Raw genomic sequence first — 66,246 nt, 5'->3', positions numbered from 1 at the left:
TATGCCTTTCTGATTTCCTTTTAGTTGTTGAACATCGATGATGTGATCAAGCACAAATCGGGAGTTAGAATAGCTATCCAATTTCTGTTTGATCGCATCATGTTCGCATTGGGCAATGGCTAATTGCTTTTTAGTTTCTTCCACAGTGTTAATATATTCATTTATACTCACTTGCTTGTGGTAAACTACTTTGTTAACCTCGGAAACATTTTTCTTTAAAGTTTCTATTACAGATTTAAATTCTTTTTCATTCCGGGTTAAAGCCATGTTTGCCTCTTTGCATTTCGATAGTTCAATAACCAAATTCTGGTTATGACTATGAAGCTTTTCTGATTCAAGCTTCATCTCAGCACATGAGCTACAAATACTAGGGGCAGGAGGTTCAGAATTTACCTGACTAGTAGAGGCTGAACCATTTGCCATAAAGGCAGTTTGAAAAGAAAAAGCTCCATCTTCAGAAAATAGCTTTTCCATTTCCGTTGATGTAGCAGCAGCCTTCCTAATCAGAATTGATTTCTGACATTTAAGCTCATCAGCTTCATTCAGAAGATCCTGAATATCTTCACCTTCTTCCTCCTCATCAGGCTCTGAGTGATTATCCCCAGAAACAGAGCCTTCTTCATCAGAACTTCCAGAATAACCAGAACTGTCATCGCTCCCAGAAGATTCTTCTTTTTGAACATGCTCGATGACTTTAGCATACAAAGCAGTTCCACTTCCTTGATCACCTTCACCAAACTGGACTGACCAGTCGCATCCCTCATCAGCTTGAACAGCCAAAGCCCGATTGTGATTGGTAGTTCCAGGCTGTCCCTGATTGTTATTCACTGCCACCATCCTCCGTTCACGGTTTTCTTGTTGGGCATTCACATTCGTCTGGTTTCTGAAAGGGTTGTGATTGCCGTGTTTTGTTGGTCGAGTGCACTCACGTTTAAAGTGCCCTTTCTCGCCACAGTTAAAGCACGTGACGGCATTTATATCAAACCCATACTTCGTGTTTTTCTTTCCTTCCAACGAAGTTCTTCCAGTTCGTGCCATGAAATCTTTTGCCCTTCTGACCGCACTAGCAAAAGCCCATTTAATATCCATCAACTCCATTTCTTCCTTGTCGATCTGATCATAATCTTCATTGGTCATGTTGATGTTTCCAAGCTGACCTGCTACCAAACCACAGTATGCACTGACCATGGTGTTGATAATCTCCATATGTTCCTTAGCAACTTCAATGCTAAGGTGTGAAAGATTTGAGTTGTCGACTCGGATTGTGTGATGACTTTGAGGCTGAGGTTGAGGATTGCTTGTATAGTGAGCTTGCTGTTGTTGTTGTTGAGGTTGTGGTTGTGGCTGTGTTGGAACAGGAATGTAAGACCTCGGATCGAATTGAGGTTGTGGTGGAGCAGCTGTTGACTGAGGAAACGGAAAGGAACTTGAACTTGTATTGGACACAAATGCAGTCTGCAGCTTAGGTTGCTGTTGTTGAGCTGCAGCGGATCTTGCCAAAACATCGAATCCTGGAAGATACATTTCGGTATTCTGAGGAGCTGGAGCACGCCTCGCTTTCCTAATTTCTTCATCATTTTTATGTTCCAGCTTTTGAATGAACTCATAGATGTTGACTTGATCTAGAGTTCCAGTATGCTTCAACAGTTCAATGAAAGAACTCCACTTTGGAGGTAAGGCATCAGCAAATCTACTCACCATTTCTTGTTGAGTAGCGACAACTCCATAAGCACACATCTCACTAATCAAATGATAGAAACGTGTGATCATATCATTCAGAGTCTCGTTTTCCAAAAACTGAAAGGATTCAAACTCTTTCTTCAACAAATCGTGCCGAGATTTTCGAGCAGCTGCATTGCCTTCTCCTCTAGCAACTAAGGCATCCCACAATGCTTTCGTGGTCTTGCAATATGAGAACTGATGGTAGATGTCTTTGTTGAGTGCTTGAGTAAGTGTGGCAAAGGCCTTTTTCTCCAATTCATAAGCCTTCTTGTCATTTTCAAGCATATTTGCATAACCTTCTGAAGTTGACGCAGCAGTTTCAAGATTAGTATTGAACGCATTGATGAAACACGTCCAAAGATCAGTGCTTTGCCCTTGAACATATGTGTGAAAACGGTTTTTCCATGATGGAAAATCGTTCATATGGTTCAACTTAGGTGGACGATTGTTGCTGCCAGTTTCACTCTCACTAATCAGAAGGTTCTGAAGACTTTGACTGGATACCAAAGCCCATTGACTTGGACTGATTGATGGCTGTGGAATCATACTCTTTGCCCAATCTGCAGCAGTCACTAACTCTTGATTGGTTCGTGAATCCAAACTCCAATCCCAAGGACTTGTACAACTCATATTGATCAAATAATAATTTAGAACCTTCACAAACACAAACTGTTAAAAACACAAGCAACTAAGAATCGAAAGATACTGACTTGACTTGTTCGAATGATCAATGCTTGTTCGAATGATCAACAAGGTTCGAAAGATCCTTGTTGAGTTTCGAACAAAGACTTCGAAGGATTGACTTCGAAAGATTGACTATACGAAGGATCCTTATCTTTCGAAAGATGATTTCGAAAGATTCTCCTTATGTTTCGAACACAGGTCTCGAAAGATGACACTTGTTCGAAGAATCAACAGTGTTCGAAGGATCACTGTTGATGGCTCGAACAATAACCTCGAAAGATAACCTTGAAAGATTCACCCAACACGAAGGATCCTTATCTTTCGTAATGAACAGTAACTCGAAGGATGTATCTATCGAAAAGATTCCTTGACTCGAAGGATAACACACTGACTTCGAAAGATGTTCGAAGGATGGTTATCTTTCGAATCTTCTTGATCGAAGGATGATCCTTCGAGCTCGAAAGTTATCTTTCGACGGCTGACACACTGACAAAAGTACTGATGGGTTGGTGAGAAAAGTGACAGGTTGGTGTACCAACTTTCGGCAGAAAGGATGGTTCTGCCAACAACTTTTTCACCAGCTTTTTGACTTTCAAAAAGTTTACCCAAAATGGCAACCTTATCCTAAACCAGTTCACCGGAATAATGACCGGAATTATGGTCGGAATTTTCCAAGGCACTTAAAAACAAGTTTTCAAGTTACCCAACCCAACCTTGAACACTCCCGAAGGTTTAGAACGCGTTTTTATGCAGAAAACTACCAAAAACGGGTGCTAAACCAAGTGTCCAAACACACCAAAGAACTTGAACAACCCGGTTTTAAACAAGGTAAAGAGCCAAGCTCTGATACCACTTGTAGGTCCCTTTTCTCGGAGGATCGAGAACAAACCTAAACCTTGTTATACTAACCCACTAGCAAGTGCGGAATCCAAGCTAGTAGGCAAACCGAGATGAAGCAAGTAGAGAAACAAACACACAAGATTTCACCGATTAACACCACTGTATTAATACGTATGAAGGTTCCGGTTACAAGCACAATGTTTACAATCGGTTTGCAAACTCTCAAAGTGTGTGTGTGAGTTTCGGACAGAATACTCTCTGCTCTTGTCTGTGTGCATCTATCTTTCACACTATACTGCATGGGTATATATATACCCAGCACAGGTTGTCTATCCCGAAGGATCCGATAGATGGTCCGAAGGATCATCTATCGAGGACAAGCCATTCGAAGGATGAGCAGGGACCTCGAAGGATGATCCTTCGAGGTCTAACAGTCGAACCATATCTATCGACCATCTCGAAGGATCAACAGTATCCTTCGAGTCTATCCTTCGAGCCTATCCTTCGAGACAGACTAACATATTACGGCTTATTGGCCAAGTCAAACTAGGAGGATAGTTGACTTGGTCAACTTACAGACTAACTTTGGACATCGTTTATATACAGACCGAATACAGACAAAGTACAGACACAAGTGCACCAACAGTTCTCCATATCAGCCAGCACGCCAATAGAATTACCGTTTGTATTAATTGCCTTTTTACTATGGAGACATCACCTACGTGGATGGAAAATAGATCTTGTAGCGAGAAAGCGTAGCTAGGAGGAATGTTGCATGAAGATGAAATTTCCTGCCATATCACTATTGTCACATAGCATGAGATCAAAATATGATCGAGAGATTCCTTCGTTTCCCCACAGAGTGGACACACAGCAGAGTTAACCTGGATACCTCTTCTAATTAATTCCAACTTTGTTGGGAGTCGATTTTTAACCATACGCCATCCAAATATATTAACCTTTTTCGGGAGCCATTTATTCCATGCTAACCAAGGTTTCTCAGCTGCCAGAATCTGCTCGGATAGTAAATTCCTGAAAGATTTAACTGAGAATTTACCATCTTTGCTTATAGACCACGTCCATCTATCCACGCCATCGTCGACTCGCTGAACCGTGTAGATGCTGTTAATGAAAGTCTACAGTTCAATAATCTCCTCTGCGCTCGATGGATTTGATAAATAGAGAAATAAAATTAAAAATCCCATGTTGCGTAAATGGCTAAACAACCCATATGTATAAATGTCACGAAACAATAGTCTGAACATCCTAACTTTTTTAATAAATTCACTTGTAAGAAAAATGATTATTCACGATTCACATGCCAAATAACAAACATACCTTGTTTTTTCTATATCTCAACATTCAATTATTGATTAAGACATATTGATTATGACATTATTTTAACTTCCTTAAAATTTATTGTATGTTGACATAATTGACTCCATTTTTATCGTTGATTATGACCTTATTTTAACTTCCATAAAATTTATTGTATGTTGACATAATTCATAATTGACGACTCCATTTTTATCGTAATTTTTCCAACAATAAAGGTGAAACTGAAAGCGTAATTGACCAAGACATTTTACTAGAAAATCACCCAACTACCCATTTTTTATATTGATAACCACAAGCCACAAATACATACAAATATTGACGATTGAAAATTTACACCAAAGTTGATTTAAGTTCTTATATTGGGCCCCATCTCATGGGCCCGGTCCAACCTAACTCGACACATTAGGTTAACCCGGCCTTTTGAAACTCCTTCTAACGAGTTCTTATTATGTTTGTAATTCAATTTTAAGCTCGGAATGACAATGGAAAACCCGACACAACCGTCAAAGCTACTTTGAGCCACAAGACTCCACAAGTTTGTTGTAAAACTTTGGTACCCGCCAGACGAATCTTTATAGTGGTATAATGTGTTAATCAAAAGTTTTGATGTTTTTATATTTTGAGATCGTTTTAATGAATATAATTGCAAATTCTAATGGGTAAAGGTGATGGATTCGTGAAAATGGAAAATGAAATAACGTAAATCGAATTCCATACAACTACAAATAAAAGTTGGATGGCTAGTGTTGTCCTGCTGCATAACAGCTGGCTATTGGTCAATTTTTTTAAAATTTTTATTCTCTTTTACTTAAGTTTTTGTTAGTTTTTTTTTTTTTTTGGACGGCTAGATCACCCGATTAGGCCTTTGGCCTTTGATCACCCAGGTCACGAGTAGGAATCTCGCGGTTGGCATATGATTGTCAGTTTGAACCAGTGCCACAGTTCACTCCCCGTAAGATTCGACCGTGACAACTTCCGGACAGAAACCCCATATAAGTGGGTAAACCTTCCCACCTCCCCCCAAACCAATTGGTCTGCGGATCATTGGCAAGTTTTTGTTTGTTTTAGCCTTTACCATTCAACTTCTCTTTTACTAAGTTTATGTTTGTTTTAGCCTTTACCATTCAACATTTAATATTGGCATTTGCAACCCTTTAACTTTCTAAAAACTTTATAATCATTTTTTATATGCTTATATTTATGTATGTGTCAGTATAAATTCAAGTTGATTACGTTTCTTTGAAAATGGGTAGGCTTAGATATAACGTGTTTTTTTTTTGTTTTTTTTTTATATGTTTTCAGTTGATCTACGTTTTGACATAAATTTTATTTTACAACTAATTGGGTCAAATATAATATATTTTCATTAAACTTTATAAATTCGACTTACTTTACGTTTCGGCGCTACCGCAACGCATGGTACCATTTTTACCTTTAAAAAACATAATTTTTTTTCTTATTTTTATGTACGTGTCGGTTAAGTTTAGGTTGGTATTCGACGTAAATTTCTTTCGCAAATAAGTCGGGGTCATATATATTACGTTTGCGTGCTTATTTTTATGTACATCCAGTGGCGGATCTAGGATTCGCGCCAAGCGGTAACGTTTTATAAATAAGCGGTAACGAAATTGAAAAAACGTCAAATTTTTCCAAAATTTATACTAATTTTACACTACCGCCGGAACGCCAAGCCGTAGCGGACGCCCCCCCTTAATATATAGTACATCCGCCCCTGTGTACATCTTCAGTTTATCTATGATTTGACGTAACTTTTGTTCACAAACAATTCAAGTCTTTACAGTACAAATTTGAGTTACCATACATTTGGACCCGTCGCATCCCACGGAGAAATTTACTAGTTAAACACACAAAATTAGCTACACGTTTACGTTGTTCTTACTGGACTACACCACGGGCTAAATATGGGCCATAACATTGTCTGTGAGTGTGAATAGTTAGATACACGTTTAATGTAATGTGTGACTCAGTTATGGCCGTTACATTAATGTGAAAATTAATTTTTTTTTTAAATTAATGTGAAAATTAATGTGAATAATTAGAAGCCGCGGTATCACGGAGAAATTTACTTAACACAAAAATTAGTTACACGTTTACGTTGTTCTTATTGGACTACACCACGGGCTAAATATGGGCCATAACATTGACTGTGAGTGTGAATGGTTAGATTGGGTTTTTTTTTGGAAAATTAATGTGAATAATTAGATACACGTTTAATGTAATCTGTGACTCAGTTATGGAGTTAATTAAGGAAGACGCGTTCCTTTGGATTTGTAATACGGCAAAGATAACTTCGCCTACTTGGGAGAAGTGGGTCAATTTTGATGCAGAGTTTGATGTTCTTTTGTCGGTTTCCTTTTGTATCTTACAGTTTCTAGCTGGCCCTATATATTTAAATATATAGAGTTGTTGCCGTTCAAAAAAAGAAAAAATTGTGACTCGGCAACGGTGCGACCTCGTAACTAACTACCTAAGTACCTAATTACCTAAGTGAGAGCCAATTCCTACCTTTGAATCTTTTTTGTGTTATTATTAATACTGTTACTACCTTTGAATCTTTTTTGTGTTATTATTAATACTGTTATATGATTTCTGATTTTTAAAATTATTATTTTAACTTTAATATAACAAATTTGACGTTAAAATTAACCTGTATGAATATTTATGCAAATATTTATAGCAAGTTTTATGCCATTCGTAGTAACTTTTTACACCAACTTTTCTTGACAAATTTTATATTATGTTAAGACTTGTTTATATTTGATCTTTACACACGTAACCTGTACTATTGAAAATTGATTGACCTACTCGTTTATAACTACCAATTTCAACTAAATTGGGTTCAAATTACCCTACCAATTCAATTAAAATGATAAGCGCAATTACCCTTTACCTAATGACCATTTACCAATCGAATGTCATTTGATTTACTCGTTCACCAAGATGGACACCTACGTTTTTTATTTATAATGTTGTTATTTTTTTAACATCAACGACTGTATATTAATATAACCCTCAGCAAGAAGCTGAAAGTACAAACGAAAACAAACGAGACCAACAACAATTACAAAATCAAATGATCATACAAATATCAAAATCAACCCATTTGTTCCGCTCCAAGACTTTGCTGGACGCCCTGTTGTTCAACCAGAGGAAATTTTCTTTTTTAATTGCATCAATAATCTTCGGTACCGGTACCATATAGCCATTGAACTCCTTATCATTACACGTAAGCCAAATCCTCCAAAGGCAATATGTGAACAATTTTTTTTCTCCAAGTTTTGGATCCTACATGGGCTGCGACATTATCTAAAAGATGGCTAACCGAATTAATGTTGTTACTGAATATTGCCATTGAACTCCTTATAACATTGTTATTTAGATGTTAGAATTTGTATACTTAATTGTTGGTGTTAGAGCCATTTCAGCTTTGGTTGTGTGGTAAAGGTTTTTTGTCTTTTAAAGAAAAGATTAGGAGTCAAATTCTAACATGGGGTATAATTAGTTTATTGTTGTATTTAGGAGTCGGAATAGGAACAGTGTACCTTTTGCCGTTCAAGAATTTTGATGCCTTATTACTGTGAGGATATGAATTCTAATTTAAATATAAACTTAGACATTTGATTTGAATTTTTAGAGATAACGAAACTTACTTGATTTGGATGTAATTTAGGGGACGTTTGGTTGGCTGGAATTTAGGGGGCGTTTGGTTTGCAGGAATCCAATAGAATTTAAGGTAATGGGAATTTGAATTCCATGTCTTAACATGTTTGGTTCACAAAATTTGATGGAATTGGAATCTCAATTCCAATCTTTATGTGTTTGGTTGACAATGGAATTGGAATTAGACATTAAGTCCTATATGTGAAGAAATTAAAGTAACTTAACTGGAATCTTCGACCGTTTCGCGCACCGTTTCGACCCATAATGGTTTCGATCCGAACTGTTTCGACCCGTACCGTTTCGACACGAACAGTTTCGACTCGTACCATTTCGACGCGAACGGTTTCGACCCGTAACGTTTCGACTTTCGACGCGAACGGTTTCGACCCGTACCGTTTTGAATCGAACCGTTTCCATGTGAACCGTTTCGACGCGTGCCGTTCGAATCGAACCGTTTCGACCAGTATCGTTTCGAATCAAAGCGTTTCGAATCGAACCGTTTCGTCGCAAATCGTTTCGACGCGTACCGTTTCGATGCGAACCGTTTCGTCCCACCGTTTCGACACGTACCGTTTCGAACCGAACCGTTTCGACGCGAACCGTTTCGACCTGTACCATTTCGACCCGTACCGTTTCGACGCAAACCGTTTCAACCCGAACTGGTGGTTGTGGGTGCCGAGGTGATGGATTCCAATTCATTTGACAACCAAACACAACAAAAATGGAATTGAGATTCCAATTCCAACAATTTCCAATTCCAATTGGAATGTTTAAATTCCAAATCCAATTCCTATACAAATTCCAATTCCAAATTATTCCGCGAACCAAACGCCCCCTTAATGTAATTTAGTGGAATTGGAATTTGAATTCCTTCTCTAATTCCAATTTTCAAGCATTTGGTTGACAAAGAAATTGGAATTGGATTTGGGCATAAATTCCTTCTAATTTCTTTAAGTAAATGAATTCAAAATCCTTCCTACATGTGAAGTAAATCAAGCAAACTCATTGGAATCTTCGACCGGTTGATGTTGTCGCATCAAGCACCTCATCACCATCCATCATGTCCGACCTCCTGGTCACCATTTTGACTCGTACTGTTTCGACGCGCACCGTTTCACACCACTTGCGTGAAAGACATACATCATACCACTAGTTAAGCAATACGAAAAGAGTCAAACTAAAATGATCTTCAAAATCATATGAACCAAGTAAAAAAAAACACCTTCGAAAACTTATACGAAGTTATTATGAACCAAATCAAAAACCCTTAATCTACACTCAAAATGACCAAACTATTCAGGTTATCCAACCCACTATGAGGAACAACAAGTATTTGGTGAACCAACCTGATAAAAGTCTCTCTCAATGGACATACAAAAACCAAGCATGGAAAGAGAATGATGAGAGGAGTAAGAGAGAGTGCGTGTTAGTAATAACTAAAAGTTTCTATTAAATGCTGTAGTTGACAAAAGCACGAGGACGCGTATATTCTAGTCGCAACTTTGTATCACGTTCATAATACAACATACAAGTGTAACAAGAAAGCGAGACATGTAAGTAATAAACGACTCTTTTAGTGAAACACAGTTTTCGCACACACTAAAAGTTTCTAGCATTAAGCCTTTTTGAGATCATAGCTCACCTTTGTTGTCGTCTCCTCCAACCGCTCCTTTTCCATTAACTGCAATAAGCTCCGTGTCGAATATAAGTGTGGCCCCACCTGTGTAGTTATCATAATATTATTTGTTTAGAGAACCATCAAATATAATAACGCTACTAAAAACAAATCATGAATGTTAAGAGGTGTCATAATGACACCTCAAAACGGGTCAGTTTAGCCCAACCCGACCTGAAGGGACTTTTTTTTTCTTTTTTTTTTATTACTTTCTACAAGTTTTACAATAAATGAAGTGTTAATTATGATTGTAGAAACTATGTTATTACAATAATATTTTAAGCCTTTTTTTTATTTAACCAAGTGATTAATTGTTTGGTTTTATGTGTTTAAATGCATTTTGGATGACTTTAGATCAGTGGCGGACCCATAAATTATTTACTGTGGGTGCGAACGTGGGTCTTAACCAATATTTCAAGGGGTGCGGTCGGAATTTTTGCCTATAAAATACACTAGAATTTTTTTCCAACGGGTGCGCCCACCCACCCAGCCTATAACCTAGGTCGGCCATTGCTTTAGATCCGTGTGACCCCCTTGACCCGTTAAATAAATTGTTCTTTTTGGTTTTTAGAAACCTAAAAGAATGCTTTACCGGGGATTTTAGGTGGTGAACCCCGCTCTCCATAGCCCATTTTGGCAGGAATCTTCAGCTTACGCTTCTCTCCGACACACATACCCAACAGCCCTTGATCCCACCCTGCAAAATATATTTGTTAAACTACAATTCACTTAAACTATAAGAAATACAAAACGGGTTATTAATATATAATAAACTTATATTTATAGGTTACATCTTTCATACTGATGCAGAACAGAACCAAACACAGTTTATACACAGCCTTTGAAATGAAATAACGGTATAACAAATAGTTAGTTAGTTAGTTAGTTAGTTAGGGTTGGGTAGATTAGTCGTAGGATCATACAGTGTATGTCTCTCTATGTATCATCTTTGGTTTAATTTTTGACGATTTTTAAACAAAAGTTAGGACATGTCAACTGAGAGAGAAGCAATGGAAGTCAGCGGGTCTCCTACCTTTAATCACTTGACCACTGCCAAGCTCAAACTCAAACGGGGTTCCCCTTTCAAAACTGGAATCGAAAACAGTGTCATCGGTCAGCTTTCCCTGCAAAACAAGTGAAAGTTAGTATCATCACATTGATGAAACCGAATACTACTGAGTTATCCAGCAAGTTTGTGAACGGCAGAGACCGGTTAACATCACGAAGATCAACTCAAGAGACAAAAAAGGGAAATAAAGGAAACTAAGAAAGAATGTAAATTGAGATTATATATCCTTACCCGATAATGAACCTTGATTTTATCGCCTTTGTGTGCTTGTACCTCGCAAGATGCTGGCTTATGCTGTGACAAAAATAGATTCATGGTTCAGAAAGATTAAAAAAAAAACGAAAGGTGTATGCTACTCATGCCTCGTTATGAAATTTACCAAAATCCTGATGCAGTTTCGCATGCAATCAAATGGCTCAAGAACGATTGATTAATCAAAGACAATAAAACGAACCATAGGGTTCCAAAAAACCTTAAAGGTGTTCTTTTTATTATAACCAAATCAAAAACTGAAAAACAAAAAACACTACTAGATGTTTTACTTATACTAAACAATTAAAATATAAACATGGTAATTATAATTCAAATAATAAATAAATTATTTCGTTTCGATCTCTTCCAAATAAGTAGCCACATTCCATTAGCTTCCATGCGGGTCAAACACATGTGCGAGTTTAGTTCGGTTCACTTGTTGGGTTGGATGTTCCCTGCATCATATATAAGTAAGACCCAACGAGTGAACCGAACTAAACTCACGCATGTGTTCGACCCGCATGGAAGCTAATGGAATGTGGCTACTTATTTGGAAGAGATCAAGACAAAATATTTTATTTATTATTTGAATTATAATTACCATGTTAATCTTTTAATTGTTTAATATAAGCACGACATCTAAGGTTTATTGTTTTTCAGTTTTTCATTTGGTTATAATAAAAAGAAACACCTTTAAGGTTTTTTGGAACCATATGGTTCGTTTTATCGTCTTTGATTAATCAATCGTTCTTGAGCCATTTGATTGCACCCGAAACTGCATCAAATCCAGTACAACCATAATATCAGTAAGGGGCCGTTTGGAAACATCTGAATGGTTAAGTGTTGGACCAGTAAGAGGTCTGAGGTCTGAACCATTAAGTGCTGAACCAGTAAGAGGTGGTCTGAACCATTAAGTGCTAAACCAGTAAGAGGTGGTCTGAACCATTAAGAGCCTGTATAATGCTTAACTGTTCAGAGGCAAATGCCTGACCAGTTCAGATTAGAGGTCTTAACCATTCAGACTCTGTATAAATCTTAACCATTCAGAGGCAAATGTCTGAACCATTCAGACATCTGCTGGTGAAACAAACAGTCTGAACCATTAAGTGCTGAACCAGTAAGAGGTCTGAACCATTAAGAGCCTCATTAAGAGGTAAACAAATGGCCCCTAAGTCAAAGATCACACGAGTCACAAGATCATGCTTATTGAGATAAATGCAGTATAACCAATTAGTAAAAATGAAATATCTTATTTCACAAATCATATTAACCATTTAAAGGCAAATTGGATTTTAATAAGGCTCTCACTATTCCCATGTCCCTATATCTTATTCCCAGTTTCCCACACCCTTTTAATAATCCAAACCATAACCTATTTGATAAGGAATAATGGATTTTAATAATCCATTCTATTAGCCGTTGGCCGGCAACGGTCCCAACTTCAAAAATAACCAATGGTGGTCCCACCATTTCACATATTGTAAATCAATGGACCTTTACTAACATAACCTTAATTTCTTTTTGTTCCTTTTTCCTTTTCTGTTAGCAAAGGTCCACTAGTTTACAATATGTGAAAAGGTGGGACCGCCACTGGTTATTTTTGAAGTTGGGACCGTTGCCGGCTAATGACTAATAGTTGAGATTATTAAAATCCATTATTCCATTTGATAATAATCCCTACTGAATAACTGACTAAGGGGCTGTTTGTTTACCTCTTAATTGAGGCTCTTAATGGTTCAGACCTTTTACTGGTTCAACACTTAATGGTTCAGACTGTTTGTCTCGCGAGCACATGTCTAAATGGTTCAGACATTTGCCTCTGAATGGTTAAGAATTATAATAAGTCTGAATGGTTAAGACCTCTAATCTGAATTGGTCAGACAATTGCCTCTAAACGGTTAAGCATTATACTGCCTCTCTTAATGGTTCATACCTCTTAATGGTTCAACACTTAATGGTTCAGACCTCTTACTTGTTCAGTACTTAGGGTGTTAGGAGTGGTTAAACACTTGAGAGTGGCAAACTAAAAAAATCAACCAATGAGAGTGTGCCATGTCAAAGTGGTAAACTATGCTAAAAAATGTTGGCAATAGTTTAGACACTTGGTGAAGTGGTAAACTTTTTTAAAAAAAAAAAGAAAAAGGTGTGATTGGTTGAGAGATGGCATGGAGTCCCCACCCACACACCCCCTCTCTCTCTCTCCTTCCTCCCCTCACCGCATCGTCATCCCTTCACCGCACCTTAATGAAACCGAGTGGCAAAGAGGGTTGGCAGCGATGTTACCGCGTGGCAAACCCCCTTGCCGAACCACTTTACCGCTCCACTCCTAACACCCTTAACCATTCAGAGTTGCCAAACAACCACTCATTTTTATACCAATAATCAGAATGTTGTAAGTTGAAACGACATAAATGTAAGTAAAGGACAAAGGATCTACAGGTGTATTGAATCTCGTATAATATCAATCCATAGATAGATCTATGAAGTTCTCCTATTCAATCAATAACAAAATCAGAACAAAAACAAGAGACTAATCACACCAAATCATGATTAATTAACAAAACTATTCCAGTTACTCAACAAAATCAATCAACGTATCCTCAATGATAACCTAACGAAGAACGATAAATCGATAATAATGTTACCTTGACGCCGATCTGCAACTCCGTAACATCTTTAGACTTGGCTGAAACTGTTTAATTTCTCAGAACACGTCAATGATGATTAAATTGTTGTTTAATTTACACAAACTATAAAACATTTCAAACCTAATAATAAACGATGAAATTAATGAGTGATAATGTGATACAGTCTTGAATATACGCACCTATTGCTATTGTAGCTGCAATTAATAGTAGGATGAATATCGAGCTTGCTTTCATGGCAGAATTATGACGCAAAATCGCCATTTTGTTCATGAGAAGAGTGAAGTGAAAACTGAATAAGTTTGTTTTGACTCGGTGTTAGATCATTCAAACTTGATGACGAGTTCATCCAATCATGTATGGCCACGTCAGATACGGTAGCATATATTGTGGAGCAACCTAAAGACATATTTTTAAGTTCAACTTGTTTTGTTTAATGTCTTCATTGCTAGTTATAACCTCGCGTTTCGTGGCTTACAACGATTTTCCGCATGATTTGGGGATGATTCCATCGGTATTGTTTCGGTTCTTTACGCGTAAAACATTCGATCATTATCATTTTAGGTTCGTTACGATATCCTCATAATATCGACACTCGACAGCCACCCATCGGTTAAAAAAAGAAGGGTTATTGGATTTTATCACTCCCTACTATTAGGTATTGTTTGTTGTCACTCTCAACTATCACTTTGACACCCTTCACTCCCAACTTAACACTTTGTGTGTTGTGTTACTCCGGTCAAGTGATTTTTGGCTCCCCTTTTGTCTTTTAGGAGCAGATTCATCTGCAATCATTAGTAATTCACAAAGTGTTAGCCTAATATCACCAATAATATAAGTCAGACACTAAGAAACGTTCACATGCAGAGTGACACAACACACAAAGTATTAAGTTGAGAGTGATGGGAGTCAAAGTGATACTTGTGAGTGACAACAACGAATACCCAATAATTAGGGATGATGGAATCCAATGACCTAAAAAATATGGTCAAACAAGAAGTTGAAAATAAAGGGAAAAAGTAAATATTGTTACCTATGTTTAAGAAATGACTAACAATTACTGATCATTGAGGCATATGACTTAAATAAGCTATTTTAATCGTTTGAAGTTTCATGTATCCTATATTGATTGTCCTACTTCTACAATAGTTCTACATAATAGAAAATGTAAATAAAACTAGTTGATCCCTCGCCTGCGTTGCGGGACGATGACCGAATAATGAGCGAGTGTTAGGCAGTTCATTAACACGAAAAACAATTAGATCGAGTCAACCAATTAAAACAAAACACTTTTATAGTTTTGATAAAAAAACTAAAACAATGGCAACATTGTAATTTTTAACTGAGTGAAAGTTGTATTTTTTGATTGGGGTAAAATCGTAATTTGCCAAAAGCTAAAGTGATAGCAGTACTGTAAATTTGAACTTAGGGTAACAACGTTATATAAATTTGAACTAAGGGCACATTCGTAATTTTAAGCTCGAGGCAAAACCACAATTTTTTTTGAACCGAGGGCAAAATCGTAATTTTGAGTTGGGGGAAAAAGCATCATTTTATTTTTCACTAGGGAAAAAACGGAATTTTGAACTGAGGGCGAAATCATAATTTTTTAAACGGGGAAAAATAACATTTTTTAACAGAGGGCAAAATCGTAATTTTTTGCTGGGGGCAAAAACAAAATTTTATTTTGAACTGGGGGCGAAAAGGTAATTCTGAGCTGAGGGCAAAACCACAATTTTATTTTGAATCTAGGGAAAAATCGAAATTTTGAGCTGGGGACAAAAGCGTATTTTTATTTTGAGCTGGGGGCACAACCGTAATTTTAAGGAGGGGCAAAAACGTAATTTTAAAATGGATATAAAATAATAAACTGGTTGGTCTAATGGGGGAGTGCCAGGCAAAACCGTAATTTTGAATTGAGGGCAAAATCGTAATTTTAAGGTGGGGACAAAAGCGTAATTTTATTTTGAACTGATGGCAAAACGGTAATTTTAAGAAGAAGCAAAAACGTAATTTAGAAATGAATATAAAATATTAATCTTGTTAGTCCAATGGAGGACCAAATGGGGGAGTGTCAGGCAGCTGCCTGGTACTATTCCCCCATTTGGGAAATGTATGTATGGGAAATTAGATTAAGCTTTTTTGGTTCCTCGATTTGTGTTAGAATCAAGCAGACACACAAACCAAAACACAACACGCGAAAGCAATAACAAACACAACGATTTATATGGTTCGGTCTAAACTAACCTACGTCTACGGGTGGCAACTATAATATTTTTATTGAGGTGTTAAACATTGCAAGTAAAAGAGATTATTTTATAGACTAAACGATTAGGGTTAAAACCCATAATTAAAGAATAAGCCTATGGGCTGCGACTCGGGCTGACTGCCCTTACTGTCGCGTCACACCTACTGGTGTTGAGAAGTCTACAATCCAACAGTTTGTGAGTTAGTTTGATAAGCATTTTATATTTGGTGATAGCGTTTACGTTATATTACTATGTAATAAAGTTATTTTTTTGGTTTTTATTTAAAATATATGTTACTATCTAAACTAGTTGAACTATAAAATAGTTAACGATGTTACACGGTGTAATAGAAATGTGTTCTACTACTCTCTAACTAACGTGAAGGAAAAGTTATACTTTGTTAAATGTTTAAGATGATGTTGTGGCATGTCATAAAGTATCTGACGAAACACCGATTAACACCAAAGGTTAACCGATGGGGTAATTTATTCTGTGGGTTCAACTCTTTCCTTACTCGTAACAATGGCTAGTATCCTGCAAAACAGTAACCACCGTCAGTCTCGTTAAGAGGGGGAGATGGGGGTTTTCCCTCTTAACCAGGCTCCGGCGTGAGAATAAGTACTGTTCTGAGAGAAATAAACAGTGTGTGTATAGAATGAGTATAGAGTGTAAAGATCCTAAACCTGAATGATGAAGGGTCCTATTTATAGCCGGAGGGTAAAGGAGGGAGGAGCAGTTGTGCCAGCTGTGGGTGCGCGCCAGCTGTCCGACCAAGGGGAATATCCTCTTGGTCTGCTCTGTTGTGGTTGGTGTAGTGGTACATGTGGCGCGCTTACATTTGCCCATGCTGGAAACCTTGTACTGATGTCGTCAGTTCTGCCCTCTGATTTGTCGCAGGTCTACGTGGCGTCCTGCGAGTGGTGACACGTGTTGTCCTTTATGTCTAGTAGAGCATCTTTGGTGCCACCTGCGGATCTTCCAGAAGTTTCTAGAAGCTTCTGGATTGTTTTGCTGATGTGGTCGCCAAGTATGCTCAAAAGGTGGTGTGGTCCCTGCCATGTAGGCAGGGAATTGGGACCATACCTCTTCAAGTCCCCCCAGTCCAGTGTGCCTTCTAGTTGAGTTGATCGTCTAGGAGGGATTCTGGACTTATGAGAATAGTGATTTTTGCAGCACGTGGAGTTTGGTATTTTATAAAAAGTGAGCCAAATGGACGCATGGTGCATGGGTCTTGGCTCCTTGTTAAAAATGAGCCAAATGGACGCATGGCGCATGGGTTTTGGTTCTTTGTGAAAAGTGAGCCAAATGGACGCATGGCGCATGGGTCTTGGCTCTTTGTTAAAAGTGAGCCAAATGGACGCATGGCGCATGGGTTTTGGTTCTTTGTAAAAAAGTGAGCCAAATGGACGCATGGCGCATGGGTTCTGGCCCTTTGTAAAAAAGTGAGCCAAATGGACGCATGGCGCACGGATTCTGGCCCTTTGTAAAAAGTGAGCCAAATGGACGCATGGCGCATGGGTTCTGGCCCTTTGTAAAAAAGTGAGCCAAATGGACGCATGGCGCATGGGTTCTGGCTCTTTGTAAAAAAGTGAGCCAAATGGACGCATGGCGCATGGGTCTTGGCTCCTTTGTATTTTCCTTCTGATGGAAGTTTGGTGATCTTGGGGAAGTGTTTGGTGTGACTACCTGACATCCCTGTCTTATCGGAGGCGAACAGGTGCTTTTTCAGTTACTTTCTGTCATGTCAGCAGGCCCTGTTACCCATGCTTCCCGAAAAAAGAGCTGACGTCTTCTCTCTCTTCTGACGTGTCGCTCCCTCATTGTTTGCTTTTCTTGGGCTCTGACGGTTCCTTACCCATCGCATTAAATGCGATGGGTATAAATAGGAGACGGTTTCTCCCTCTTCGTCACTTTTCGAATTTCTCAAGTTAGATTTTCTCCATCTTTTTCGTTCCTTTGTTTCTTTACTTCGATTGTTTCTTTAACCCTTCGTTGTCTTCATCATGTCTGGTACGAATCCTACCCAGAAAAAGAGGAAGTATAAGGGGAGGGCTCCTACTGGTCCTGACCAGGCGGTCATTGGGTGGAAGGAGAAGGAGTTCAACAATCTTGTTCAGGGCATGGCTTTTCGCCCTGAGTGGGGAGCCCAGTATCCTCCTCCTGGTTCCACTGCCCTTGATGCTCCTCCGGGTTATATCACTCTATATGCTGCATTTTTTCGAGAGGGTAGTTTTAGGCTGCCGATTACGAAGTTTACTGCCGCCGTCTTGAGGGGTTATGGCTTGCATATTTCACAGATCAATGCGATTGGGCTTCCACGTATTACTCATTTCGAGTATGTTTGCAGGGCTTACCGCATTGAGCCTACGTTTGAGATGTTCAACATGTTTTACAGCGTTACTTATGCCAGTGGTTTTTATTCATTTCAAGCGCGGACCGGTGTTGCTCCGGTGTGTTCTGTTCCATTGAAAAGCCTGCACGACTGGAAGCAAAAATTCTTCTACATTCGTCGTGGTGTGATTCCGATAGATATGCCTTATCGGCCGGTGAGCCAAGGGGTTCCGAAAGTTGATGTTATGGGAGATTATGTTGCCCAAGATTGGTACAGAAAGATAACTCACAAAGCGACTGCCATTTCTCAGTTGGAGGAGATGGCTTTGGTTGGTGCCGGCATGAGTTTGTTGTGGGTGCCAAAGCATCCTCTGGGTCAACCTGTTTATAGCTATCAAGGCAAATGTGTGTTACTTTCATAAGTTACTTCTGAATTGTTCTTCCTTATGTTTGTTATGTTTTTATGTGTTCTCTTATCTTCTTGTCCTTTTGCAGTTGGCTATAGCTTGATAAATGTTTTGGACCCGAAGGTGGCGGGTGCCATGGTTGAAGCTATTCAAGAGGATGTGAAACCGACATGGTTAGACCAAATCCGGGGTCGTTTCTTGCACCCAACTGATGAAAGCTTGAGTAGATATGCCAACGATGTTCTAGGTGAAGATGTTGGGAATGACCCTGTCGACCCGGGTCGAGAGGAAGTCATTGTTCTTTCAAGTGGGAGTTCTGACCAAACCCTTGAAGGTCTAACCTCTCGTTGCGCGCGTGCAGGTACCGCGCGGGATGATGCTGCAGAGCCTGTGCACGAGGTTGTTGATGATGATGTTGATGCAGAGGTGCCTGTTGATCCTTCTGCTCAGTTGGAGACAAGGAAAAAGGCGAGAACTGATAAGTCTGGGAGGAAAGAGGGAATGGCGGAGGGCAAGGCTGCTGGTACTTCTCGTAAGCGACCCTCTACTCTTCCTTGTCTAGATTATGTGGTTATCTCTGACACGTTGTCTGGTCTAGGGGTTGGTGAGAGAATTCGAGAGTCGGATCCGGATGACAGTACTACCTTAACTGAGCACATGAGGAAGAAAGCCCTTGAGGATCATAAGCGCAAGCTTGATGGCAGTCCGCTGCTCTTCTTGCTTCCAAAAAAGCGAAACTTCGTAAGGAGGCTCCTCCCGCGCCTTCCGAATCTGAGATTGATCTGGGTGTCTTTAGTGGGGGTCGTGGGAATCTTCTGGAGGAGATATTTGCTGCGTCTGCCCCTCCTGCTGGTAATTGGCTTTTAGTTGTATACTTCGTTCGTGTTTCTTCGAGTTGTTTTTAATTGTTGTTTTGTGATAGCGGTCAAAATTGGCAAGAAGCCTCGGGTGGTGGATATTTCCCAGATTACGCCCCCTGCTTCCCCTCCGTCAATGACGGTTGGCTTGACCCCTCCCCGTGATGACCTTGAAGCGAAAAAGAAGGGAGGAGAAGGGGTTGCTGAAAACGTGGGTGAAGGTGGCTGTGATGCTGGAAGTGCTGGTGGTGAGGGTGTTGATGATAAGGGTAAGGGCATCGAGATGGAGGTGGAGTCTAGTGAAGCTACTCCACGCCAGACCATTTATACCAAGCGTCCTTCTGGTGGTGACGGGGCTACTTCTGGTGTGGTTCGTAGCCCGCCATTTGAAAATATCCCTGCTGATTCTTGGGGGACCCGGAATCCTGCTTGTGATGACTTACCAAACGTCCCTCGCTGGAACCTTACTCAGGGTTCTAGGATGAATGATGTGAACAACTGTCATGAATTCTTTGCTATGTCTCTTCCTCCTGCTGAGAGGATGTTCCAAAAGAACCGTAATCGGTTTGCTTTGTTGGACGACCATGTGCGTGCCGGAGTTAATTATTTTGCCACTTCTCAAGAAATTCTTCGTGAATGGCGGCTGATGGGAGAAGAGACTGCCGAGTTTGAGGATGCAAAGAAGTTGTTTACTGAAGAGAGGGAGAAGTTTAATGCAGAGAAGAAAGGCTTGCAGTGGAGGGTGTCCGACGCTGAACAGAAACTTGAGGAGAAAAAACAAGTGAATGTTTAGAAACAAAAAGATTGGGAAGCCGCGTGTGAGCGTACCAATGCTGAGATGCAGTCTCAGCGTGATGCAATTGTTCGGTTATCCGGTGAAAAATCAAAACTTGCTGAGGAAGCTCATCAGGCGCGCCTTGCGGCCGAGAAGAAAGAGAAAGAATACATTGACCGGATTGATAAGTTGGAGGTTCTTGTGCAGCAGAAGGCGTCTGAGTGTGAGGCTGCACAGCGCCTTCTTGACGAGAAGACTGCCGAGTGTCGAGCAACTGAACTCCTTGCTGAGGAAGCGTCTGTTGATAGCAAATGGTTGCTTTCTCGTGGTGTGCCCTTGGTATTTTCCTTTGTATTTTGCCTCTTTCTTTTGTCTTCTTTTATTTTTGTGATGTTTCTTTTATTTAATTGCCTTGCATTACGCAGCTTGCTGACCGTATTTTGAACTCGCCTGAACTTGCTACGTATATGTTCGAGTTGGGTCGAGCGGGTTACAATAGTGGTCGTAAATTTGGTTATGCTGAGGGCAAGGCTGCGGTTATCAACAAAGAGAAAGATTACCATTTCGAGTTACATAAAGAGGATTGTGACGGCACGTATGCTGCCAAGCGCAAGGAGTTTTCGACCCTTGACTTTGCTGTCGTTCGGGCTGCGCAGAAGTTGTCTCGGAAATCGGATGGAGTTGCCCTGCTGAAAAAAGCTCTTGGAGATGACGCGGACGTGGCAGGAGGTGCTGGTACCAGCCATACTTGACTGGTGAGGTCCGACCTGTGAGCCGCGTATGGCCTTGACTGGCCCTGTAATGTTGATGGTTTATTTTGGACAATTTTATTTTGTTTTACCTGTTATGGATGTGTGTACTTGATCACGTTTGTTGATGGATATTTTAACGTTGTCTTTTTGCCTATGCGAATTTTGTTATCGTCATAATATGTGCATGTTGAATTACTTTGATTAGGTGTCGCGAATGAATGATGGCACTGACAGGTGATGTTGTGTTAACTACAACGTTTTATTCTGTCGTTCTGATACGCGCGTTGATTTATGACTACGAAGTGATCGAGTTGCAGGTTATTGTGTGAGCTCAGCTGTGTTCAGCCTTGGGAGCATTACAATGTTTAATTACCTTGCTATCGATATTTTCGTGTTTATGTGGGCACGAAGTTTTGTTTTGGCGTTTTGTAGGCTTTGGCTGTGTTTCTGACCCGGCTGTGCACTTGGTTGTGACGAGCCTTGGAGGTCTACAACGTTTCCTATGGTCGAGCCATTGATGTTTTCGTGTACGCCCAAAGTAATAAATGCAGTTGTGACAAGAAATTTGCATGAAATAAAAGTAGCCAAACACTTCTTATATTATAGTAAATGTGTTGGTGGTTCGGCCTTTGCGATTACATAGTTGTTTTACATGTAGCACTTTCTAAGTTGCTGGGCTTTCCATGTTCGTGGAACCTCTTTGTCATTGATGGTGCGCAGTTTGTAAGCTCCCTTGCCGAGTACTGCATCGATGACGTATGGGCCTTCCCATTTGGGGGCCAGTTTTCCGGGCTTTTCTGCGTTGGAAGCTTCATTGTCTCTTAGGACGTAATCTCCCGGATTGAAAGTGCAGACTCGGACTCTGGAGTTGTAATATTTTTCCAGCTTCGTTTTGTACTTGGCTTCATTGATTGCTGCCATTTCTCTCCGTTCTTCTAGGAGGTCGAGATCCATCCTCCTTTCTTCTTCATTGTTGATTAAGTTCATGGAGAGCATTCTTGAAGATGGCAGCCCAATTTCTGCTGGAATGACTGCTTTGGACCCGTAGACTAAGCTGAACGGTGTTTCACCGTTGCTTGTCTTTGGCATTGTCCTATGGGCTCACAATATGCTGGGTAGTTCATCTACCCACCCTCTTCTTTTCTCGCCTAGCCTTGCCTTGATACCGTCAACGATGCTTTTGTTGACTGCCTCTACTTGACCATTCCCTTGCGGGTGCGCAACGGAAGAGAAGGTGTGTTCGATGCGTAATTCTTTGAACCATCGTTCGAGGTCGTCTGCTGCGAAGTTTGTTCCGTTATCGGTGATGATTCTGAGAGGTAGGCCAAAACGACATATGATTTGTTCCCATATGAATCGCTTGACGACTGTTGATGTGGTTGATGCAAGTGCTTTCGCCTCTACCCACTTGGTGAAATAGTCGACTGCGACTATTATGAATTTGACCGCCCCTGGTGCTTACGGGAAAGGACCGACCATGTCTATGCCCCATTGTTGAAAGGGCCATGTGGTTGTGACTGGTACTAATTCGTTATTGGGGCGCATGGTCTTGGGCGCGTGTCTCTGGCATCCACTGCACTTCCTCAACTCTTTTACAGCGTCTAAATGCATCCCGGGCCAGTAGTACCCGGCGTTCATCACTTTTGCCACCACCATTCGAGGCCCGGCATGAATACCACAAATTCCTTCATGAACTTCCCGGATTAAGTAATTTGCATCTTCGGTGTCTACGCATCTTAGCAACGGGCCTAGGTATGACTTTCTGTATAAAATTCCGTCGGCCATCTGATAGTGCTCGGCCTTGTATTGGATTTTTCTTGCCTCTGCTTTGTTTTCCGGGAGAATTCCTGATTGAAGGTACATGATTATTGGGGTCATCCAAGAAGTTGTCCCTGTTTGGATGACGCTTACTTCTCTGAGTGGAACAGATGGGTTGCTCAAAACTTCTATGCGCACATCCTTTGCTAGGTGTTGAAAACTTGTTGATGCGAGTTTGCTCAGCGCGTCTGCTGGCTTGTTCTCGCTTCTGTTTATGTGGTGCACCTTGTAGGAATAGAAGGTTTGTAGCAACGGTTTTGTTTGGCTGAGATAGAGTGCCATTACATCTCCCTTGGCTTCGTATTGGCCGTTGATTTGCCCCGCTACTAGCATGGAGTCCACATGCGCTTCGATGTGTCGGACCCCCATTTTGATCGCCAACCGTAAACCAGCCAGGAAAGCTTCATACTCGGCTTCGTTGTTTGTGCTTTTAAAATCCAGGCGTATGGCGTACGTGAATTCATGTTTGCCGGGGCATACCAGCCTTAGCCCTGCGCCTGCTCCGTCTTCGTTAGACGCGCCATCGGTGTATAACAACCATGGCTCTTCTGTTTGCTTTTTCTCAGCTTTTTCCATTGCTTTGCATTCTCTATCTTTGTCATCTGGAACTTCTGTCATAAAATCTGCCAAGACTTGGCCTTTGATTGATGGTCGTGTTCTGAAAACCACATTGTGACCTCCCAGTTCTATCGCCCATTTGGCTAGTCTTCCTGATATTTCTGGCCTTGCAAGGATGTTGCCAATGTTGTAGTTTGTTAGCACATGGATGACGTGATTGGCAAAGTATCTGCGCAGCCGTCTTGAAGCATGAATCAGTGCAAGGACTAGCTTTTCCATGATGGCATACCGGGTTTCTGGGTCGGTCAAGGTTCGTGACACATAGTAGACTGGTGTCTGGACACCTTGACGATCGACAAGTAACACTGCTCCGACTGCCCTATCGGAAGCTGATAGGTAAAGTACCAAAGGTTCTCCCTTGTTTGGTGTGGTTAGTGTTGGCAGTTTGATGAGGCAATCTTTCATCTCGTGGAACGCACTCTCTGCTTCCGGAGTCCACTGAAACTGGCTTTTCTTCATACAATTGCGCAAGGTTTTGATGAACGGAAAGGATTTTGCGGCATGATTAGCTAGGAAACGATTGAGCGCGGCTAATCGTCCTGCTAATTTTTGCATATCTTTGATGTTTGACGGGGAAGGCATCCTTTCAATGGCTTGGACTTTTTCCGGATTCACCTTAAAACCATCTTTTGTGACGATGAAGCCTAAGAACTTTCCTTCTTCCATACCGAATGAGCATTTTGCTGGGTTCAGCTTAATACTCACGCTGCGTAGCGTGTTGAAAGTTTTTTGGATGTTCGCCAGCATCGTGCTCTCTTCCTTGCTCATAATCACCAAATCATCCATGTACACTTCTATGTACTTGCCGATAGCGTCACTGAACGTTTCGTTCATCAATCTTTGGTAGGTCGCGCCCGCATTCTTTAGGCCGAAAGGCATCTTAGTGTAACAGTACAGCCCTGTCGGCGTGCGGAATGCGGTTTTATCCTCGTCTTGGACGGCCATTTGAACTTGGTGTTACCCCTTGTAGCAGTCAATAAAGATTTCCACCTGAATGTTGCCAGAGAATCGATTTTTTCGTCTATGTCTGGTAAGGCGTAGCAGTCGCGCGGACATGCCTTGTTTAGATCTTTGTAATCAACACACATTCTCCAGCTGCCATTTGGTTTCTTTACCATCACTGGGCTTGCCACCCATGTTTGGTATCTGACTTCTCTGATGATTCCCGCATTTAGCAACTCCAGTACCTGTTCTTTCATGGCATCGTGCTTTATGTCGCCCAAGTGGCGCTTGGCGTGTACCACTGGCTTTGTTTCTTCTGAGACATTTAAACGATGTTCTGCTATGTGCCGTGGAACACCAACCATATCAGCAGGTGTCCAGGCGAACACGTCTATGTTTTCGTGCAACAACTTCTTGAGCGCCGCGCGCGTTAAATCGGACATCGCAGGTCCTAGGGTAATTGTTTGTTCTGGGTATGTGCTGTTTAATACCCATTTTTCTGCTTCTGTGTGCGGTGCTGGCTTGCTTGTTTTTGCGGGCCTGATCTCATCTGTTGCTAAGACTTCTTTGCTCGCGTATATCAGTGCAATGCCTGTTTCTGTGGGAAATCCAACAGCTGAATGTGATGCAGAGCATATCATACTGAAGTCTCATTGGGATTCTCTTCCTAGGAGGATGTCATGTCTTGAGTGTGCTGGTAACACCATGATGTGACTTCTTCTGTTCTTGAATTTCTTCCATCTGAAAGTAACACCGGGAATGATATCTGTCCCAGGGGAAAGACGGCTTCGTTGCAGAACCCGGTTAGTGGGTAATCAACCGGTTCCAAGCGCGCCTTGTCCTCCTGATCAAATTGATTGAAGCATTGTTCGTATATGATATCCGCGGTGCTCCCCGGGTCGATGAAGATGTAGTCTGTCTGGTAGTGGCCAATCACACCTGGAATGACTATTGGTCGTTTTTCCCTCGGGCCTCCTCTAACAACTGGGAAAATAACTTGCTTCTTGCGCCATGAATCATCCTGCGTGCGCTTGTTGTAATTTTTCTTTAGTCTTCGTGGACCTCCCTGCACCATCTGGGTTTCCAACTTCCTGAGTTTTTTGTTATCTGGCCCTTCATCTCTTCTTTGGATTTGGCGGTAGTCACGCTTTCCGCCTTTTACCAAGTGAGTGAGCTTTCCATCTCTTAGGGCCCTTTCGATTTCTTGCTTTAAACTGAAACAATCATCAGTTAGGTGGCCCGTATCCTTGTGAAATTCACAGAAAAGATTTGGATCTTGACCCCTCTTGTTGCGCATCTGTAGGGGTGGTTTGAACTGGTGATTTTCGGTAGCTAACACTTCAGAGGGGGTTTTTGTCAGTGGTGTCCACTGTTTTTCCCTATTTTCTCGTTTCACTTCATTTCGGTGAGCATTTGGTTGATTGTGTGGCGCGCATCTTCCCTTGTTGGGCTTCTTTCTCTATGGCCGGAAGCCTTCCATGGCTGACTTCTGCCCCTTCGGTTATGTCGGTCATTGTGGTTATGTGCGCGTTGACGGTGATCGTCACCGGTCAACTGTCTATCGGTCTGCGCAATGGTTTTTGCCGCCTCTATGAAGGTTTCCCAATCTTTGGGTCCTCCGTCTCGCCCTTTGATTCGTTTGACTAAATCATCACACTTGACCGCCCTCATGAAATGTGCGCGCATCATCTTTTCGCCTACGTCTCCGATTTCTAAACATTCTTTGTTATACCTTGTAATGAAGTCTTCCACACTTTCGTGATCTTTTCTCCATATGTTTAAACAACCGCCGGGATCTCTGGCTTGCCTTCGCTGCTGAGAGAAGTGTGCTAGGAACTTCTCTCGGAAGTCAATCCACGACTTGATTTTCCCTGCTGGTAGGCTGTCAAACCATATGCGTGCTGCACCGACGAATGTTTGAGCGAACAGGTGGCACCAAGTTGGCAAGTTCCATCCACCTGTTGCTCTTGCGCCATTAAAAACTTGGAGGTGATCATCTGGGTCTGTCAACCTGTTGTATTTACCCACGTTGTGCGGTAATTTCGTTTTGTCGATGGCGGCGCAGGCGATTTCTCTGATGAATTTTGAATTTTCAGCCACGTCATCAGGACGATAGCTCAAGGTGTAATCGTGCTCTGCTTTTGGTTTATACCCCGCGCGCTTGGACGACTTGTATGCTTCGTGCTCTGGATGGAGTCTGCTAAACACTGTGGTTTCCCCTTTGTATGTTGGGTCGTCTTCTTCTTCATCCCATTCTGTATTCATATTGCGCGCGCCCAAACAAGCTTGGATCGGCCTTCTTTGCAAGTTGGAGTGTTGTACAAAGTTGCTTTCTGTTTCGCCGTAAGTGTCGCGCGTGTCATGCGCGCTTGGTCTTCTGACATTTTGCACTGGTCCTTTCTCCGGATGTAGGTTCCACGCGTTAGTCTGTTGAGTTGTGTGTGTACTCAAAGACCTTGGTTGTGGGGTTACAAATGCTGATTGGTTAGCTTGTGCTTGGAGCAGAGCTTGCTGTGCGCTGAGCTGCGTATAAACGAGGTTTATGGACGCCATTTGTTCGGCATACCAGGAAGCCAGAGTTTTTCCTTCGGGTAGCCCTAAAAGTGCAGAAAAATTGAGTTGTGCTTGTTCCGATGGAGCTGAAGGGCTAGCTCCATGGCTTGGTGTCTGCACTAGTGGAGGTGTTTGGTGCAACACCCCCGTTGGAGTTTGGAATGCGGCTCCATTCGTGGTTTGAGTGATGATCCTCGTTGGGGCTTGGAAAGCGGGTCCAGTTGTGGTTTGGCTAACAACCCTGGATGCACTTCCAAAGATAGGAGGAAAATCGTTGTTCAGCTGTCCCTCTTGGATGATCTCGTTCCTTTGACCCCTTTGGACGTGTGCTGTGTCCGAAACGAGTTCGAAGGAAGAAACTTCTCCGTCGACTGGGTGTGAGGGATTTTATTCAGCCATTTCTGACGAGTGTTTTTCAAGAAAGAAAAGAGATGAGGTTGGTTTTGCAAAAAGCGGATGGCGCCAATGATGAAACACCGATTAACACCAAAGGTTAACCGATGGGTTTATTTCTTCTGTGGGTTCAACTCTTTCCTTACTCGTAACAATGGCTAGAATCCTGCAAAACAGTAACCACCGTCAGTCTCGTTAAGAGGGGGAGATGGGATTTTCCCTCTTAACCAGGCTCCAGCGTGAGAATAAGTGCTGTTCCGAGAGAAATAAACAGTGTGTGTATAGAATGAGTATAGAGTGTAAAGATCCTAAACCTGAATGATGAAGGGTTCTATTTATAGCCGGAGGGTAAAGGAGGGAGGAGCAGCTGTGCCAGCTGTGGGTGCGCGCCAGCTGTCCGACCAAGGGGAATATCCTCTTGGTCTGCTCTGTTGTGGCTGGTGTAGTGGTACACGTGGCGCACTTACATTTGCCCATGCTGGAAACCTTGTACTGATGTCGTCAGTTCTGCCCCCTGATTTGTCGCAGGCCTACGTGGCGTCCTGCGAGTGGTGACACGTGTTGTCCTTTATGTCTAGTAGAGCATCTTTGGTGCCACCTGCGGATCTTCCAGAAGTTTCTAGAAGCTTCTGGATTGTTTTGCTGATGTGGTCGCCAAGTATGCTCAAAAGGTGGTGTGGTCCCTGCCATGTAGGCAGGGAATTGGGACCATACCTCTTCAGTATCATAGACCACTATATTGTGTATGGAATTTACATGATTTTACAAAACATGTCGGTAAGTAAGATTCCATTATGAATTAATCAGTGTTTCTCATCACAATTTCGAATTAAGCATGTTAGACGCATTGGGTAATTATTATGATCCAAGGAATGTTGTACACAATAACAAAATCAAAGACTCAATACACTTTTCAAACATATAATAAAACAACACATAATCCTACAATCGGTTGATTTTATATGATTTTTACAAAGTAAGATTTTATCATTGGTTCTCCTCACATACTCGAATTAAGCATGTTAGACACATTTATACAATATAACAAAAGATGAAGGGTCTTAGGAATAGTTTCGGTTTCTAGGGAAACCTTACCTACATCCGCCGGTTCCACAGCTTCTCTATCTTCTTTCTCTCCTCTTTGCCGGTTTCCCCCTCTGATTATTTGCCTGCTAGAGAAACAAAGAAAGAAAGCAACATACTAGGGTAAGAAAGAGAGAGACTAGGGTGAGAAAGAGAGAGACGGGGATTGTTTTCTCCGATAAGGGTGGTCGTGGCGAGACGATGGTGGTTGATAGCGGCAACGGCCGCCTCCAGAGGCGGATGCAAGACGCCATGGTAACATGGAGACACAAATCTGGTAGATAAAGGAGAGAATCTGGAGGTGGGCACGGTAGACCACCGGCGGAGCGTAGCGGCTGATAACGCAGAAGGCGGTTGTTGATGCCATGCATCCGGCAGCAGCGGCGAGCGGAGCTCGCAATGTTTTGGAGTAGAATAAGCGGTGTTGAAGGTTCACAAGCACTGTCGGAGACCTGGTTGCATGATCATTGTATCAAGGGACGGTGGATTGACTTTTCGAAAAAGTCAGCTAGGGTTCCGGCGAGATTCCGGTAACCCGGTTCAGGTTCGCATGTCTCAGCCCATATTATCTAAGTGTAAATATCATAATTAAAAGCTAAAAATCATGTTTATGAAGATTTTTTTGAGACCAATGTTATATGAATTTTTGGATTCAGTTCATGTGTCTTGCACCCTATTATCTAAAGAAAATATAGCGTTTGAATATATGTTTAATTAGATGACTTTTTACTATGGCTCAATTGTATAGTTTGAATGTGAAAAGTCAAAATCCGGTTATAGGTAACTAATTTGAGCTATCTCTTCCCCATTCAATATGTTAATGAAATCTAAAATTTATGCAGCAAATTGTCAAGTATAAATAGGACTGGTGGTTTTACCATTAGATTTTGAAAGTTTGGAGACATTAAACCAATTATACTTATTTTTGTGGGTGCTATCTATAGTAGTTTGCAGTGAATTAAACCGAAGTAAAAGCGTAGTGGAATGTTTTGGGTCGGGGAACAGGACCATGTTTTCGGTGGACAATTATTGTACCATTTAGCCACTAACAGAAGATCATAAGTAATGGAACTGGAATGTTACAATGTGATAATAATGTCATATGAGACTGGGGCTAGGTTAGAGTGTCAGGTAATACAAAGGAAAAAATGGAAATGGCAAGTTTGAACATGGTTCTAGCACCACAAGAAGAATGAAGAGATATCCGTGAAGTTGGTAAGGCAACAGTTATGGAACTGGTTAGATCTGAACCTACCAGCAAGTGAGTTCAAATTGAATAAAATTGCAACTCCAAAAGCGAATATGTTTGCATAGAGAACACTAGACAGCGAAGATTCCTATTGCGAAAGCTTTGGCAAATAGAGGCATACCAATTCAGAATTCACTATGTACGTTCTGTGGAGCGGTTGACGAGTAGTGCTGGTCAGATGCACGTTCGCAGACATGGTCTGGCAGCAGCTATTCTGCTGGATGAAAGTCCCGACAGGCAACCGGTTTGACTCGGTGGGTAGGTGAAAATTATACATGTGGTGTATCTATTAGAGCTTTGGAGGGTACGGTGTTGGAGAAATCAGAAGAAATTTGACATCGATTTACAAGGTTGTTGAAGAAATAAAGCAAACGACTTTCGATTGTTTAAGGCATAGATCAAGATTCACAAGCATAACATGGGAAGAATGGAGAAGATTTAATGCAATTCTATAGATTAGAGTGTGGAATGTAATGTTATGATGTTGCTGTACAATTTGGCGAATATAGCAACTTGCTGTTTGGTTATATTTGAATAAAATCTCCATTGACCTTTAAAAATACATAGGCTTACATTTTGCATTTAATTATATCTAACAAATGTCCGCTGCGAAGCGCAGGGGCTTCCACTAGTTAGGGTATAATTAGTATCTAAGGAATGCTATAAATATTTTCATTAATAAAAACTTGGTCCTATATACACCAATAACTCTTTGTTAATAAAAACGATATTTTTCATTGTAGATGACACAAAAGTTTTACTTTAATGTAGTTTAGTATTAGTGTTTAGATAGACAAAATAGATGCTATTAAATAAAAGTAAACATTTCATTCTAGTTGGAGATTCTAAAAAATTCTAAAAAATGAAAAATTTTGTTTTCAAAATTTACTAGAAAATCATAAGAAAAGACGGTTTGGGCGTGGTTTGTTAGCGTTTATGTCTTTTCATTTTCATGATGCACACACCACCCCGAGAATGACGTTGTAGGCGGTGACGTGTGTGAGGCAGACCGTTTTCCACCGACATTGAGGCAGTGGTTGGGTCGACGTGTCGTTTGTCTATTGGCATGGCAAATTGTCGTTGGACACCAACGACACAAATTAAAAAAGGATTTTCATTTAATATAGGGGTAACTTTGTTAAATAGTAACAAAGTTTCAAAATTTTTCTAATCAGGTCACTCATAAAATTTAGTGTTCCAATTAGGTCACTAAAGTTTACTTTAATGTTTCAATCCTAGATATTTTTACCTAAATAAAAGGTCATCTATTCTATCAGCGATATGGCATTTATTTAGGTTTTTCTTTTTTAATTTTAAATGTGTTAACATGGCCTATAAATGTCAACTTGATTTTTTAAATTTCAAAAAAAAAAAGAAGAAGAAAAACTAATTATATAAAACAAAAGATATGTGACACTCTAGGTTTTTCCGAGCAACCTTCTTGTATTAGCCTTTGGTGTACTTATAATATTATATGAAAGTTCGTGAATTACCTTGACGAGTTATGTGATTCTTGTATTAAGTATGTGAAATATATATATATATATATATATATATATATATATATATATATATATATATATATGTATGTGTATAATAGTGAACCGAGACCACGAACCCGACTCGAGACCACTCTCGGTCTCGAGTAAACAGTAAACGGTTGGGCCGGTTGGGCCGTAACCTCCCCTAGCCCACTCGGAAACCCACTTAGGGTACACCACCTTATATATATAAACCGGAAAACCCTCACACTCTCCTCTACACTCTTTCTCACTTCATCCCCACTCCCTCTCTCTCTAGAAAACCTTAAACCCTAACAATCAAGCATCACCTCCCTCTCCCTCTCTCGGATTCAATCGGCAACAACAAGGAACTCGGTCAAGCTCATCATCATCACTCGGATACTTCATTTTCTCACCTTTTTCCTTGACTCGGTGCCTTTTCATCAACCGGTTAGTGTTAATGTGTGTTAAGAGATATGTGTGTTTAATGAACAAGAAAGATGACTAGTTTAGAGGTCTTTTGCATGATTTTTGTATGATTTGTGAGTTTGATAATGTGTGTGAACTATTACATAATGATGTTTTGCTAATATGTTCAAAATGGCAAGAATGATAGTTTAAGAATGTTTATGACCATCCGGATTATGTTAAGTGCAAGGTGATCTTGATATCTAGGTTATTTTGCTCAAAAAATGCATGGTTATGTAGGATGAACATGTTGGATAATATAGAAACCCTAAAATGATGAACATATGAGGAATGTGTGTTGAATGTGGTTGAATGTTGTTACAAAAATTTGAAATCTGGTTGTTTGATCCATTTGATTAGGGTTTTAGACAACAAAACATGTTTGTGAACCCTCATTGGTTAGTACACAAAAATCATGGAAACAAATTCTGTTGCATAGTACAATTCGGGCAGATGCATCAGAATCAGCAGGTAAACGACTCGAGACCAACGGTTGCGACTCGAGACCATGGAGCTACAACTCGAGACCGCAACGGTTGTGACTCGAGACCTAGACCCAGCAACTTCAAAACGGACTTCAGGGACTCGAGACCATCAAGGTCTCGACTCGAGACCACATCGTGACAACTCGAGACGGGACTCGAGATCTCCGGGGTTGCGAGTCATGCCTGCACCACTCGAGACCAACCATTACAAGCCGAGACCTCCTGGTTGCGACTCGAGACCGCATGTTCTCGAGTCGAGACCACCTTGTCTCGACTGGGCTGCTCACTTTAGTTATTGGGCCACAATGTGATCTGTTTGGGCCGCCTGTTTAACTGCACTATGTGTTAATTGTCACTGTTGACTGATCCAGTAGTAGAACAGGCCCAATAACTCAACATGTAACTGTATGCATGCTATGTGTTAGATTATGTGTAAATATACGTGACATTCTCTGTACCCAAACCTGACCTATACTGGTAACCATGTTAGGACGTGGTGACCAGCATGTTTGACAAGTAACCCAATCTGCCGAGCAACCCAAGGTGAGTTCACACACTAAAAGCATGCGTCCCAAGGAGGGACACGGACAAACTGCCAACTTTTGGAAAAATACTTTTGAACTATTATTTCCGGGGGAAATCCGAATGGGTATTTACTATCTCCGGGGGAGATACGTTTGGATATTATTTATAAATCACAACTAGCCAAGCTAAACGAAACTCTATCACCTTAAGTCCCTGCTTACAGTACCGATTAATCGCCGGGGGCGAACGGGTTATTAGTTGATAGCGCTATTAGGTTTGACAACCTCACACCGTGACCGGGGGAGATCGGGCGTGAACTAGTAGACCTTGCATCTTGGTCAATGACGATAGACATTGACTCGGGGCACAACAACTTTCCGTCAACAGTTTCGGTATCTACAGTTTAGTGAGCTTACAGATGGGGTAGCTCCCCACCACGTGATTTTAAATGCTTTATCTAAACAACTTACGTTTTCGAAAACTAAAACTTGACACCTCGTGGACTCGCCAACATTATGTTGATACCCTACTGCATGCTTTGCAGGTACCCAGTGATTCAGGAGCTTGCAGCTTGCGGATGTGTAGTGGTCGTCTAACCCGTGTGTTGGGTTTTTAACAAACTTGAACTGAGAATCTTGTTTTAAACTATTTTGTCTATGCTTCCGCTACTTACCTGAACTATTACTTAAACTTGAATACTTTTGAACTTTGATTATGATGATTGCCAACCTTGTGGTTGGTGAGTATTACTTATGTTATTAATTAAATTGCTCAGTATAATTGGTGGCTGGATCCTGGTCAGTCACGCCTCCAAGCGGTGGTGTTCCGCATGTGGATTTTGGGGGTGTGACAAGATATATATAAACTATAATTTAATTGTTACCCCCTTTCATATCCAGATCCTAAATATTGTTGTGGGCAACGAAAGCTTAAATTTATATTAGGCTGACAAAGTTTAAAAATGGTGAAAGAGAACGAACGAGTTGCGGATATAATTGATGTTAAAAAAAACAAGAATGTTAAAAGAAAAAAAGAAAGACAAATTTTGATGATTTCCATTTCAGGTATCCATAAACGATTGAAAAAGAAATGAACTCAAAAGTGAAAAACTAAATTGACGTTTGAAATCGATTTATAATAAAAGTTGAATACATATAAACTAATGAGCCGATCAATTTTTTATGGATATATTTTAGTGTTTTAGGATAGTTTACTTGCTAATGAAGGGTTCAAATAAGAAGAAATTTTTTGTAAGAATAAAAAATAACAAACTTCAACCAATAAGAATGCTTCATTTTACTTCATTTAATTTTTGTATTTAATATGAGTGTAAGGGTATATTGGTAAAATTAGACAGATTATTAATTGTTAGTCTTCCTTTTTAATAGCTAACTAAATTAAATTTGTAACTTATTTTCAAAAAAAATATCTTTTCAAAGAAGAAAAAATATAATTTAAGGTGTAGGATATATTATGAGGTGTGTATGATAAATTTCAGTATGTGTAGGATAAATTTAAAAAACGTGTAAGATAAATTTTGATGTGTCTAGGAAAAATTTTAGTGTGGAGGATGATAGTATTTATGACTAATTAATTAGTCAAACATAATAATAAATGAGATGAGAGAAAAACTATTTAATATTTTACAATTGTACTCTTTGTTCTTTTTCTTCTCAAATAAACCTCCCCTTACCTTCTATTCAGGTAAATTATATATGATTGAAACATAAACTAAATTTTAATGACTTAATTAGAACAAAAAAAATTGTGAGTTTTCTGATTGGAACACTCTTAAAACTTGGTTACCATTCTATGAAATATTCCCTTTAATATAAATACCCCCCCCACCCCCGGCAACATATAAAAAACTCAACATTTTCAACCATTTTTCACCTTATTTTCTTCTAACCAACTTTATAGTTCATAAAATATCTCTAATTTAATAAAAAAAATTATGCATCCACACAACTCCAACTTCGATCTGAACAACCCTTATGGTGTGGGCGAAATACCGAACATCACTTCGCCTCAAACGTCTTAGCTTTCGGGGTTTTTTTAAAAAAAAATATGTAATCTTTTTTTTATTAATAATAGAGGTTTAAACCAATTTAAGTTAACATCCACACCTATAAATCAAATTATAACTATAGCTAAATCATATATAAGGAATCTTCATGGATTATAACTACAACATATACTTAAGTAGGCTATCTCTAATCTATATCCGAGAGCAGATTGAAGAAAATGTTGGTTGATGTGCTAAAAGTAGCTTAATAAAAAACAAACTAAATTAACTTAATCTAGACACAAAGTAATACTCTAAACTCTCTAAACTGGAATAAAGGATTAACCGACAAGTGAACCCATCAACTCTAGTAAAGTTAAGTAAGTCCACGTATCGAACCCACATGACTCTATTTAATTACGTTTATTAGACTCTATCTAGACCTAGACTGACACGGACACGACACTAACCATTTTTATATTGGGGGGGGGGGTTTCTAAATTTCCTAAAATTACGATTTAAATTAAATTAATTAACTAAATTAACGAAGCACGAATTAACTTGGATTTTACTCAGTTGATGGAAACGACTTCCTAGACTGAAATACTGGATTGTGACAGTAATGATTTATTATGATTGTTAATTATTATGGAACCGGGATCTTTATATTCTAAACCTATCGAGACACCGAACAAGACCCACGACCCTTCTCGAGAAGACACTTATGGAACTCTAAAGGTTGTTACGGTCACCGGTTATTTAGACTCCCTCATGGGTTATCTAAGGGTTTACAAAAGTATCCTAATACGATTTACTCCCTGACATCCTATAAACATTGGATAGACTTGGAATATCAATTTAACTTGTTAGACAACAATCACTAAGGCAACCAGTTCAGACTCCTCACGAAGCTCCTACCTAGCAATTTAATGACGAAGACCTAACAATAATTTTGCACCTCACAACTATTGAAATTACTATAACACTTAAAATTATTAAATTACCGATTATTACTCCTAAGGTGTATTGGCCACTTAACCTTAAAGATTATAAAATAATTCTATAACCTAGCATGAACCTCTTCCGTGAAAGACATTCACCAAAATTCATACGCAGTAACAAAAGACAATTAAACACGTTTAAGCATGCAAACACATCAAACCTATAAACCAAGTCGACTACTTTTGCAAAAAGCCATAATAATTAATAAAACTTAATAAAGTTCAAACTTTACAATTCCATCATCACAATCTAGGCATAAAATAAACTTAGCCGATCATTGTCATTGAAAACATCAATAAAAGAGTATTTTTATAAAGTAGAAACATGATCAAAAAGACTTGAAACAAAAATATATAGAAACCCGGATGGCAAAACACAACCCGAATGCTTGTCTTAGCTTCAAACCTTCAACCGGTTGCTTCAAGCTCTCAAAAACACTCCAAAAGGCTTAAACTTCAGCTGAGAATTCGTCCAAGCTTATGCATGCTGATTCTCAATTAGGGTTAACTTGGTTTTAATGATGTATATACATCAAGTTCTAACAAGAATCCAACTGTAACCATAATTCTGTCGCGAACTTCAACTCCTTCGCGCTACGCGAAGGAGAATTGCCAACGTGCTCGCGCGACGCGACGCTATAAAACTCATATTTATTATTTTTAAATCCTGGCGCTACGCGAAGGCTCTTCCAGGGTTTGGTCGAGTGACGCCATGGGGCCCTTCTCCAGATTTTCTCGTTTTCCGTTCCCGTTCAGCTGCGTCACGACCCGCTTCTCGCTGCTAACCTCTTTTCGGCATATTTTAAACGTTTTTTCTCAACTTTTCATCAACAGAGACCTGAAAACAAACAAACTATCAAAAGTAACTATCTCTAACTAAAAAGTAACGAAAACGAAACGAAAATTATACAAACTTTACATGATAAATGTATGTATTTTGCAATACATCATTGGTGCAATTGCGTCAAAGTAGGATATTAGATCTGGTTGTTTATTTATAGTAGTTCTACACAGTGGCGGAACTAGCCTAAAAAGTTAGGGGTATCATATTTTTTTTTTTAGAATCAGGGGTATCCTTTATATAACGGAAACGGAGTTGAGGGGTATTTTTACACTACGGAAATGGAGTTAAGAGGTATTTTTACACTACAGAGACGGGGTTGAGAGGTAGCCCGTGCTACCCCTACTCGCACTATAAGTCCGCCACTGGTTCTACATAAAATTAGATTAAGCTTCTTTTGGTTTCTCAATTTGTGTTAGGATCGAGCACACACACAAACCAAAACACAACACGTGAAAGCACTAACAAACACAATGATTTACATGGTTTGGTCTAATATGACCTACGTCCACGGGTGGCAACTAGGATATTTTTATTGAGATGTTAAACATTGCAGGTACAAGTGATTATTTTATAGACTACACAATTAGGGTTAAACCCCATAATTAAAGAATAAGCCCGTGGACTGCGACTCAGGTTGACTGCCCTTACTGTCACGTCACACCTACTGGTGTTGAGAAGTCTACAACCCAACAGTTTGTGAGTTAGTTTGATAAGCATTTTAAATTTGGTGATAGTATACGTTATATTACTATGTAATAAAGTTATAATATTTTTTTGGTTTCTATTTAAAATATATGTTACCATCTAAGCTAGTTGAACTATAAAATAGTTAACGATGTTACAGGGTGTAATAGAAATGTGTTCTACTACTCTTTAACTAACGTGAAGGAAAAGTTATACTTTGTTAAATGTTTAAGATGATGTTGTGGCATGTCATGAAGTATCATAGACCACTATATTGTGTATGGAATTTACATGATTTTACAAAACATGTCGGTAAGTAAGATTTCATTATGAATTCATCAGTGTTTCTCATCACAATTTCGAATTAAGCATGTTAGACGTATTGGGTAATTATTATGATCCAAGGAATGTTATACACAATAACAAAATCAAAAACTCAATACACTTTTCAAACATATAAACAACACATAATCCTATAATCGGTTGATTTTATATGATTTTTACAAAGTTAGATTTTATTATGAATTCCTCATTGTTTCTCCTCACAGACTCGAATTGTTAGACACATTAGGGTATAATTAGTATCCAAGGAATGCTTTAAATATTTTTCATTAATAAAAACTTGGTCCTATATACACCAATAACTCTTTGTTAATAAAAACGATATTTTTCGTTGTAGATGACACAAAAGTTTTACTTTATTGTAGTTTAGTATTAGTATTAGTGTTTAGATAGACAAAATAGATGCTATTAAATAAAAGTCAACATTTCATTCTAGTTTGGGATGGAGATTCTAAAAAATGAAAAATTTTGTTTTCAAAATTTACTAGAAAATCATAAGAAAAGACGGTTTGGGGGTGGTTTGTTAGCGTTTATGTCTTTTCATGATGCACACACCACCCTGAGAATGACGTTGTAGGCGGTGACGTGTGTGCGTTTTCCACCGACATTGAGGCAGTGGTTGGGTCGACGTGGCGTTTGTCTATTGGCATGACTAATTTTCGTTGGACACCAACGACACAAATTAAAAAAGGATTTTCATTTAATATAGGGGTAACTTTGTTAAATAGTAACCAAGTTTCAGAATTGTTCTAATCAGGTCACTCATAAAATCTAGTGTTCCAATTAGGTCACTAAAGTTTACTTTAATGTTTCAATCCTAGATATTTTTACCTAAATAGAATGTCATCTATGCTATCAGCGATATGGCATTTATTTAGGTTTTTCTTTTTTAAATGTGTTAACATGGCCTATAACTGTCAACTTGATTTTTTTAATTGCAAAAAAAGAAGAAAAACTAATTATATAAAACAAAAGATATATATAAACTATAATATAATTGTTACCCCCTATCATATCCAGATCCTAAATATTATTGTGGGCAACGAAAGCTAAAATTTATATTAGGCTGACAAAGTATAAAAATGGTGAAAGAGAACGGATATAATTGATGTTAAAAAAACAAGAATGTTAAAAGAAAAAAAGAAAGGCAAATTTTGATGATTTCCATTGCAGGTATCCATAAACGATTGAAAAAGAAATGAACTCAAAAGTGAAAAACTAAACTGACGTTTGAAATCGATTTATAATAAAAGTTGAATACATATAAACTAATGAGCCGATCAATTTTTTATGGATATTTTTAAGTGTTTTAGGATAGTTTACCTGCTAGTGGAGGGTTTAAAATGAGAAGAAATTTTTTATAAGAATAAAAAAATAACAAACTTCAACCAATAAGAATGATTCATTTTACTTCATTTAATTTTTGTATTTAATATGAGTGTAAGAGTATATTGGTAAAATTAGATAGATCATTAATTGTTAGTCTTCCTTTTTAATATCTAACTAAATTAAATTTGTAACTTATTTTCAGAAAAATATATGTTTTCAAAGAAGAAAAAATATAATTTAAAGTGTAGGATAAATTATGAGGTGTGTAGAACGAATTACGGGTTGTGTAGGATAAATTTCGGTATGTGTAAGATAAATTTAAAAAACGTGTAGGATAAATTTTAATGTGTCTAGGCAAAAATTTTAGTGTAGAGGATGATGTCTTTATGACTAATTAATTAGTGAAACATAATAATAAATGAGATGAGAGAAAAACTATTTAATATTTTACAATTGTACTCTTTGTTCTTTTTCTTCTCAAATAAACCTCCCCTTACCTTCTATTCAGGTAAATTATATATGATTGAAACATAAACTAAATTTTAATGACTTAATTAGAACAAAAAAAATTGTGAGTTTTCTGATTGGAACACTCTTAAAACTTGGTTACCATTCTATGAAATATTCCCATTAATATAAATACCCCCCCCCCCCCACACCCCCGGCAACATATAAAAAACTCAACATTTTCAACCATTTTCACCTTATTTTCTTCTAACCAACTTTATAGTTCATAAAATATCTCTACTTTAATAAAAAAAATCATGCATCCACACAACTCCAACTTCGATCTGAACAACCCTTATGGTGTGGGCGAAATACCGAACATCACTTTGCCTCAAACGTCTTAGATTTCAGGGTTTTTTTTTAAATATGTAATCTTTTTTATTAATAATATAGGTTTAAACCAATTTAAGTTAACATCCACACCTATAAATCAAATTATAACTATAGCTAAATCATATATAAGGAATGTTCATGGATTATAACTACAACATATACTTAAGTAGGAGATCTCTAATCTATATCCGAGAGCAGATTGAAGAAAATGTTGGTTGATGTGCTAAAAATAGTTTAATAAAAAATAAACTAAATTAACCTAATCTAGACACAAAGTAATACTCTAGACTCTCTAAACTCGACTAAACGATTAACCGACAAGTGAACCGATTGACTCTAGTAAAGTTAAGTAAGTCCACGTATCGAACTCACATGACTCTATTTAATTACGTTTACTAAACTCTATCTAGACCTAGACTGACACGGACACGACACTAACTATTTTTATATTGGGGGGGGGGGGGAGGTTTCTAAATTTCCTAAAATTACGATTTAAATTAAATTAATTAACTAAATTAACGAAGCACGAATTAACTTGGATTTTACTCAGTTGATGGAAACGACTTCCTATACTGAAATACTGGATTGTGACAGTAATGATTTATTATGATTATTAATTATTATGGAAACGGGATATTTATATTCTAAACTTATCAAGACACCGAACAAGACCCTCGACCCTTCTCGAGAAGACACTTATGGAACTCTAAAGGTTGTTACGGTCACCGGTTATTTAGACTCCCTCATGGGTTATCTAAGGGTTTACAAAAGTATCCTAATACGATTTACTCCCTCACATGCTATAAACCTAGGATAGACTTGGAATATCAATTTAACTTGTTAGACAACAATCACTAAGGCAACCAGTTCAGACTCCTCACGAAGCTCCTACCTAGCAATTTAATGACGAAGACCTAACAATAATTTTGCACCTCACAACTATTGAAATTACTATAACACTTAAAATTATTAAATTACCGATTAGTACTCCTAAGGTGTATTGGCCAATTAACCTTAAAGATGATAAAATAATTCTATAACCTAGCATGAACCTCTTCCATGAAAGACATTCACCAAAATTCATACGTAGGAACAAAAGACAATTAAACACGTTTAAGCATGCAAACATATCAAACCAATAAACCAAGTCGACTACTTTTGCAAAAAGCCATAATATAAATAAAACATAATAAGTTCAAACTTTACAATTCCATCATCACAATCTAGGCATAAAATAAACTTAGCCGATCATTGTCATTGAAAACATCAATAAAAGAGTATTTTTATAAAGTAGAAACATGATCAAAAAGACTTGAAACAAAGATATATAGAAACCCGGATGGCAAAACACAACCCGAATGCTTGTCTTGGCTTCAAACCTTCAACTGGTTGCTTCAAGCTCTCAAAAACACTCCAAAAGGCTTAAACTTCAGCTGAGAATTCGTCCAAGGTTATGCTGATTCGCAATTAGGGTTAACTTGGTTTTAATGATGTATATACATTAAGTTCTAACAAGAATCCAACTAAAACCATAATTCTGTCGCGAACTTCAACTCCTTCGCGCTACCCGAAGGAGAATTGCCAACGTGCTCGCGCGACGCGACGCTATAAAACTCAAGTTTATTATTTTTAAATCCTGGCGCTATGCGAAGGCTCTTCCAGGGTTTGGTCGAGTGACGCCATGGGGCCCTTTTCCAGATTTTCTCGTTTTCCGTTCCCGTTCAGCTGCGTCACGACCCGCTTCTCGTTGCTAACCTCTTTTCGGCATATTTTAAACGTTTTTTCTCAACTTTTCAGCAACAGAGACCTGAAAACAAACAAACTATCAAAAGTAACTATCTCTAACTAAAAAGTAACGAAAACGAAACGAAAATTATACAAACTTTACATGATAAATGTATGTATTTTGCAATACATCAATTGCGTCATAGTAGGATATTAGATCTGTTGGTTTATTTATGATAAATGTTAGGGTGAGATGGGTGGTCACCTCTTTAGGGTAATTTCCCACTAAGGTTGAACGTAGTGGGGCGCGAAGTGGGGCTATAGCGCCCACATACCGCCGCCCACACCACCCCCCTGGGCGCTATGCTCAAAAAAAAAAAACAAATGGCGTGATATTTTTCGCGGCGTGAGAAGGTGTTTATTTGTTCTGCATTTTCCACTTTGGTCCCTGCATTTTACACTTTGGTCCCTGCATTAAAACACTTTGGTCCCTGCATTTTACACTTTGGTCCCTGCATTTTACACTTTGGTTATGATGAGGTAGGGGCTTTATGACTACGGGCTCTAGCGACATAACGCCCCATAAAGCCCCTGTGTGACGTGGCACGACACGTGTCGCATAACGCCCACAAAAGGGCTTTATGACTACACATGGCCTAATGATTTCTTGTCATGTCAACTTTACTCTCCAACTCACCTCTTGCCATTGATTCCAAAGGGTGGTTTCGCCCAAACCACCCTTTTTAAAGGAAAAATATATGATTGGTTGGAAGATAGTGGGGCCCACCATACACCCCTCTCTCTCTCCTTTTCCCTGCTGCGGTGAACACTCCCCGATTTCAAGCTTGACGTGCGGTGAGGGAATGGCCGGCGGCAGTGTTGCCGTGTGGTCAAGGCCGGCTTTGGGCCTGTGCAAGAGATGCTATCGCACAAGGCCCAAAACATTTAGGGGCCCAAATCGTTTAAAAGTTAATATATATTTTATATATAAATATGATGTAGGGATAACTGTACATATTAATCCTTTGGTTCAATGGATGCAACAATTACTTTTAAAGCTAGACATTCCGGGTTTGATTCCCATTGTCGTTTTTTTTCATTTCTAATTGATGTTGCCGTTTTTTTTTTTCATTTTTTCTTTTTCATTTCTAATTGATATTTTGTTTTTGTTTGGGCCTCAAGTGGCTGTTTATTTCTTTTTGTTTTTTTTTTTAATTTCTAATTGATGTTTTGCTTTTGTTTAGGCCTTAAGGGGCTGATTTGAGCTTGTTTTAACAATGGGGGAAAAGTTCTATGTGGTCACACCAATTGCAACTTTGCAAGCTTATTTTTTAGTTTTAATTTTGATTTTTCACATTTAAATTTGGGCCTCCACAAATTTGTAAGTTCATTCATTTTTTCTTCATATTTAATCATTTACGTAACAAACTTTACATGTTTTCTTGTAGGTTTTTTATTTCTCATTTAACCATTTACAATATAAACTTAAAAGAACTCAGTATCTAGTTATATTTTTTTATTTATATGAAAAGGTTCGTCTTGCCAAACTAATATGGGTATGTTTACATATATTCAGTTCTTTTTGCTACGCTACTTATATTTTGTTTATTTTATAACAAATATAGTCGTATTACGGTTTTTTGATATATGATTGATGAGTTTATATTATAGGGAGGGGCCCAATTTTTTTGTTTCGCACGGAGCCCAAAAGTATTTTATCATTCTCGAGGACGGCCCTGCGCGCGGTGAAAGCCCACCCTACACGCACCCTGTTCACCGTTAGATCCAAGTATGCGAACCAACCTGTGAAGACTATCGGTGCTCTAGATTGTTCAACGGAGTTAAAATTTCAATTTCTTTGATCACTAGATGATTAATTATGCGTTTATTTATTTTTTATGAAATGATTTATTTTCCGTGTTTTTCTCAAATGCAACCCTTCCACATATACATGATAGTGTTTCTATGTTCTCGAATAATTTGATTGTGTATATATTCTTTTTAAAATATCGTGTGATTAGGTAGAGCGATTGTAACTAAATAATTAGGCATGCATATAGTTTTACTATACATAGCATAATTCTCTCCCGTTTTTAACATTATACTATCTTTCCTTGTATGTACAAAGTGTCAATGTGTCTATAGATAAAGTGCGATCAATAGCCCATGACCACTTCGTATGCTTGACACGAGTTTTCTATTTTGTACTACTTAAAATGAAAATAAATTCAAAATGCCATCCTTAGTTTTGTCTAGTAAAGAAGATACTTCATACTTAAAAAGAGACGTTTGATACATCATGTCGGCCCTAATATCTCAATACTTATTTATGTTTTCAACTACCACATTTATTAAAGTGAAAACTATGGTCTAGTTTGTTTTTTAAGAGGTAAAATGTCTGCAGTTGTGTGGATCATATCTATAGAAGAAGAGGTAGACTGCAAGAAGAAGAATGTTTGTTTTTTTAACGTATGTAGACTTTTAAAATAAACTGGTGATAGTGTACGAACAGTGGTGGATGGTGGTGGTGGGTGGTGGACGTGGACGGTGGGTGGTGGTGGTGATGATGGTCGTGGTGGACGGTGGTGGTAGGTGGTGGTGTTTGCAAAGATCTTAAAAGTGGCTGGGTTAAGTCTGTATCAAGAAAAACTCACGCAAACGTTTTTTTAATGAAACACCACCTATATATTTTTCTAATAAAATTACTTACTTTAAAAATAAACTTAGTATGGTAAATAAATTAATCAAAAGTGATATGGTATATAAATAATGTTCAAACTACTGGCTTTTGTGGAAAATCTTGGCTAGTGCTTTGCATTTTAGTAGTTTACCCCACCATGTTTTGTTCAACGGGTATGTCTGCCTCTCATGTGTAGCATACCTTCAATTAAATAATAATCATTATTATATTTTATAAATACAAGTTACAAACATTTTATAGTAAAACTTATTCGTTTACAGTTTCTAGAGGTTTCTCTCAATTTTTAATCCATCCATGTCTCACCATCCCTAGAAGAGACGAACTTCACATAATAATATAATTATTTAAAAACTTCACATATAATATAATTAATGACTAAAGTTTAAAAAGACAATAATGTAATGTTCGGTAGTTTTCATATCGACATCGTGTAATCGTCGTATTTCTCCAGCTCATCATAGTTTATTGTTGGAATTTTGATAATCCGACTTGAAAACACACTATATTAGATAACGAGCCAGCAAGAAACTAAAACACCCATCAAAACATATAAATTCTTTTTTGAACGATGAATATATTAGATAACGAGCTAGCAAGAAACTAAAACACCCATCAGGCTATGCGGTATGGTAGAGGTTCATCCTTGGAGGATGATCCGTCACGTAATCGTCACGTAGATCGGGTGTGAGGATGGGGCAAAGAGGATGAAGGTAAGGAAATGAAGAATGAGCCTAAAATATATATGTATATGTTGTATGTATATGTGTGTGAGAGAGGGGAGACCCATCGAATTCGTCACACCCCCGAAGATCTCGACGAAGGAGGCACGACGACGAAGTGGGGGAAATGGAGAGGGGGCCCGACGTCGGGGCAAGACGGGGCGGGACGGTCCCTATACCGTCCAGCCTCAAAAGTAACATCGCAAACATTAAAAACACACTATCTCTTCCAATTTTAAACTATAAAATCCGGACCTCGTCTTAAACCAAAGAAATGAGAATTCTCTAACTTTATCCATCGTTCAAGAGATAGAGAAATTCCTGTTGTTCAACATCATCTCATTTCTAGCCTTCCAGTTCTTTGACTTTATCCACCGTCTGTAGCATTCCTCAAAAGATACGCAGACCAAAACATAAAACATATAAATACCGGTAAAAGAGAATTCTTTCATTATAGAGTAGGATTAAACCCGTAACTTAGTATTTAGAGTAGGATTAAACCCGAGCCGACACACTTAAATGAGAATCCTTAGAGCATATTTGAAATGACAAAAGTACACATCTCATTTACTTTTCATTAATGACTTCAGCCTTACAACCAGATTCTCCATCTTTTCCCCACTTCACCCAACACACACTTTCAGAGATCTTTTGACTCACAATCCCACAACCCAGAATCCTATTCCTCCTCTCAACGGTCATATACCTATAGTCCCCCTTCATTCTTCTTTTTATCAATGAAACAACAACAACAACAAACCCACAACAAAATGGGTTTAATCCTCCTCATCCCCCTTTTCTACCTTCTGTTCTCCCTATCCAGTAAGTTCCCACACTATATTTTATAGTTTACTACAATTATTTGATATTTTGATACTTTAAACACTTTTTGTATGTGTAAGTGTGATTGTATTATATTGTCTTGTATTGATCGTGTAATCAGATTTATAAAAGAGGAATATATATAATAGAAAATGTTAAAATACATAGTCTTCTAAAGCTAGATAGTAGTAGGAAAGAAGGTATCAAACGTACTTGGATTGAATTTATTCTAGCAGCATAGCATTGGAACCGTCTTATCGAACTCTATGATCTTAGATTTTAGGTTTTGGCTTTTGGATTTTTAGCTTATAGATTTTAGAATTTTTGTTTCAGATTCTTGGGATTGTGCTTTTTTTTTTCGTCATTGTGTCTCTTTTGCGATTTATTGTGTCTTTTTTTCTTGATATTGTGTTATATTGCTCGATAATTTGTTATGTTATGAGTAAATTACTTTTTGAGTTTTTGTGTTTTAGTGGTTTTAAGTGCTTGAATCCAAAATTAAAAAAAAAAAAAAAAAAAAGATTAACGTCCTGAGTCCTTAATCGCTTATTTTATAACGTTTTGAGTCCAATTTTTTAAGACTTGTAATCTTGATTTTGGACTCAAGTGGTTAAAACTCCTAAAACATAGAGACTCAAAATGTTATAAAATGAGCGGTTAGGGACTCGGAGCGTTAAACTTTTTGATTTTGGACTCAACTGGTCAAAAATCACTAAACCACATGGACTCAAAAAGTAATTTACTCTATATTTTATCTGTCGTGTTACATTTTGTGATTCATTGTGTCTTTGTACCGTTCACAGGTGCGGAAATTGCTCCAAAACCAGGAGTCTGCTACGGTCAACTCGGCAACAACCTCCCACAACCCTCAACATCCATCAAACTAATCAAATCCTTAAAAGCGGGTCGGGTCAAAATCTACGACACAAACCCGAAAATCCTCAAACAACTCAAAAACACCAACATTCAAGTCTCAGTTATGGTCCCCAATGAGCTAATCACCTTTATCGCCAATAATCAAACCCTATCCAACAACTGGGTCCGGTCCAACATCCTCCGGTTTTACCCGAAAACCAAGATCCGTTACGTTCTCGTTGGCAACGAGATCCTCTCGTTGCCTGATAACGTAACTTGGACCAATCTCGTACCGGCAATGCGCCGGATACGGAGATCTTTGACTTTTTTTAAATTAAAAAAAGTCAAAGTCGGAACACCGTTAGCAATGGATTGTTTAGAAGTTTCGTTCCCGCCGTCGAGTGGGAAGTTTCGGTTAAGTGTAACGGATTCCGTTATTAAACCGTTGTTGCAGTTTGTTAATCGGACGAAATCGTTCTTTTTTATTGATGTTTACCCGTATTTCGCTTGGGCGTCCGACCCGGTTAATATTAAGTTGGGTTATGCTTTGCTTGAACCGAATGTTTCGGGTTATACCGACCCGGTTACCGGGTTAATGTATACTAATCTGTTGGAGCAGATGCTTGATGCAGTTTATTTTGCCATGAAACGGGCTGGGTACCCGGATATCCGTTTGTTTATCGCGGAAACGGGTTGGCCCAATGGTGGGGATATCGATCAAATCGGAGCGAGTATTTACAATGCCGCGGTTTACAACCGGAATGTTATCAAGTTTTTAACCCAAAAACCGTTGAGGGGTACGCCGCATAAGCCGTTTGTCGCGTTGCCGTCGTTTGTTTTCTCTTTGTATAACGAGAATGAGAAACCGGGTTTGGGTACGGAGCGGCATTTCGGGTTGTTTTATCCGAACGGGTCGGGTATTTACCCAATTGATTTATCGGGTAAGACATTGGAGTATCCAAAGGGGTTGCCCGTGCCTACTAATAATGAGCCGTATAAGGGGAAGATTTGGTGTGTGGCCGTGCGTGGAGCTAACACGACTGCGCTTGGTGGTGCGCTGTCGTATGCGTGTGGACAGGGGAATGGTACTTGTGGCCCGATTAAACAGGGTGGGAAGTGCTTTAAACCGGATTCGTTGTGGTGGCATGCGAGTTATGCGTTTAGTTCGTATTGGGCCCAGTTGCGGGAATCAGGCGCTACTTGTTACTTTGATGGGCTTGCAGTCCAGACAACCAAAAATCCAAGTAAGTTTGAATGTTATCCTTTCAAATATTATGTTGGGGAAATTAAGGGGTTATTTGTTGAACTCTTAATGGGCCTCTTAATGGTTTAGACCTCTTACTTGTTTTGCACTTAAATGGTTTAGACTGTTTGTTTCGCGAGCAGATGTCTAAATGGTTCAAACATTTGCTTCTGAATGGTTAACCATTATACTGAGTCTGAATGGTTAAGACCTATAATCTGAATTGGTTAGACATTTGCCTCTAAACGGGTAAGCATTATACTGGCTCTTAATGGTTCAGACCTCTTACTGGTTCAGCACTTAATGGTTCAGACATCTTACTGGTTCAACACTTAACCATTCAGAAGTTGCCAAATAGCCGAGTTAATAAAATGGTCCCTGAGGTTTGCTCACTTTAGTCCAAAATCCAAAATTTTTAAATCTGGGTCCCTGAGGTTTGCATTTTGTGTCCATTTTAATCCAAATTTCAAAAACCTCATTTTTTTAGTGTTGCAACCAGCCTATTTTGTCCTTTTGCGCAGAGGTATTCTGGGTTCTTGATCTGAGTTTGTTATAATAACTCATAAAAATGACCAAAATACCCTCTACACAAAAGGACAAAATAGGCTGGTTGCAACAGTCGAAAAAGGGAGTTTTTGAAATTTGGACTAAAATGGCAACAAAATGCAAACCTCAGGGACCCAGATTTAAAAATTTTGGATTTTGGACTAAAGTGGCAAAAGTAAGCAAACCTCAGGGACCATTTTAGCTATTAACTCCAAATAGCCCCTAACACATAACACTGAAGTATAATGCATTAGTTTAGCCTATAGAATGTAAGATCTTAGAAAGGTTACCCTGACTATTACGTGACTAGCTACTTAACACATCGTGTATCGACCTGCAAAAGGTTTATGTAAAGGGTTTTCGTCGGTGTAAAGGGTTATCGTCGTAAACAGAAAGGTTTATATTTGACTGCCATTTATTAAATATCCAGTTTAGTTTATACAAATATGTAATTTATTTCTTCTAACTTGTATTAAAACTAGACTTGAACTCAGTCATCTAGGCTTATTTGCAATTTAATTTTCCTTTTTGATTGATTTTATGTTGTGTACCTTGTTTTACTATTGTACGAATATATTAATAATAACTTGAATTATTGTTTCTTTGGATTTATATAACATTTTCTGACAAAATAATAAATATATGTTTTGCAGGTTTTGGGTCATGCAAATTCCCAAGTGTGACATTGTGAGATTAGTCCAGAAGAGTAGTTTTAACTATTTTGAACACGAGACATTTATCTATGTTAAGACATCATTAGTGAAATTTTGTAAGTTTGCACACCACTTATTTAACTATGGGTTGCATATGTATGATGTATCTTTCTTTTATTTTTATTTTTATTGTTATTTAAAAAAGTCAACTATGAAGAGGACACTTTGTTTTGAGACTAAACTTACCTAATTTTAAAACAACAATTTCTCTTGTAAATACATGAGATTTATATTGGGTACATTTGATTTGACAAAAATAAAAACATTTTGTTGATTGAACAAGAATTACAAAACAAAAAAACCTATTATTATTTACATGTATGTAGGAGTGTAATTTGATATCTATCACATATTTTAATTAAAACTTATTTTATGTTGTTAAACTTGAGTTTGGCTTGTAATGTATCATATTGGACTTATTTTGATATGTTCTTTTACTGGATAATATTATTTTATCTTTTTATAATCGAGCCAAACCAAGCTGTGTCGAGCCAGTTCGGTTTAAAACCAAGCCGAGTCCGAGCTTAGATTTTCAGCTCGGTTTCAAATCCGAGCCGAGCCAGTTCGGTTTATAATCGAGCCGAGCCCAAGTTTGCCTGACCCGACTCATGAATAGCCCTAGGTATTACTGGGTTTTGGAACCAATTATGAGTCCGACTATTAATACCCAGATTTAAAGAATAAGGTTTTTTTTTTTTCAAAAAAATTCCATTAAGAATTGAATTTGGTTTGTAATTTGTAAAATTAATTAAACTTGTTTTAGTTATGGGTTTTTTTACACCTCTAATAGTTGATAAGAAAAAGAAACATTAAATGTGTGCCCATACCAATCGCATACCATATTCAAATCAAAAATGCAAAAGGTGTAAACATCTTGCACTAGATGATGGAACATCTTAATTAAACAAATAACATCCATTCCACCAAAAGGACCAAAAAGCGTTGGAGGAGCGTCACATTCATTGTCTAGTGTTTTTTAACGGTAAATTTGGATTAGCGACGGACTACTGGAGTATTATCGTGTCAGGAGCGGAACCATCTGATCATATCCATCCTCTTTAAGCAATAATGCATATACACCAATTCAGAAGGATACCCAATAAATCTAGGAAAAACACTCTTATGAGAATCAAACACAGGACCTAATGATTCTTAAACTTTATCCCACCCCTAAGATGACACTAGACTATAATGCTATGGGCCATTGTCTAGTGTTTGATGTGGTAGTAAATGATTATATACTCGTAGGAGATGGGAGCTAACATATGTGCCTTGTAACTATGTGTTTTACGGCCTTGGATTTTTAATATGTGAAACCGGGTTAGTTTTTGTGTTGTCAAAGGCTTTACGTGGTTAAATGTTTGATGTTATTTAACCTTCATCTAGCATTTGTATACGTTGCGCCTTAAATTGCAAGCCCCCGGCCGCTACGCCAAGAGGCAGTGTGTCACCTTTTGGTTCCAACATAATAAAACGTGCCAAGACCGGGTTTCGAGGAACCCGGCATCGTACTCGCGCTCCTTAAAAACTAAAGATGAGAGACAAGGGTTTCGTTACCCGCGGCGCAACGCGCGGGTCACTTTTCTAGTTAATACATATGTTAAAACACATGCTAAATTATTACTCGTGGATAGGGAAATGAAGATGTTTGATGAGATCCTTGTAAACTGATGATATTACTAGATAGTAATTTGTGAGTTTTGTATAATATCTTAAAGTTTTATAACAATAATAATAGTATTATATAAATTAAGAGATTAGTTGTGTTTACAAAACTTCTGTTTATCGTTATTTCCGACATTATTTTATGTTTATTGTATTGATTACTAAATACATATACTTGGTATTGTTAAAATCTAACTGTCTCAATCAAATGTCTTCACATTCATAAGTTGAACTTTAATTTAACTCAACATCATGTGTAGTGGTAAAGGAATACCCTTAGGCATTATTCGTTATGTGGTGATCCAGTTAGCAATGAGGCATTATGGTGCGTTTTTCTAAAATAGGCGTAGTGGGGATGTGGGCATTGTGTGACATTATATTAAAAGGGGTGTAAATAATTAAATAGAAAAAAACATAAAAAAGGTATTGGCCAAACAAAAAGAAGGATACATGTGATTGGCCAACAAAATCTTGATCCGGCGTTTAATTTAGCACTCCCCAACCCAATTTTTTTTAAAAGAAAAACGCCCCCGGGGGCGGTGCACGAGCGCATTGGCGTCTCTAAGAACTCATGTACCCTGTTCGAGCTCGAAAAATGTGCCCTTATGCCTTAATGATAAACAATGCAATTACAAAAATGACAAACTCGTAGTATTCGATAAACAATGCAATTATGAAAAATGAAAAAATTATAGTATTCGAATGAGTTACATACCGTAATAACTAATAAGCTAATAGTTAACCAATGATTCGTGCAACCCTCCTTGCATTCTTTATAGCAAATTGATGGATCAACTTTTCACAATTTATATCATCTAAGACTTCGCTTTCAACTAGTAATGGGCTCGATTAACCTAGTGGGCTAAATCCTAAAGTCTAAACCATAAAAAATAATTTGTAAATGAGCCTTACTTGAAATTGGTATGGGTTTACTATTTAAAAAAAATAACATGTATATTTCGGATTTTTTTTGAAAACATATGCCCCTCGAAATCACGGGCCCTGTACGGAAATCATCCCCGCACACCATCTAAGCCTCCCTACGCAGGCGTTTTCGGGGCGTTTTTGAGGCAATTCACGCCCAAATACTGCCCCATTACGGGTGGTATAAGAAGTGTTTTGTTTCATATTGCCCAAGGTAAGAAGTTTGCATCCACTTCCTAAGCTCCTGAAGCCATGAGGTTCTGCCTGGCCCAACCCGAAAATCATCTTCAACTTGGCCCAAATAGAGATGTAAACGAGTGGTTGTCAGCCTGAGCTCTAGCTCGGCTCGTTTTGAGCTATAACTCTGCTCGAGCTCGTTTATTAATTAATTAATACACATTTATAATTATTTGGATATATTTACAATTATGTTATATATATCGTATCATAATTTTATATACAATAGTTATTATACAAATAACAAAATTATTTAGGCTTGAGAATTATAATATAATATATATCATATGGTTAAATTCATCATAATTTTATGTACCACATTTATTATATAAATAACAAATTTGTTTAGCCTTGAGAGTTTACCCAAACTTGATAAGTGAACCATGGGGTTGGACTCATTTATTAAACAATTTTATATTTAGATTCGATCTCAGGCTGAAATTTGTTTAAGCATGACTAGATTCAAGCTTTTAACGAGCTAATCTCGCATATCTCACATCAGTCAAAACTGGAAAAAACATGAAATTGGAAAAAGAAATACCCAGTCACTTCCTCTTCAATCCCGGTTGTAGCCATACCCCATTTTTTTTACTTCATCGGGTATGGCTAATACCTTATTTGTGCACATGTACTCCCAAGCTTTCTATTCGCCTAACAACGGACCGAGAAAGAACAACCCTACAACGAGCTCACATTTACCAAAACAAAAAAGGTAGGTAGAATTGGATATACAAGTGGGTATGCGATGCAGAGGTAAACAAATGGTACCCGGTATCGGTACTGAACTTATCGAACCGGATACACTTTCGGTACCGATTCGGTACCGACTTTTGAGATTTTCGGTACCGGTTCGGTACCGAACCGTACCCTATCGGATATATTTGGTACCGATATCCAGTTTTGGGGATTTTCGGTTCCGGTACTTTTGGTACCGAGCTCGTCCCTAATGCGATGCCATGTTTTCCTAATACCCGATTTCAGATTTTTTTCGATCAGTATCCTTACCGTGCTAATCGTTATGTAGCCTTTTATTCATGTTTGTACGTGAGGAATCATATTCCAACTTTCAACCATAACCTTCACACTCTCCGAAGTTTTAAAAAATAAAAAGACAAAAAAAAAAAAAAATTGAATGGAAATGGAGCGGCAGACGTGGCCCACACCCCTTGTGCCCTAATTGAAGCACAACCAATATAAGACTATGGGGTATTGGGTTTGGGTTGGTGCGTGGGTTGGCTGAAAACGCTTAAGCCATCACCCCGGCGGTTTGGGTTGGGGCGTGGCCCAAGGGGTTGAAGCACAACCAATATAAGACTATGGGGTATTGGGTTTGGGTTGGGGCGTGGGTTGGCTGAAAACGCCCAAGCCACCACCCCGGCGGCTTGGGTTGGGGCGTGGCCCAAGGGGCGGGAGTTTGAAGCTGACGTGGGGCGGGCTAGCGATCCTATGTGGCGGGCTCCTATTCGCTTTGTTGGCCATGTGATGTTCGTTTTTTTTAAATAAACTGCCAAGCCACGCCCCAACCCAAGCCCTGCCGTACCCCACAGACACGTCACTCACCGATAAGGGGCTCGAACTCCACATGTCAACTCATGCCACCAACCCAACCCAAACCTCACCATACCCCACGGTCTAAACATACACATAAACATCTTCCCTCTTCCTTCCTTCCTTCCATCCAATCGCTGTATCCAATTTCACAAACAAAGCTTACAATCTTTTGACCAAAATGGGCAGCAGAGCTAACGGCGGCGCCACCACCACCGGCAATGGCAGCGCCACCATGGACAAAGGCGCCTTTCTCTACCACCAGAAAGAAATGCTCTCTGACCGTGTTCGTATAGACGCTTATTACAACTCTGTTTTCAACAACAAGCACCACTTCATCGGAAAAGTACGCTTTTTTTTTTTACTTCATTACGTCGTCGTTTATGTTATGTTTTGTCCGTACGATTATTTTATTAAAGGTCTGGTCTATTCGCACACGCTCTTGGTCTATTTAAACACCCCAAAGCGCCCCGCTATGGCCAAAGTGGGGCGCTTTGGTGTAAAGTCAACAGACAAGGTCTGACAGGTTCAGTCCTTGTCTGTTGACTTTACATCAAAGCGCCCCGCTTTGGCCTAAGCTGGGCGCTTTGGTTTTTTTTTTTCAAAACGCCCCGCTTTGGCCTAAGCTGGGCGCTTTGGTTTTTTTTTTTCAAAACGCCCCGCTTTGGCCTAAGCTGGGCGCTTTGGTTTTTTTTTTTTTTTTTTTTTTTTTTTTTTTTTTTTTTTACATTTTGGGCGTATTTTTGACTGGTGACTAGTCTATGTTTAAGTTCAAATTTTACATTTTTGGTCCAAATTTTACAATATTTAATTTGTTTGTGCACATATATCTAAAGGTGAAGTCTCATCTCAATATTTAATTTGTTGAGGCATCTCACTGTCATGTACAACCCTTTCCAACTCTTTGACTAGTCCCATCCGTGCTATAGTATACATTTAGCAGTTCTTGTGGGCTCCATAATGCCACTTGCCACAATGAAATATAGTATACATTAGGGTGTAGGGAGTGGTTAGACACTTGAAAGTGGTAAACTTCAAAATTAACCAATGAGAGTGTGCCACGTCATTTAGTCATAAGTGTTTAAACTATGGTAGCGTTTGGTATGAAGGAATAGATGGTGGAATGGAATGGATCATTCTGATGGAATAAAAAGAAACATGTTTGGTTATCATGTGGTAATGGAATAGAGCATTCCAAAGGAATGTAACTCTTTCCATATATAACAATTTCTATTCCTTGTCTTTTTTTGTCTATCAAATTGTACAAAGTAATGATTCATTTTATTATACGTAACCAAACATCATTCTATTCACGTATAAGTAACCAAACATCACAATGGAATGGAATGATCCATTTCATTCCATTGTCCATTCCATTACCTCGTTCATTCCATTCCCTCATTCATTCCATTACCACATACCAAACAGACCCTATGTTGAAAAGGGTTGGCAATGGTTAGACACTTGGTGAAGTGGTAAACTTTTTTTAAAAAAAAAGGCGTGATTGGTTAAAGATGGCATGGACCCCACTACCGACGGAGCTTAAATGAGTTCTTGTTAACATTTTTTGAAAAACAAAATTCATCTATAATGCCGACACGAAAAATTAATATGTTTGAAATATAACTGCTAGCTATATTTGACTAATATAGTAAGATGATAGCTAGATAGTAGAGGTGAGGGTCCATGAATGACACTACAAGAAATTTTGTCTGACAAGTCGACTTTTTTCGACGGCCTATCCCGACGACATTGTCAGGAAAATATTTTGTCGATGCTGAAGCTACTCTACCTTTTTAATGTATTAGACCCCAACATTATTTAGTGAAATCTTCTAGTTTATATAATGGTTAAGTGCTTTTAGTGGCGAAGCTTGAGATTTCTAACAGGGGGGCGGAAGTCACCGTACCTAAAATTTCTATAAAACTAGGGGGTCGGAAACGTATATACACAAAAATTTCTATACGAAATACATACTCTCCACTACTGAACGAAAAGTTAAATGTGTTTAATAATATTGACGTTAATTCTTTTACAATCCAAAAGTACGTTTGTGTTTGTTCAATATATGCGTTACATCACGTTAAAAACCGAATGTCACCGACACGACCCAATCAGATTCAATACGCACTTGTACGACCCAAAATGACAATATACATCATAATACTACAGTTAATGAAAAAATACGTCATATACATGTACGGTAGGCGGCTGATACACATAAAACTACTCATAGGAGTACTTGTGCTTTCAAATCAAAATGATACGATATAATGGAATACGACATCACACGTAACCGATTTGATTCGGAACTTGCAGTATAGTCCATATATATTAAAAAATGATGTATAATGGAAAAAGCGTAAAATTTAGGCTATTATCGACGCGTTTGTGAATTAAAAACAATTTTAAAAAATTAAAAAAAGACCCTAAGCGCTGCGCTTTGACCTAAGAGGGGCGCTTTGCCCCAAAATGTAAAAAAAAAAAAAAAAAAAAACCAAAGCGCCCAGCTTAGGCCAAAGCGGGGCGCTTTGATGTAAAGCAACAGACAAGGTCTGACCGGTTCAGACCTTGTCTGTTGACTTTACACCAAAGCGCCCCTCTTTGGTCATAGCGGGGCGCTTTGGGGTGTGAAAATAATTTTGGCCGTGTGTGAATAGCATGGTCCTTATTAAATGGGTTTATGCATAACGTTGACAGTAGAGGCACTTTTCTTTTTTTCTTTTTGAAAAAGAAAGATAAAACATTTTTAATTCATTTTTGGGTCACTATTTTTACGAATTTTCAGAATTTCAGGGGTTTTGTAAAAAACCCTAAACAAAATATTCAAATTTTGATAAACCCCAATTGAGAAATCTCAGAGCATGGCTTCAGCTGCCGATGGTGGCGGTGCCGGAGACGGTGGCGATGGTACTGTGAATATTATTCCTCTGCTGCGTACGTTAGCCAAAGGGGCAGCTGTAACCCTAGGTGGGGTTCTATCCATCACAGTTATTTCCTCAACTACAGTTGCATTGTTCACACTGCACAAAAAGGTAATCACAAATACCAATCAAACCCATGTTTCTTGATTATTAGTTGACTTAACTTTTTAGAGGTTCAATTGGAGAAATTTAGAAGAAAGATTCAATTTTTACAAAGAATTAGTGATACATGGCTATCTATTAATCCTTTTATTTAGCTTATATTATGTTGGTGTTATCAAGGGGTCTAAACCAAAGCCTGAACTCGAGCTCGTTTATTATTTACTAGTTAATTTATACTAGTTATAGTTATTATTTTATAGTATTTTTTTTCATAATTTTATAAATATTAATTACTATTATTTAAATATATATTTAATATATTTACAAAAAAATATGTAAACAATAGGCTTATTTAGGCTCACGAGCCGACTCGAGCTCGATAAGCGAAGCTCGGGCTCGGGCTCATTTGAGCTTTTTTTGAGCCGAGCTTGAGTAGCTCTGTAACGCCCTGCTTATTTGTACTTTCCATTTATAGCAAGTCTTGTTCCTGCATCAATTACGGTCGTACTTTGTGATATGTGGTTGTACAAAGTTTGATTGTGTTATGTGGAATGTAGGATCAAATTGTGTCACCACCACCATCATCATTATTATCATCATCTTCATCGTCTATGAATAAAAAGAATACAAGATCATGTGATGTATGCAAAGCAAAAGGGTTTTACATGTGCAAATTATGCAAAGGGAATGCTACAATAGAGTGGTCTCCATTGTATGATCCTGTGTTCATTAATCCATGCCTTTGCCCTACTTGTGATGGACATAGGTATATTCCGTTTTATCTTTCAAAATAAAAACTTCATTAATGTGTGTATGTAGTATAGATAGTAGCTCCATTGACTTTTGACTAGGGTCCAATGAATTGTTGTTAAATGTTAATCTTCAAATGAAATATGTTTTGACGTCGTGCGCCTTTGACTACCGAGGTGGACTCTGTATGTTGGGTCGGAACAAGTATTATATACACAATGAAGAAAAATGCAAATTAACGCGGATAATTGACGGTGAAATTGTTATTTTTTTAGGATTCAACGATGTCTTAACTGTTTGGGAAGTGGATTCATTCAATAAACTAAAGGTATGTATGAAAGATTGGTTTGATTTATAAGAACATTGTTTGAAGTTACATGTGTGTTGACCTTTTTTGGTCAACTGGACAATTTTCTTGTTTCTAAATTGATTTTGATTCTTTAGAATATCAAGAATCCGAGTCTTGCGTTATGCTTCTTTAGAGGTGTTATAATTAAAGAAAATGTTGATTTAAACTTTTAGTGTCGGTTATAATATTATTTCGAGTAAAATGCCTTTTTCATCCTTGAGGTTTGGTTAGTTTTGCGACTTTCGTCCAAAGGTTTGTTTTTCCGCATCTGGATCCAAAAAGGTTTGAAATCTTACCATTTTTATCCGACTCGTTAGCTCCATCCATATTTCTCCGTTAAGTCAGGGGTATTTTTAGATGTTTTTTTTTTATTAAACTAAAGAGCACTATAAGAAAGAAAGATCCACCTTTGTTGACTTCTAACAAGAAAATGTCTAAAAAGACGGAAATATCCCCTGATTTAATGGAGAAAAATAGACGGAGTTAACAAGTCGGATGAAAATGGCAAGATTTCAAACCTTTTGGATCCAGATACGGAAAAACAAACCTTTGGACAAAAGTTGCAAAACTGGCCAAACCTCAAGGACGAAAATGACATTTTACTCTATTATTTTTAATTTCAAAGTAGCCTGTTTGACACCAGAAGTCAAACTATACATTTTTCTTAAGAATGCTAGATGGGATTTGTTATAATGCTTAAAGTTTCTTGCAGCATAGGAGTAAATGGGTTGGAGTCTAGAGAATGGTTGGTTTAATGCCTGATCTGTGGAAACCCTTGTGTTTTTTTGTTGAACTAAACCAGCTCGCACGGGCCTTCAACAATTCTCTTGTTCGGTTTTGATCGGGTTGCAAACAGGTTGAGTTTGAGTTCACTTGGTGGGTTATGGTTTTGGGCTCGGATTGTATATATAAACTTATAATTTCTATGAAAAAGGTTATTATAGATAGAAAAGAGTAAGGTTTAGCAATGAAAATCATTTAATGAATAATACTTTTTTTTTTTTTTGAACGGCTAAGTGCTTTCCACGTGTAAACCCACCCTTTCGGAGCTATGTCCAAAGGCCGACTACTCGACCACCGCTAGAAAGCGTAGCACACCCCTGATGCGCGGAAACCCCGTGGAATAGGTAAAACCGCGCCCCCCCTTGGACTCGAACCCGGGTAAAACCCCGGGCCAAGCCTTCACCGAGATGTCCAAATACCCAGCCTCAGCCAGGGATCGAACCGGTGCCTCCTAAGAAGACAGCCGGCTTCCCCACCAACTTAGCTGGGATAAGTGGACATTTAATGAATAATACCTGAAATAACAGAACTCGGTTGAGAAGCTTTTGGTTTAGTTATGACTTTTATGTTACATGATTTTTTTTTTGGTTCGTTTATGTTTTTAGGGTAAAGATCAAATAAAAATACATATGGGTATTAACATACAAAATACCCTTAATGTAAGAAGTGAAAAGATTTTTTTTTCCTGAACTTTTTTCCTTACTACTTAAGATTTATGTTTAATTGCAAATTGTAAAAAAATCGTGATTTTATAGTTGTAGAGTAATTCTTGTAGGGTAATTATATATTACCCTATAAAATTACATAATTACTCTACTACAGTAAAATCACTATTTTTTTTTTTTGGATTATGGGGCCAAAATACGTATTTAATAAAATGAAAAAAAGATATTCAAAAAATAGTATTTTATATGTTTAAATAATTAAAACGAATCAACATTACGTTAAGGATATTCTGTATGTTAAGACTCATTTATACAATAACTTAACCATATGTTTTTTTATGTATAAATAATAAAGTAAACGAATCAACATTAAAACCACTTATTAAAGAGTTAAGGGTGGGTGGGGGGGGGGGGACTCCTCAACATACTCAAATCATTAACGAACAACGATGCGACATCTCATTTTTACCCAAAATTTCCTGAATTAATTGCAGCGTTGTTCCCAAACTACACAAGGTGCCCAAATGAAGTTTTCAACACAAAACCATCATTTGTCTTCTGGTTCTTGAACCCACAACTTCAAAGACATAGACCTTCTTGCATGCAAGCCAAGTGGCACTCATGCAAAATTGCATGTGTTGTAATTGGTCAAAGGTTTGGTGCGCGACAAGTGGCAATGGGTGAGAATACCCGTGTCACCCGGTCCATGTACCCGTCTCTCAGCTAATACCCGCTTATGATCATAAATATAATTATGATCAGTCTCGTATGTTGTTCGTAATTACCAGTTAAACGGGTTAAGTGGATTTTTAGTTCGTTGCCCAAGGTGTAACTCTTACGGGTCAAGACCTGGTCGGCAGCGTTGACTTATCGAACCGGACATAGTATCCAACAGCTCCCACTTGGACGGTTTCTGATAAGATCTCAACGCAGATAGCCAGCGGTATTCTAGCTACACATAGCTGTCCCAAACAAGTCATGACACTTTAAAGTCATTAACCAAGGTATCTTCTTTTTAGCAACAACTTGCTACATGAAGACAATAGACTTATGGCAATTCTCGTCATCTATCCTTTCTGTAAAAGACATCAATTGAATAATGAGACATGGAGCGGATTCAATCTCACATGGCGTTCAATCATTATCGTTCTCGTTCATAGAATCAAAGTGGACCAATCAAACACACAGTAAGTTTGGGTAAGGCCTTACACTTCACCAGTTTGAATCAACAAGGGCGCCCAGATGTCTAACTGTTACATATAATATAAGAGTACAAAATCCCATCTTGTCTACATACAACTCCCACTGAACTTTAGAACCACTCCCAACTAATGCCTTTATGACTGGCAGTTACGCGACAGCGTTAAACACTGATCAAAGAATAGTCTTTAGTAAACGAAAGTTCTAGTATGTATCTCAGGTCAGAGGATACTAAATGAGTATACTTAAATCAAATACATCTTATGACCATGATCTATGAAGATGATTTGATGCGAGTTACATCCAACGTCAATCATAATGAGGTTTGTGAGTCTGGAAGTCAACTCCTTGAGTCCAAAGTCAGAATAGTCTTAATTCAGAGTCGTTCCCACGAGTCTGACCGACTACAGATAATTTAGAATACAAGATTCATGGATTAAACGTATCAAAATCGAACACAGTTGTAAGATTCAAACTTTGCATTTAACCAGTAAATCAAAGGTGAATTCAAAAGGTAGAACTGTTTGAATATTCGTACATCCAAATACTAAGTCAAAACAAATGGTTATCCAATCTAAGACTGATAGCTTGTCCCGAGTCATCGGTTTAGTGAACAGGTCTGCTAAGTTTTGATCTGTGTGTATTTTGCTTGTTAAGATATCTCCTCGTTCCAGTATTTCCCGTATATAGTGGAACTTTCTTAGAATGTGCTTAAACCTGTGATTCGGGCTCCTTGGTTTGAGCAATGATTCCTGTGTTATCACAGAATACCTAGATCGGTTTCTGAATACTTGAAACCACATTGAGGTCGTTGATGAACTACTTCATATAAGCAGATTCTTCTGCAGCATATGATGCAACTATACATTCGGATTCGGTGGCTGAATCCGCCACTATACTCTGTTTGGAGCTTTTCCAACAGACAGCTCCTCCATTGAGAGTGAATACGAATCCTAATTATGAGCGAGAATCATCTTGGGCACTTTGGAAGCCAACATCAGTGTAACACCTTACAGTGAGCTCCTCTTCCACTCCTCCAAACACCAAGAACATATCTTTGGTTCTTTTCAAGTACCTCAGAATGTTCTTTACTGCAGTCCAATGGGCAATGCTAGGATTATGCCTAAAAGGACTGGTCATGCTTAAAGCATACGAGACGTTAAGTCTAGTACTTAACATACATGATTAAACCAATCGCTGAAGCAAATGGAACTACTTCCATTTGCTTAATTTCAATGTCCGCTGAAGGAGATTGCGATTTGTTCAACACGGTTCCTTAGTCATAAGAACATCTCCTTTCTTGGAGTTTTCCATCTTGAAGCGTGTCATCGTTTTGTCTATGTACGTTTTTTGACTTAGCCCTAGAAGCCGCTTAGATCTATCCCTATAGATCTTCATTCTTAGAATGTAAGCAGCTTCCCCAAGATCTTTCATTATGAAGCAAGATCCCAAATAGTGTTTAACTTGTTAAGCATAGGGATGTTATTTCCAATGACTAGTATATCTTCCATATACAGGATAAGGAACGATATGGTGATCCCACTAACCTTTCTATAAAAACAAGGCTCATCTTCATTCTTGACAAAACCAAACTCTTTGATCTCCTGATCAAAATGAAGATTCCAGCTATGAGATGCTTGCTTGAGTCCATAAATGGACTTATTGGGTTTGCACACCTTAGTTGGATATTTAGGATCGACGAAACCTTCAGGCCGAACCATATAGACATCTTCAGAGAGATGTATATTAAGAAAGGCGGTTTTGATATCCATTTGCCATATTTCGTAATCACGGTACACAATTATGGTAGGCAATATCCTGATTGATTTAATCATAGCAACGGGTGAGAGGGTCTCATCATAGTCAATACCTTGAGTTTGAGTGAAACCCTTTGCAACTAGCCATGCTTTATAGGTGTGTACATTTCTATGCATATCGGTTTTTCTCTTGAAAATCCATTTGCTCCCTACTGCCCGAGATTCGGGGGGTAGCTCAACCAAGTCCCATACTTGATTGTCATGCATAGATTGAATTTCAAAGTTCTTGGCTTCTTGCCATTTCTCAGATTCTGAATCTAAGATTGCAGATTTGTAGTTAGCCGGTTCGTCATTAGACTCGGCTACCAATAAGACTTCTGGACCTTTTAGACGCCATAGACATTTATCAGATTCTTGCGAATTCTACTACTTCTGCAAACGCTTGTGTTTTATGTCTGATTCATTGGCAACAACTACTTGTTGATCAGATAGTCCGACTTGTTTGTGGTTCATGAATTTCTTCAAGATCAAACACATTATTTCTACTTTCTCGAGGAAGAACTTCTTAATCAAGAAAGTGTCCTTCTGTTTGATGGAAATCATATTTGCATCAGGATGGTAGAATAATATCCGCTTCTTTTATAGTATCCGACGCTATGCTATCAATATCGGTGATATATCGGTGCTATATCACCGGTATATCGGTTATCGGACCTAGCCCCAAATATCGGTTTCGTATCTCGGTCAAATATCGGTGGTCAGTATCGAAATATCGCCGATATTTTGTAAAAATCATATCGGTTGTCTCGCCGATATCTCGTCTGGGCCCAATTCCGACCGTATAGCGACATCCGGCGGCTGAAAACAGAAGAAGAAACATACCTGTTGGCACTTATTGACTACATATTGACCGTATAGCGACCTCCGGCGGCCAATTTCGACGCCTCTGCCGGAATTTCTGCTGTAAACCAGTAGCGGCCGAGGGAATAGCGAGAGACGGGAAGAAGGAGAAGAAAGTAACGGCTGATGATGATGAAGAAGATGCGTGTGTTACTTTTAGGGTTAAATAAGTTTTAAGTATTTCAATATTTACCCCTCTGTTTTTCACTAGTTTATACTTAGTCCTTTAAACTTGTATTTTTTTTACATAAAAGCACATTATTAGTTTGTGTATATAAATATTTAACCCCATTATCTTTACTAGTTTACATTTAGTCCTTAAACTTACAAATTTATGCATAAAAAGTATAAACTTAACATTATATATATAAATTTATATAGGTTCTATATGTATATATATATATTTATGCACTATATTAGAAATTACCGATATATCACCGCGATAAACGATATCTCAGAAATCGGTCCTTGACCGATAACCGATATTTTTCCGCATTAACTGCTTAGATCCGACGAAAACAACATTTTCGCCTTGAGGATCGAGCTTCTCATCAGAATCACTTGTGATGTATGCATCACATCCCCATACTCTAAGGTATTCCAAATTGGGTTTACGCCCATGCCATATCTCATATGGCGGTTTTGTTTACCTTTTAGTCGGAGCTAAATTGACAATACGGGAAGCGATCATAAGAGCTTGTCCCAAAAGGAGTGAGACAAGTTATTTCTACACATCATCGATCGAACCATATCAAGTATAGTTTGATTTCACCTTTCACTCACGCCATTAAGTTGGGGTGTGCCAGGTGGAGAGGGTTGTGAAACTATTCCACACTCTTTCAGATGATTGAGAAATTCAAAGCTGAGGTATTCACCACATCGATCTGATCGAAGTACTTTCATCTTTCTATCAAGCTGGTTTTTAGTCATGGTTTCTAGTCATGGTTCTGAAAGGGCCATATACATCATGTGAATGAGTTCTAGAAGACCATTGATCCGTTCACCAACATCAGTGAAGGGGTGCTTTGTGAGTTTGCGAGCTAAACAAGATTCGCAATCATCAAAGGAGTCCTGTCTAGTGGATTCAAGAATCCCCTTGGACTGGAGCCATTTTATGCGTGCCTAACTTATGTGGCCAAGTCTGCAATGCCATAAATATATTTCATTTATGCCAGCTTTGTTACGTTTAGAAAGATGATATATGTTATTACTTGTTTGAACATCAATCTCATAAATACCATTTCGAGGTTCAGCCTCAAAATAAAAGACATCATTCAAGTAGGCTATAATAGAAGAACCATTTAAAACGTACTTGAATTGAATCCTTGTTCAAACAGTGAAGAAACTGAAATAATGTTTCTGGTCAAACCAGGTGCATATAAACAGTTATTTAAAGTAACTACAAGGCTTGGGGAACATGAAAAACAAAATGTTCTAGTTGGAAGAACTGGAACTCTCTTTCTATTACCAACTATGAGTTCCAGGTGGCCTTGTTTCAGTTTCTTCCACTTTTCAGGCTCTTGCAAGACATTAACGATGTGGTAACCACATCCGGTATCAAATACCCATGCGTTGCTAGAAACAGTGAAAAGTTCGATAACATAAATGAGAATATTAGAAGAAGTGCCAATGTTATTGGCCTTGTTCATCTTCAGCTTGGCTAGATACTATGGGCAGTTTCCCTTCCAGTGCCCATTTGGTTGCATTCAAAGCACTGCCGCTCCTATGAGGGTGTGGTTTTGCAACATGCTTGTCGTTGGTGGCATTTCTGGTAGTAACAACAACTTTTCTCTTGCCTTTGCTCTTATGTTTCCTTTTCTTGTTATTGGGCTTCTTAACACCACCATACTTGACCGTTAGAACTTGGTTGGTTTTGTGGAATAACCAAGTTCGTTCATTTGGTCAATTTATCCTTTCATCTTTAGCACATGAGTACTGATACATGATCCTTCTAGCATTTTACAGCTTATGAGCTGTTTCATGGTGTCATATCGCTCCTGTCAGGCTTGTTTCTAAAACATGCCTCTAAGTTGCTTGATCATGTCATAAGCATCCTTATCTTCCATGTTCTTCTGAAGTTCAGAAGACATGGTAGCTATCATAAGGAAGGCTACCTCAACGGTATCCTCGTTATGTTTCTCCAGTGCTTTGCGAGCAGTAATAGAATTACTTTCAGGCTCGGTAAGGATTGGGCCATCTAAGATATACAGCTTTTCCTCCATCTTGAGAACTATTCTCAGATTGCGGTGCCATTCGAGATGGTTGGTGTTATTCAAATTTTTATTTCCTTTCAAGTATAGACTTAAGAATGAAGGAGTTGTTTTCATTAGACATCTGTTATATATAAGCAAGGTGATATTAATTAGTATTTTCAATGTATATCTCCTTATATCGTGAGGTGAGACGATAAGGAATGAGAATCCGGTTATAAGCTTTTTCTAAAGGCAGCTGGGGCATGCAACATTAGCAAGAGGTTCAAGCGGACTGACAACGATTGTCAATTGTGAGAAAAGCACAACTCCCGGGGTTTATGAGACTGCGAGGATAACTTATTGTCCTTGCATTGATACGTTTGGCCTCATCTATGCCACTTTTGTTCTCGAGACAGCTGGGGCACGTAACACGAGAAGAAAAGTAATAGTCATCCTAAAACGGTCACATGTGGAAGGGTCAGATGTGTCGACGAAGCCCTTGCACATTGGAAGGATAAACTAGACACCAAGTGTTGTGCTGTGGCTCCAACACTGATGGTTCGCATTATGCCCCAAGTGTTACTAGTAGTAGGATGGCATAGACTACTAATTTTAATTTTTACCAAATAGGGTCGTTATAGTCGGTTTTAATTTAGATATTAAATTTGCGACATAACTAAAAAAAAATTTTCACCTCTCGGGACATTTAGTTTTAGATAACCTATAAAACTAAGTTTGTCGCGACTTGGAATAACCAATTTTAAGTTAATAGAAAACTATTAAGTTAATAGTTTTGGAAAATAAAAACTAGTTTAATTTGCAAAACTTAATTGGTTATTATTTGTTTCAAAAACAACCTTTGTTTTATAACAAAAACTTTAACATGTAAAAACAATTTAGAACTTGTTTTAATGTGATTGTTTTTAATATTTTAAAACTCTTTTTAAAATCATGTTGGTATTTAGGTT

At 38.5% G+C, this 66,246-nt stretch overlaps 5 protein-coding genes and 1 long non-coding RNA gene across 7 annotated transcripts; 3 read left to right on the top strand and 3 right to left on the bottom strand.

Annotated features, from left to right (window-relative positions):
* Positions 1-9,727: 9,727 nt before the first annotated feature.
* Positions 9,728-14,322, bottom strand: LOC110873318 (FK506-binding protein 2). The gene is made up of 6 exons (XM_022122250.2): positions 14,089-14,322; positions 13,907-13,953; positions 11,241-11,303; positions 10,974-11,064; positions 10,533-10,637; positions 9,728-9,985 (listed from the first exon to the last, which is right to left on the bottom strand). The coding sequence occupies exons 1-6, from the start codon at positions 14,177-14,179 to the stop codon at positions 9,897-9,899; spliced, it is 486 nt and encodes a 161-aa protein (XP_021977942.1). The 5' UTR covers positions 14,180-14,322; the 3' UTR covers positions 9,728-9,896.
* An 8,413-nt stretch (positions 14,323-22,735) lies between these two features.
* LOC110928683 lies at positions 22,736-24,547 on the bottom strand. Its single transcript, XM_022171720.1, has one exon. It carries the CDS (start codon positions 24,545-24,547, stop codon positions 22,736-22,738), a length of 1,812 nt encoding a protein of 603 aa, XP_022027412.1.
* A 29-nt stretch (positions 24,548-24,576) lies between these two features.
* LOC110928676 lies at positions 24,577-25,296 on the bottom strand. The gene has a single exon (XM_022171712.1). The coding sequence runs from the start codon at positions 25,294-25,296 to the stop codon at positions 24,577-24,579; it is 720 nt and encodes a 239-aa protein (XP_022027404.1).
* A 3,358-nt stretch (positions 25,297-28,654) lies between these two features.
* LOC110873311 lies at positions 28,655-30,495 on the top strand. Its single transcript, XR_002555042.2, has 2 exons — positions 28,655-29,228; positions 29,629-30,495. It is a non-coding gene; the product is annotated as an uncharacterized LOC110873311 (long non-coding RNA).
* A 15,063-nt stretch (positions 30,496-45,558) lies between these two features.
* LOC110873303 (probable glucan endo-1,3-beta-glucosidase A6) lies at positions 45,559-49,456 on the top strand. The gene is made up of 3 exons (XM_022122235.2): positions 45,559-45,925; positions 46,729-48,024; positions 49,223-49,456. The coding sequence occupies exons 1-3, from the start codon at positions 45,841-45,843 to the stop codon at positions 49,258-49,260; spliced, it is 1,419 nt and encodes a 472-aa protein (XP_021977927.1). The 5' UTR covers positions 45,559-45,840; the 3' UTR covers positions 49,261-49,456.
* A 4,309-nt stretch (positions 49,457-53,765) lies between these two features.
* LOC110873288 lies at positions 53,766-58,790 on the top strand. Of its 2 annotated transcripts, none has more exons than XM_022122228.2 (5): positions 53,766-54,002; positions 56,518-56,691; positions 57,240-57,448; positions 57,708-57,760; positions 58,499-58,790. In XM_022122228.2, exons 1-4 carry the CDS (start codon positions 53,838-53,840, stop codon positions 57,751-57,753), a joined length of 594 nt encoding a protein of 197 aa, XP_021977920.1. In that variant the 5' UTR covers positions 53,766-53,837; the 3' UTR covers positions 57,754-57,760; positions 58,499-58,790. The 2 variants fall into 2 exon arrangements, with proteins under 2 accessions (XP_021977920.1, XP_021977915.1); XM_022122223.2 differs by having other exon boundaries at positions 58,494-58,790.
* The last annotated feature ends 7,456 nt before the right edge of the window (positions 58,791-66,246 follow it).

The sequence above is a fragment of the Helianthus annuus genome, chromosome 1 (assembly GCF_002127325.2).
Source record: "Helianthus annuus cultivar XRQ/B chromosome 1, HanXRQr2.0-SUNRISE, whole genome shotgun sequence".
NCBI lineage: Eukaryota > Viridiplantae > Streptophyta > Magnoliopsida > Asterales > Asteraceae > Helianthus > Helianthus annuus.
The sequence above is the reverse complement of the archived record's forward strand: the minus strand, read 5'-3'. Positions and strand labels throughout refer to the sequence as shown.

Bases quoted from the DNA above. Each gene is read 5' to 3' on its own strand.
- LOC110873318 (XM_022122250.2), bottom strand. From the start codon at position 14,179: ATGAACAAAATGGCGATTTTGCGTCATAATTCTGCCATGAAAGCAAGC. The intron at 11,304-13,906 runs GTAACATTATTA...TTTTTGTCACAG, and splicing joins AGTTGCAGATCGGCGTCAAG to CATAAGCCAGCATCTTGCGA. The intron at 11,065-11,240 runs GTAAGGATATAT...CTTGTTTTGCAG, and splicing joins AAATCAAGGTTCATTATCGG to GGAAAGCTGACCGATGACAC.
- LOC110928683 (XM_022171720.1), bottom strand. From the start codon at position 24,547: ATGAACGAAACGTTCAGTGACGCTATCGGCAAGTACATAGAAGTGTAC.
- LOC110928676 (XM_022171712.1), bottom strand. From the start codon at position 25,296: ATGATATGCTCTGCATCACATTCAGCTGTTGGATTTCCCACAGAAACA.
- LOC110873303 (XM_022122235.2), top strand. From the start codon at position 45,841: ATGAAACAACAACAACAACAAACCCACAACAAAATGGGTTTAATCCTC. The intron at 45,926-46,728 runs GTAAGTTCCCAC...TACCGTTCACAG, and splicing joins CCTTCTGTTCTCCCTATCCA to GTGCGGAAATTGCTCCAAAA. The intron at 48,025-49,222 runs GTAAGTTTGAAT...TATGTTTTGCAG, and splicing joins CCAGACAACCAAAAATCCAA to GTTTTGGGTCATGCAAATTC.
- LOC110873288 (XM_022122228.2), top strand. From the start codon at position 53,838: ATGGGCAGCAGAGCTAACGGCGGCGCCACCACCACCGGCAATGGCAGC. The intron at 56,692-57,239 runs GTAATCACAAAT...TGTGGAATGTAG, and splicing joins TGTTCACACTGCACAAAAAG to GATCAAATTGTGTCACCACC. The intron at 57,449-57,707 runs GTATATTCCGTT...TTATTTTTTTAG, and splicing joins CCTACTTGTGATGGACATAG to GATTCAACGATGTCTTAACT.